The sequence below is a fragment of the Notechis scutatus genome, chromosome 1 (assembly GCF_049901735.1).
Source record: "Notechis scutatus isolate UNSWTSFEM ecotype Mainland chromosome 1, rNotScu1.2, whole genome shotgun sequence".
Taxonomy (NCBI): Eukaryota; Metazoa; Chordata; class Lepidosauria; order Squamata; family Elapidae; genus Notechis; species Notechis scutatus.
In genome coordinates this window covers 40,524,007-40,584,954 of record NC_142009.1, presented here as the reverse complement: position 1 = coordinate 40,584,954, position 60,948 = coordinate 40,524,007, and the positions used below count along the sequence as shown (strand labels likewise).

General features: G+C 36.4%; 1 protein-coding gene across 2 annotated transcripts; it reads right to left on the bottom strand.

The window, feature by feature from the left end:
• Positions 1-568: 568 nt before the first annotated feature.
• ENTPD6 (ectonucleoside triphosphate diphosphohydrolase 6) lies at positions 569-31,489 on the bottom strand. Of its 2 annotated transcripts, none has more exons than XM_026684567.2 (15): positions 31,307-31,489; positions 30,560-30,723; positions 27,646-27,932; positions 26,419-26,495; positions 25,313-25,456; positions 24,195-24,270; positions 20,822-20,857; positions 20,027-20,115; positions 18,032-18,111; positions 16,655-16,719; positions 14,565-14,666; positions 11,870-12,010; positions 8,854-8,910; positions 3,035-3,147; positions 569-2,158 (listed from the first exon to the last, which is right to left on the bottom strand). In XM_026684567.2, the coding sequence occupies exons 3-15, from the start codon at positions 27,887-27,889 to the stop codon at positions 2,075-2,077; spliced, it is 1,308 nt and encodes a 435-aa protein (XP_026540352.2). In that variant the 5' UTR covers positions 27,890-27,932; positions 30,560-30,723; positions 31,307-31,489; the 3' UTR covers positions 569-2,074. The 2 variants fall into 2 exon arrangements, with proteins under 2 accessions (XP_026540352.2, XP_087817635.1); XM_087961509.1 differs by having other exon boundaries at positions 31,116-31,316.
• Positions 31,490-60,948: the final 29,459 nt, after the last annotated feature.

Here is a 60,948-nt window from a genome sequence, read left to right as displayed (position 1 = left end):
TACAGGACTGGCAGTTTCTAAGAAAACATAGATTTCGTACTGTCATTGTTTCCTCTTCCTAGTATCACAAAAGCAGTTTGGCCTGCTTTATAGCTAGTAACTTTACAGATCATCCGTCCCAGGCAGTATCTGCCAGTCCTACCTAAAGAGGTAGAGACAGGAAATGTCTATTTTCTGTTGCTTTTCCAGCCTTTTGAAATAATCAGCTGCCCCTATCAACATTTAGGAGATAAATTCTGCTATGATTGCTGATGTCTTGGAACCAAATGGTAGGATGACGCAAAAGTTTCTGCAGATGATAAAAAAGGATCACCAGAGTTGCATTGTTTCAAATAAATCATTTGTTTTACTACACTTTCAAGACCATTGCAACCTATCCAATGATAAACTAAGTTCAACCTTCAACCCAGCACATTTTGGGATGTAGAAATATTTTTGAACAGAACCCTTGGGTGGAAACAGCCTTAATACTGTTGAAATTCAACTCGTAACCTTCATATGGTTCCCCAATCTTTGTTTAATGCAAAAATAAAATTTAATTGTTTAAAAGAAGACTGTGAAATAATGCTTTAAAAATATTTGAAGTTTACTTAGTAGCTGAAGGAATCTTAAATATACATCTCTTTACTGAATTGATATATACAAAATTTGGAACATACATATTATCTTAACATAATCTAATATTTAAACCAAAATTAAACAAATGTACATAATCGTTACTAGAACATTCAAGCATTTTTCCTGACTTTCCAGATTATTTCTCAGATATAGGGATAAATGTTGCAGTAGGGACCTTTTTGGCTTTCATACAAATTTATACAATAAAAAACTTCTACAAGTATTTTATAACTGATCAATACATTCCAAAAAGCATGTATGGCACGGCCAAATACTGCCCTGATGTTAGCCTATGTAAAAAAATTCATTCAGCTATTGCTATGACCATATGAAAAGATTGTTTCTTCAGTTTTGGATACAGATTGTCCTCGTTTAGCAACTGCTTCAGATAGCAACTGTTTACAAATACAACAGTAATAAATAGTAGTAAAAATATTTTTCAATCAATGCATGCACTTCTGCCCAAATTTCTGCACTTGACCATAATATACACCAGAATGATATTAATGCTTTGTTGCTACAGTACATGAGAGAATTCTACCAAAATGGCAGCAACCAGTGATATTTGTGGGGCCTCTCAGCCATGTGGCTTGTTTAATGTTTGTATCACTTAGCAACTATTTCACTGGAATCAATTGTGGTTGCTAAACAAGGATTGCATGTAATGAGTTATAGCAAGATAACATTAATCTAATCTTTTGCTTGACAGCAGGAACAAAAAACATTGTGCCATTTAAAAGTGAGACTGTTACAGAATGGAATACACACCAGAAAGAAATTAAGGCAGTCAAAATCAAGGGGAAAACATCAACTGAATTCTGTGTGGGAACAAGCATTTTGCCCAGCTCATCCATTCCAAAATAAACCAGTACCACAAAGGCTTTGAAGGATTAAAAGCTGGGTTTCAAAAGGTAACCTAAATATGTGTCAGTAAGAGTTTCACAAAGCATAACAAAGTTTTTAAACAAATACCCCAAAATTTCACATTTTAAAATTTGAATGCCTACAACCTAACATTCAAAGGTAGTTAAAAAGTTGCTTGCTTCTGATGTTAGCATTTATATGCTTGCGTCAAAAAAAGGCAAAACACCTGCCTAAAGATTAAATGCTTTTCTTATAAAGAACATCAAATAAACCAGAGATCATCAGCAAATGTTCATTAAAAATCAAAGGACATTTGTTATAATAATTTGGTTTGATTTCTGACATGCTTCTGCTTTTAGCTGTCATGGATTATTCTTTTTAAAATAAGTGTTAACTGATTTTGTGTGACACTAAAAGTATTTGTGATCCCAGGACAATACTGGGCACCTTAAGCTGCCACCTGAAGCACCAGCCTCCTTTATTGAAAGATTTAAAACATTTAAAAATGTATTTTATTTGTAGCCCTTTTTCAAAGGAATCAATCAGGTCCAATTTCCTAGACTCATTTTCTCCAGGCAGTAAATCCCTAATATTATAGCATGTGAAGTGAATCCATGTAGTGAAGAATCGCTCCCAAAGCCCAGCTGGTTTCAATATTGTTAATCTTCTGGGCCAGCTATAATGAAAAGAAAACATGATTAGAAGTCTTGGAAGTAGAGATGTTTCTGTGGGCTGTTTAAGACATCGTGATCTATATATTTCAAGAGACTGCAGTGCATAATAGCCTTCCATGTAGTACACACATACCCAATTTATGTGTTGCCTTAGTTTTATTTAAGTACCATTTGGAATCCATGAGCTCCCAAATTTTATAATATAGGGGGAAAAGAGGAAATAATATATCTTGGCTATAGTATTTGAAATGTATAAAATTGCAATAGCACTTAGATTTATATACTGTTCCATAGTGCTTTACACTTACAGCACTCTCTGAGCAATTTACAATATCAGCACATGCTCATTTTACCAACCTTGGAAGGATGGAAGGCTGAGTCAACCTTGAGCCAGTCAGAATAGTGCATTCTAACTACTGTGCCACCACAGCTCCTAAAATCCTGAAATCTAAAATTGTGCAGGAAGTGCCTGGTGTAGGTTTATGAAATGGAGCAGTCAAAATAAATTTTGTACACTTTAAAATCAGAAATTTTATTTTGCACATTTAAAACTATTGTACATGATTCAAGGTGGGATGCAATGTCTGAGGCATAGTTTCTCTCTTCGTGTGCCTCTTTAGAGTACTTTAGTCCGTCTCTTCCCCATGTCTACTTCTGCTTTTTCAAAATCTTTCTCTAACTCAAAACGTTATCCCAAAATTCTAAAAGAATAAATATTTCCAAAGTTGAAACTTTATTATTTTTTAAACAAACTGTCTTAATTTATGTTTGATAGATATTTGTGAAACAAAATTTTGGATATCCCCTTTCCTCTACTATTAGTATTTTAGTATTGATGTTATAATTCTACTCCAAATATTGACATTAAAAATTATTACCTTAAGAATGTGATTCTTTTGAAAGCCCAGTTCTTTCAACAGCAAACTGATGTAGGTAAGATCCATGCATAAGAAAGGATGCTTTCCTTGTTGAATTTCCATTGTTTTACAGGCTGGGTAATTAAAAAAAACAAAAAATGTTAAAAAGCAGTTAAAGCTTTTTTGGAACTTGACTTAGTAAGAGAGACTTGGACACTATACTGTGGCAGTGTGTGGCTTGTTTCTTTTTTCCTTCTTTGCTTTTTTTATCTTCCCCCCTTAATAATCTATTTTTTTGCTGACATCTGTGACAGCGGCCTGTTAAATGGTTTTTCCTTTTTAATTTTTAATCTTTATTTTTTTAATCCTCACTACTTTGCTTTTGCTTTTTCCCTTTGGATTCCTTTTTACCTCAAAGTATATTGATCTACTTGTTTTAATTTTTTCTTTATTTTCCTTTTTTTTCTTCTCTTTTTTTTAGGATTTGGAACACTATTTTTTATATTGTTTGGCTTTTTCCATATTGATTACTTGGATTAAGGTATTGAACCTGAGGATCTTTTTCTTTTATTTTTTCTTATTATAATTTTTGCTTTTTTATGGTTTTCTTTTTAATCAACTGGATTTAATTGGAGGGGTATACAAGAACCTGAAGATTTTTCTTTCTCTTTGCTTCTGCCTTGTAAAAATGAGTAGAAGACCATCAATTACTGGTTCTTCAATACCAACTACAGCTTCTTCAACATCTGGAGGACAACGATCAACAGCGGCGATGTCACAGCAGGAAAAAGAGAAAGAGGTGACCTTATAGATGATTTGGCAAGGAGTTCAAGATATAAAGTTAAGAACAGAAAAAACAGATGATAAAGTTGAGAATATCCACCAGATGATGATGAAGTATGAAGAAAGAATCCAAAAAATTGAAGAAAGAGAGGAACAAAGGAATAAGAAGATTGGCGATATTGATAACAGATTGAACGTGATTGAACAGGACAAGAGTATGCTGAGATGGGGAATAGATAGATCTGAATTCTATCTTAGATTTCAAAATGTAGAGAAAGAAAAAGGAGAAAACTTGGCAGAAATAATGATAGAAATTCTGGCAGAAGCACTGGAAATAACAAAAGAGAAAATGATGGATGGAGTAGATGAAATTTTTCGAGTCTTTACAAGATATGCAGTGAGAAATAATCTACCAAGAGAAATACAGATAAGATTTACGAAGAGGGCCATTAAAATGCAAATATTACAGATAGCAAGAGAGAAAACAGTGAAATATAAAGGCAAGGAGATTGTGGTCTTGAAACAAGCACCTAGAAAAATAAGAGAGATGAGAAGAGAATATCAATTCCTGATTAAAATTCTTTTGAAGAAAGGTGTGAACTACAGATGGCTGATACCAGAAGGCCTTCAGTTTACATGGCAAGAGCAAAGACATAGAATTGATTCAATTGAGAAAGCAGAATTATTTTATGCAGAATATTTCAGAGACAAAGAAGATGAGAGGGAAAGACAAGAAGCAATACTCAAACTACAAGAGGTGTGCCTTGAAGTGATTCAACAAGAACAAGGAGCTGTAGGAGGCAATGGGGAACCTAAAGAACAACGAGAGGTGAGATCAACCAGAGCTGTTAACCCCTCCTATAAAGTATAAAACATGGAAGAGAAAAAATTGATTACAATTAATATAAATGGACTTAATTCTGCTATTAAAAGAAGGAAAATATTTCATAAATTAGAAAAATTGAAATTTGATATAATTTGCCTATAAGAAGTGCACGTTAAAAAAACAATATGAACAACTACTGGTACAGCCAAAATTAGGGAAAATATTTACTTCACTGACACGTGTTAAGAAAAGAGGAGTAGTCTTATACATTAAAGATACAATTCCAGCAAAACAAATTTACACGGACAATGATGGAAGAGTTTTGATGGTGGAGATAATAGACAATAATGTGAAATAAATTGCATAATTGCAATTTATGCTCCAAATGACAATCAAGAAGGATTTTATAAAAAATTACACAGGACAATAATTGACTTAGAATATGACAATATATGTATGTTGGGGGACTTTAATGGAATAATTAACGAGAAGGTGGACTATAAAACACAGAAAACAATAAAACAAAACAGAAAGATCTTGCCAATTTTTTTTTTTAAATGACAGATGAACTAAACCTAAAGGACACTTGGAGAGAAAGAAATATTAAAAATAGACAATATACTTTTTATTCAAATAGACATTCATCATGGTCCAGAAGAGATATGATATGGATGTCAGCGGAATTGATTATTAACATACAGGAAATTGAGATAGAAACTGGTACCTGGGCAGACCACAATCCAATGACAATTAAGTGGAAAGGACAAAGAAAAAGATCTAGATGGATTTTAAATAATGCTTTATTAAAAGAAAAGGACTTCACACAGAAAATGGAGAAAGAATTGGATTTCTTTTTCAAGGAGAACAGAACGGAAGATACATCAATACAAAACTTGTGGGATACAATGAAGGCTTACCTTAGGGGTTTGATAATAGACTATACAAAGATAAGAAACAAAAAGAAAAGACAAGTGTTGAAAATGTTAGAGGATGATTACAAGAGACTTGAGAAAGAACTTCATAAATCATCATTAAAAAAAGATGTGAAAATACAAATGGACATAGTTAAACACAAAATGGGACTAATGGAAAAAGAGGAACTAGCACAGAAAATTAGAAATGCTAAGCAAAACTATTTTGAAGATGCAAATAAGCCAGGCAGATGGTTAGCATATAAACTGAAAAAGGAGAATGAATCAAGAAAAATAGCTTAATTGATAGATGACCAAGGGCAAGCCTGCTATGGAAATACAGAGAAGAAAAAAATTGTACACAACTTTTATCGGAAGTTATATGAACAAGAGATAATAGAGGAAGGGAAGATTAAACAATATCTACAGAAAGCGAATTTGCCTCAGATACCAAAAGATATTGAAACAATGTTAGAGGGAAACATAACGATGATGGAACTAACGGAAGCAATTAAAAAAACACAATAATGGAAAAGCACCAGGCTCGGACGGATTGCCAGCTGAATTTTATAAGACATTCCATGAGCAGTTGAACCTTTTGCTTCTGGAAGTTATGAAGTTATGTTAAAAAAGAGGACACCTAAATCATGGTCAGAAGCATATATTACACTTGTGCCAAAGGAGGAAGCGGACCCGCAACTAATTAAGAACTATCGACCCATTTCCTTATTGAACTCAGACTATAAAATTTTTGCTTCAATAATGGCAGAAAGACTCAAACAATATTTAAATAATTTTATTCACCCCGATCAAAATGGATTTCTACCAAAGACATATTAAAGACAATATGAGAACTATCCTGGACACATTGGAATACTACAAGGCACATCCTGAAAAACAAATGGCCTTGATATTCTTAGATGCACAGAAAGCTTTTGATAATGTACATTGGTGATTTATGTTATTACAATTGGAACAGATGGGCTTTGGTAAGAAATTTATTCAAGCCATAGAAGCTATATATCATGATCAAACAGCAACGGTAATGATTAATGGGGAATTAACAGACTCTATTGCTATAATGAAAGGTACAAGACAAGGTTGGCTGCTGTCACCTCTGTTGTTTGTGTTAACATTAGAAGTGCTAACTAGAGATATAAGAGAAACGAAAGAAATAAAAGGAATGAAAATTAAGAAAGAAGAATACAAATTACAAGCATTTGCAGATGACCTGGTTTTTATATTAGAAGACCCACTGGCAATAGCGACTAGGTTGATAGAAAAGATAGAGGAATATGGAGTGGTAGCTGGTTTAAAAATAAATAAAGATAAAACAAAGATTCTGACGAAGAATATGCAAGTAAAACAGAGGGAAGAATTGGCGGAAGTCCTGGAGCAAGATGTGGCACACTTAAAGAGAATAATTTTAATAAACTCAAGCAACAGATTGTGACAGACTTGGCAAAATGGGAAAACTTACAATTATCATTAATAGGGAGAATATCAACAATGAAAATGAATATTCTACCAAGAATTTTTTATTTGTTCCAGACAATTCCAATTAGATTAGGGAAAGAGTATTTTGATGAATTGAATAAAATAGTGCTGAAATATATCTGGCAGGGGAAAAAAGCAAGAATAAAATTAAAGTTATTACAAGATGCTAGAATAAAAGGTGGGTTCGGTCTGCCAAATTGGGAGTTATATTATCAAGCGACAACTCTGATGTGGGTCAAGGAATGGATTACATTGAGAAATACTAGATTATTGACACTTGAAGGACATGATTTGTTGTTGGGTTGGCATGCTTTCTTATGGTACAAGGGCACTAAAACACATGGATATTTTAGAAGACACTATATACGAGAGGCTTTATTATTAAATTGGGAGAAGATTAAAAGGCAACACTATTTGAAAATTCCAGTCTGGCTCTCAACTATAGAAGCATTTTCATATCCAGTGATATATAAAATGGAACAAACAATTAGGTATGGTGAAATTATGAATGAAAAGGGTGAACTTAAATCTATGCAAGAACTGGAGCAACGAAGTATAAGAATGAATTGGTTTTCATATGCGCAAATACATTCTAGATATGATAAAGATCTCAAAACAGAAGGTTTTTATGATAAATTAACTGCCTTAAATTTTAACAGGTACTGATGAAAAGGTGATTAAGAAATCATACGGATATTTATTAGAGGTTAAATCAGAAGAAGAACAAGTTAAAGAAACAATGATTGCATGGGGGAAAAATTTTGGATACAGGATTGACCTAGAGAGATGGCAAAAACTATGGTCTCAAAATTATAAAATGACAATGTCAACTGCATATAAAGAAAATTTGTGTAAGATGTTTTACAGGTGGCATCTTCCCCCAACGAGAATAGCAAGAATGTTTAAAAATAAATCCAAAAAATGTTGGAAATGTCATCAGATACCTGGCTCATTTTACCATATGTGGTGGACATGCGCAGAGGCGAAAAAATATTGGACTACAATCCACACATGGTTGGAAAAAATGACAAAAGGTCATATTGATTTTAAACCAGAGATATTTTTATTGGGTATTGTACCAGAGATATACAGTAGAGAACTGATATATTTGATTGTGAATGTACTAACAGCAGCTAGAATTGTATTTGCAAAAAATTGGAAAAATGAGAAAATACCAACACAGGAGGAAGTTATTGAGAAAATAGTGGAATGTGCAAATGTGAAATGAGTAAATTGACATTTGAAATTAGAGAACAAGAAGAAAAACAATATTATCAGATATGGGATTTATTTTATCAATGGTTAGAAAAAAAAGTGTGGAAATGATATATTTTATAGATAATTTTACAATATAAAAATAATAGAATTTAAGAGAAAATGATATAAGAATGTATTTTTATTTGATTCAGTGGCAATGGAAGTTACATTACATATTGGTTTAAAATGTTGAATATCTTATATGAAGTGGTGGAACAAATAGTTATTGCCAAATGAAAGAACCATAATGATAATAATACTTATATATATACATAAAATGGAAAATATGAGAATTTATGTGACTTGTGAAGGAGGACTATGAACACATAGCACAAAAGAATTGCAACCAGTCGACACATTGTATGTAATTGAAAGATGGTTTTATGTTTTTATGTATTGTTTTGTCTGTGTTTGTTTAGAAAAATAAAAAACTTTTTTTAAAAAAGCAGACTGTTGCTAGAACTATTGCCATATGAACACTTTCCTCTGGATAGTAAAGAGCCTTTGTTGGATTGTATTTTATAAAACTTCCTTAGATCTTGAGGCATGCAAATAACAGTACTTACCTCTCTTTGCTGCACTTTCAAACTTCCTGACTGGTAGGATCCCTCCTTTTTTTTTATCTAAAGGAAGAGAGGGGGAAAAACAGTTCTGCAGTCCTAGAACACAGAGTGCAGTATTGGCAAAACAGATGCCACTCTAAATGATTACTAAATGGTTAAGTAGACAGTGGTGTGTGCATTTCAAGCACAGATCTTTAGGTTTAGTGCTCATTAAATAAGAACGTGTCTTATTTTTACATTCTTTAACAGGGAAAAATGCACTGCAATATTCATAGAGTTACCGAAATGAATAGACATTCAATTGGAATCTTTTTGTACTTAAGATTTCTAGGTTCTGATAAAGGTTTCTACAAATTATTTCACTAAACCAATAAATAAAATAACAATGCAAATACCACATTAAAGAATAAGCATAATCTTGGGAAGTTTCCAGTGAGCCATTATGATAAATTGACATTCCTATAGAATAGCAGAACACATTGCAGCTGAAATTGTACCTGAATGCAGGATTTGGGCTGCTGAAATCTGAGATCCCAAGATTACCCATATGTATTCTGTACACGATATTTTTTTTTTGCAAGCAATTGGCAGAAACTGCATTTTTGTGGTTGGCTTGTCATCAGCTAGGCAGCATGGATTCATTCTTGAAGTTTCTAATGTTGCCTATATGGGCTTTAAGTTTGACCATGGTTTATCTTGTTCTTTTTAAAGATTGAGAACCTAAAAGCTGGGAAGTTTTATATAGTATATCTCCTTTAACAATTCCCCCCCCAAAAAAATTAATTATGAGTTAGATTTGTACTTTGTGAAATATACAGCAAAAAGATGATCACTGTTGGCTCTAGAAAGTTTTAAAATGTATTAAAGGCTTAGATGACCTTTAGATTTTATTTATTTATTTATTTATTTAATTTATATCTAGAATATAAGTTATTCCAATCAGTTTTGTATTGTATTGAAGATAAGCATTCCCTACATCTACCTCTAATGAGATGTAGATGTAGGGAATGCTTATCTATATTCAACTGGCTTGCTACTCAGAATATCATAGGGTAGCTGATCAAACTTTTTGCTGATCAACAAATATTATGTTCATAGAATTCTTAAGCTTGCTCTGAGAAAGATACACTTATTTGTCATCACTCTTGCACAATACTCTCCCAGATGGATGGACAGGAAGACTGCCCAAAGTTAAGAAAGCATTCATTTACTGACAATATTTTCAGCACCTGTTTCTGATAACACCTGACTTCTAACAGGAAATGATTTTAAACTGTCTTGAAAAACTAAAATTGTAAAACATGTCTTATGTGCATTGTAATTAATAACTAGCAATTGATACATAATGTAATTTTAATAATTTAGGATGCTAATACTATACCTCCAAGCTGGAAGCACTTTCTTTGGGGAAAGGATTAGCCAGTGACATCACCATTGCCTGTGGGACGCCCAGTTGTAGGTTCAAGTCCCTGCTAATGAGCTCACCAAAGTGGTACCTGTTTATCTACTTGTGTTAGCAGTTTCAAACTGCTAAGTTGGCAGGAGCTAGAACAAATGACGGGAGCTCACTCCATCACACAACAGTACTTGGGCTTTGAACACGTGTTTGCAAATTGTCAACCCAGCATCCTAATCATGTGAACCACTTCGTTCCATATAATCTAGGATAGGTGACTTTTCAGTTATGATAATCTGGCATTTGAGCAAACTAACAGAGATCCTATCCTTGCAGATTTTTCCCTCAAGAATCGATTTGTCATGGGAAAAGCCTGAGTATTCTTAAGGACTGAGTGCCAGAACAAACTGACAGCAGTGTGAGGAAACAATGCCAGTCTTATTTGCATTGTAAAACTGAAACATTAAGCTTTCCTCTGTGAATTTATTAGTTCCTCTAAAATAATCCTCTGAGAGTTCATTCAACTTTATTTTCAATGGCTTCCTTTCATCTATTGATACACTCAAGGGCTTTCCGAAGGTTCATATGTAGGCTATGCTATGATATATGTGAATGCACCATAGCCACCTATCTTTAGCTTGGAAAGATGTATTTATCTGCTTGCAATTCTGTAGGCTGATACACACACACAAACACACACGTAATATGATGATTGTGGGGGATTTCATAACACCAGTGATATACTTATAAGAAATGAATCTTTAGTTTATTTATCTTTGGCTTTGTGAATATCAAATATACCCAAAGTTTTTAGAACCTCAAAATCTAGTTTCTGAGATCCAACTTTTCTATGATACTCAAATTCATTTTCTCTCCCCCTCCTCCCTCTCCCTTCCTCTTTACACCGTCCTTGTAAGCCATAATGGGCAAAATTCTGCCTTTCAATACTGTAGGCTTCAACCTGTAACCATAATCTCTGTGTAGTCTTTTGGGTACAGAAAGGCTCAAGAATTCATGACTTTCATGGGTTTGTCCCAAGTACTGCTTGGCTTACTGTATTCATTGGCCATCCTTTGGACCAGTTATGGGATTATCTTGATATTGAAAAAATTATAACTGGTGTTCTGCCACAGTGAAATCATTTCCTATTTCAGATGAAACAAAGTGCTATCTGGAGCAAATGGACTCATTACATATATATTATTTTCTACTGAAGATGTGTTACAACAGACTCCCAGATACATATGGAGGAATTCTGGTGGACACTTGGAAATTTCCTAATAATCTGGTAGGCAGTACCATTTATTGCCTGATCCATTTGAAATGCTGCCTATTGTAGCTTTAGAATATTACTTTAATCTCACCAATATTTTACAAGTAAATAAGGATTTGAGGATTTGGGGTTAATTAAAATTACTGATATTTAACCTTTGTCCAGCACATATGAGAAGAATCTCTGAAGGCAGAGAGAAAGAAACAAGTTAGATTCTTCTTGCTCCCTTGCTTTGGCCAATTAGAATCAATGCCCTGTGGAACTCCTTAATTGTTATTGTATTTGGTGAACTAAATCCAACTTTCTAATATGAGATTCACACTGTCTTTATTGCTTGATTGCTAAATTACCTATTAAACCAGCATCAACTGCCAACTCATAATAGTAGGAAAAAGCATAGAAATTCAAGTCCTTTATTCCGGCTGTCTCATGAATTTTCTTGTTCAGCACTTTTGATATTTCATTATGACATGATTCAAAAAGCGGCCTTCCTAAAAGAAAAAGGGAAAAAAGGACAAAGGACTATAATGGAATTCATATATTGAGATTTATTATTTTTCAATATCTTTAGCAAATAGTTATTAATTAGCATCAAGTTAGAAATAAGCAAAGATGCAGGGTATTAACATTGTATAATGAGAAGGATGGCATGTGGAAATAGTATGTAATTGTTTAAGCACTGGCGGAACAGTTAGGCTCTGAAGCACCATTCCAAGAGAGGTTCTGTGAATTAATGGAGACTTTTCCTTTTAATATAGACCTTCAGTATATTATGGCACATTTTATATTTTTACATTTTTTGAAATCTGTTGAGTTTTGTGACTCTGATTTATACTTGTCCTTTGTTACATCAGTGCATTATACTTTGTTCTAAACCAGCAGTCGCCAACCAGTGGGCCATGAGAAAATTTTGGTGGGCTGCAGAGAAATCTCACCCCCAGAGCACCCCCCAAAGCAATTAATTCAGGCTGTGCAGAAACACAAGGCTGCGCTGCCCAAATAGCCTGCAGGAACCCTCCCCGCCCACTCACTCCTTACCCGGCAACTTTGCCTGCTAAATTGCTATTTTTCCTTTTTCCGACCATCAGCTGTTCTGCTGTGCCGGGAGATTTAGATTAGCTAGGAAGCAGGAAATGGTTGGATTTCTTGCTTTCTAGCTAGTCTTTAGATCAGGGGTGGGCAAACTACGGCCCGGGGGCCACATCCGGCCCATTGGTCTGTCCAATGCGGCCCGCCCCTGAAAAAAAATCACTGCCATTGGTCTGTCCAATCCGGCCTGCCCCTGAAAAAAATCACTGCCATTGGTCTGTCCAATCCGCCCTCCCCTGAAAAAAATCGCTGGGTGTGGCGTATTGCCCTGTGCCGCGTGGCCCCCAAAGCTGCAAAACAGTGCGGAGCAATCTAGGGGTAGGAAAGAAAAGAAATTTGCAAAGGCCTCGGCTGGGAGTTCAAATCACCTTCGAGTGCGACGCCTCCGAAGGTGAGTCCCCGCCGATCCCCTTTTTTTCCGGGGCTTCCAGGCTTAAACTTTGCAAAGGCAAAGCTTGCAGGCTGGAGCGTCTTCCCGCCGAGGAGCGGGAAAGGTTCCACCCAGCGGGCGGGGCAGGCTGCTTGGAGCCACCTAAAGCTAGGCTGCTGCTGGTGGAGCCTTGCCCTGCCTTGGTGCCCCGCTTCCGGCTCGGCGGTCCTGCTCGGGCGGCACTTTAAAAGCCTGCTCCCAGCACCCGAGCAACTTCCCAGCAACTTTCGGCTTCGTTTTAACTCGCGGGCGCCAGGCATGATATTCCGCTCTGAAAAAAATCGGGCCGGCTAAAAGAGACCCCCGCTGCGCGCCCGGGAATGCCCGCTGCTTTCCTCGCCGGGCTGGGCGGCGGCGTGTTGCACGGAGGCTGGTCTGTGGCTGGCCCAGCTCCCTTTTCCTGCCGCTCAGCGGCCTCCGCCGCACCGCCCGGGCTGGGGCTGTCAGGAGTTGCTACCGCCGGCGCAGCTCTCACGCGGCTCAATCCTGCGTTGCCTCGGGAAGGAAAGGCAAAACCAGGAGCCGCTGCTGCCGTTGCAAAGCACCACCGCGGCTCTTCCTTTTTGCCTTTCCCTTCCCGAGGCAACGCGGGACTGGAGCCGCGCGGAGCCGCGCCAGCGGTAGCAACTCCTGACTCAGGGGCCTCCGAGGGGAGGGGAAGGAGGAAAAGGGGGAAGGGTGGGGGCGATTCCCAAAAATCTTGTGCTGACCCGGCCCGTCTGTCAAATTTTAAAAGTCAATGCGGCCCCCGAACCAAAATGTTTGCCCACCCCTGCTTTAGATCTTCAGCTCTGCTTTTAAGCACAGCCGAACCTCCCTTAGGACTGAAGGTTCTATTATTCAGTGCAGACTCTCAGCAAGCAAATTTGAGAGACTGAGCTAGCCAATGGCAGATAGATAGATCTCTGTGATTCTGTGAGCAACTCAATCTGCCTACCTGCTTTGCCTGATTTTGGGTAAAAGTTGCTCTTTTTTTCTAAAAAATTCAATATTTATGTAAATATTTATAATATTTATATTTAATTTATATTTACATACAAGCAATGCCTGGCCAGTCACATGATCACCAAGCCACACCCACAAATTAGGCCATGCCCACAGAACCAGTTAGTGGTCCCTGGGATTTAAAATTATGAGTTTGGTGGTCCCTGAGGTCCAAAAGGTTGGCGACCCCTGTTCTAAACTGCCTAGAAAGAAATATTTTAACTGTAATTATGAGCTGTCTAGAAGGAATAAAATGCTTTCAACTCTACTTACTCCTGCACTCAATCCTAAAAATGATGTATTTTGGAAAAATGCCTGATTGCTGGGACTATATCTGGAAAGGAGAAGATAGGGGAAAACTCTATACTCATTCTTACTCATTACTGCAAAAATGTGGTAAAACTGGCGCACGTGGGCAGAATATTATATATGCACTCCTCTATTTAGAGGAAGAATGTGTATAAATGTAGTTACAATTTCTATTCAAAAGACCCATTTACAAAAGTCAAGTATCTTTGTAAAGATAAAGAGTGACCAGGTACCTGTTTTCTGCCCTTTAACTTTGTACAGTATCTTTGCATGTTCCCATTCACCTTGATAATTTAGTGATAAGCAGGGACTTGTTAGTTCTTCGCCTTCTTTCACTGTTAGGGAAAAATATAGACAGAGTGAGTCTGCTTGAGATACAGCAATTATTTTGAATAGGCAAACAATTTTCCCACCCACATTATTCCCAAGATAATGTTTTCTATTTGATATTTGAATGTTTAGTACCGCTATAAATCAGACATAAATTCAGGGTAATAAGCAAAGCTAACGTACCCAGTTCTCCAAAGATGGAATGAAAGGTAAACTCTCCTTTGAATCAAGCTCAGTTCTGAGTGACAACAGCACAGAGGAGGTTGCTATTGCCTTCTTGCACAGTGGATTTAATTTTCCAGTCTAGACTGCAGCACATTTCCTATTGTTGACATTACCAACAGACTTCCAGATATATATTTAAAGCCTCAGGGTCCTGATAGTTAAGACCAGGTCTGTTTGCAATAATACCATCTTCATCCATGACTTGGTACAGAATCAGGCAGCAGACCTGTCGTGTTAGTGAAACTTGGATGCATGAAGTGACAATGTAGTCTGGTCAGAGATCTGCCATACCAGATTTCAAACCTCCATTTACTTTGATATCAGGGTGGGAGAGGAGGGATGCTTCTGATAATTAGAAATACCTTACTGGTGGTCAGGGGTTCTACGTCGTAGATACATCTGTGTGAGTAGGTCTATGTTAGGCTAGGTTGTAGAGACATGCTTGGGAATAAGGATTTGATTGGAAGAGAACACATTAAAGCTGAAGTCAAGTAAGATGTTGGTAATGTCAACAATAGGAAATGTGCTGCAGTCTAGACTGGAAAATTAAATCCACTGTGGAAGAAGGCAATAGCAATGTCTTCTGTGCTGTTGTCAAAAGAACTACATATATGTGTATGAAATCACTCAGAACTGAGCTTGGTGGTGCAGTGGTTAAAGTGCAGTACTGCAGGCTACTTCTGCTGCCTGCTTGCAATTTGGCAGTTCAAATCTCACCAGACTCAAGGTTGATTCAGCCTTCCATCCTTCCAAGGATGGTAAAATGAGGACCCAGGTTGTTGGGGGCAATATGCTGACTGCTTAGAGAGGGCGATAAAGCACTGTGAAGTGGTATATAAGTCTAAGTGCTATTGCTATTGTTTGTTCACCAAGTTTTCTTTCAACACCAGTGTTACCACTGGATGAGTAGGAGTTACCCATGAAAGAGCAGGTTTGCAAACCGGGGACCTTTAGGCTTATGGCTCCTGTTATAACAGTAGATAAAAGGTATGCTAAAGAGCGCTGCCCATCTGCAACAACTGCAGCTATGATCATTCTACTTGATGCAGAAGGACCTACTTATAAGTTCTCATTGTCATCTGGATTCACTATTATAATGTGTTTTACCCAGGCTTGCTCTTAAAAACTATTCAGAAATTTCTATTGACCAGAATGTGACACCCTACATATTTCCTCCTTTCTGGCAATGAGGACATACGACACCAATTTTGTGGGCTCTACAATGGTTACCATTACCTTTATAAATACAATATTACGTGCTGGTTCCTTAAAGCCCTTCAAGGCTTGGCACTGGGTATGTACAGGACTGCCTGCATCAAAATCAGCCTCACCAGATCTTGTAAGGAAGCACTGCTAGTTTTCCTGCACTTCTAGGAAGTGAAGGAAGCCCAGGTTAAGCAGTACTCCTTTTGTACAGCAGCACTGCTGTTTCAGAATGGTCTTGGCAATCAGATATACATTCTGATCACCCAATAGTAACCAGATCTCACTTCGCTTAGCCTTTTCAAGATTAACCAAGGTTGATGTTCAGAGTCTGTTTTCTGACTAGACACATGGTTATTTCAACTGAGTTTTATCTGTTTTAATTATCTTTAAATTATGTTTTACTTGAGCATTTCTTCTAACACTTTGAAAGAAAAGAGAAAGAAACTAATAGATTTTAATTGAGTAGTATTATTAATATGTCACTATCTACTTGGAAAAGTGAATATTAAAAAAAAGCAATTTGGGATTCCTGTACATCATTCAAATCATATATAATACTTACAGGTTTGTCCTTCAACTCCTCCTAAAATTGCCAGTCTTGCTGACATTAATCCAAATCCCAAGTAACTAGACAAATTGAGAGAAGCAATTTTGATAAAGACTACATTTTTTTTTGTTTAACAGTACTTTCTTTGTTTAACAGTAGAGCTAGTATATCTACTAGTGATTGACTTTAAACAACAGATACAGAATACACTGGGTTTTACAGCTGCTGAAATTATGAAACAATAAAAAAAAACCTGGTCACTTTATTGCAGACTATAAGACTATAAATACCACATGTAAAAGAAAGGATATTTTGAATATGGCAGTTCTATTGCTAATTTGCACCTTGAAGTTATTTTAATACTTTTAATGATAATTTTATGCTGATATGGTTATTTTCTTTTAAATTTCATTTCACAGACTGATATACACTTAATTTGCTTTCATACATCATACATTTTAAATAGTTAGATAGACCAAAGAGGTGAAATGCAGGCCTTTTAAAAATGAACCTCGCCACTTAATAATCAAGTTACTTCATGGTTCATCAAAAGCAAGATGAAATGTATTCATGAACAGTCGATATTGTAGTCGTTATAATAATTAAAAAGAATTATATTTGATGGAATTCTAAGATCAATGTTTAAGTAGCATTTTATTATAAAATGGCTATTTTTATAACTAGCCACCGTATGGTCATGTGATAAATTTAAAATGCCCATAATCTGTTTTATTCCCTAAAAGATTGTACTTGAAGGAAGGAAAAGGTACTTTTTAAAAGTATGTGAAGGATATTACAAATATTTAACACATCAATCTGATCGGTACCTTTCTCCAAATTTATATTTTGATATTCTAGTTCCTGGAACTTCTGGCTTATAGGTAATGGTCTGAAAAATCTGATCTATATAGTTGCCCAGCCCATCTAAATTGCTCAGACTTTTCAAGGAAACAGTGTCAGAAGTGTAGGCTATAAAATATCCTCTGGTTTTGTGTGTATGGGAGTCAAATGATTTATTGGCCTGTTGCTACTCTAGAATGTGTTTGAGGTAGATTCTTAGAGCCTTGTATATATTTAGTCTGTGCCAACTCCATTCTTGTAATAATCTAGACAAAAATCAGGCAGCACAATGTTTCTGATTAAATTTATAATTTTAATTTTGAAACGACCATATCTTAGATCCTGCGTAATTGAGAGCACCTCTATTTCTCCCCTAACGAAGTTTAGGACTATCAAAAAGAAACATACTGTTTGACCAAAGATGCCTAAATGTTTACATGCAACTATGTATTAGATATTTTTATAAATAATCAATTACTATGAACATTTAACAATCTTTAAAAAAAAGAAACAATTTACTGCACTATATGAAAAAGCTTTCTGACAACCAACCTGTGTGAATTCAGTTTATATGTAGTATTAAACAAGTTAAATGAAATGATGTGTTCAGCAGTTGAATTCTCTGCAGATGTCTGGAAAGAAAGAGAAAATACTTGATATTCCATGAAAAGAAAATAGAGCAATGTTGTTGGAGAGCTGCTAAAAAGCTATATTTCTTAAAATTATGTGTTACATCTTTATGCATCATGGTTAGATAACAAGTAGAAAGATCCAAGGTTGGATATTTCACTAAACAGACCAGAGGATGATCTTCCAGTTTATATGTTACGTTTCCCGATTAAACTAATAAGCTAGAATCTTACAGATACTTGTATCTATGAAAATTATGTGACTTATGTCACTTAACTATAGTGGCATCCTATAAGACAACTAAAATAAATTAATTGTAACCTACATTCATATCAACTCTGTCAGGGTTATGCAAAATACAGATAAGGAATAAGAAATAGGAAGTCAAATAAATTAAAGGCATAAAAGGAATTTGATTAAAATTATTTTTCATCATTCATTGTATCTCCCATATCTTTCAAACCATTCTTGCTTCCAATATGTCCATGTATTGTTTAATATGTTGCCATTTGTTCTTTAACCCTCTTCCTTCTTTCTTTTTGAAGCCTCATCAGCCATCCAAGCACAGCTTTCTATTTTCCCCTTCTTTGTGACTTGTTTAGCCCTCCTTCTGGTCCAACTTTCAACCTTTATATTCAAACCTTATTCGTGAGCTCCCATTCATTTTTTTCAATTAAATAAAATAGGCAGATGCATACTCTTATACAGAGCTATTTCCCCCAATAGACTATTATCACATTTTAAAAGGCATTAAAATCTCCTTCACAAAAGTATTCTGGGCGGCGCACAAATAAAATATTAAAACATAAAAACAGTATATAATATTTTAAAAGGGCAAGGAATTAAAAACCAGTATTAAGGCTAATTAAAAGGGGAGGGAAGGACTTTCAGGGCGCTAACCAGGCCCACTGTTGCTCCTCTGTCAGCCCCAAGCAAAGTTGCAGAACCATGTTCTTACCCTTTTCCAAAAGGCCAGGAGAGTGGGACCTGCCTTATCTGAGGGAAGAATGTTCCACAGGTCAGGGACAATGGCAGACAAAGCACTTTTCCTGGACCTTTCCAGTTGGAATTATTTAACTGACGAGGCCAATTATACACTTTTCCTGCTTGACTGGATGGGATGGGCCTATGTGGCCCCATGTCATGTAAGGCTTTCAGGGTCATAACCAAAAACTTGAATTGGACCTGGGAGCAAAATGGCACCCAATGCAGTTTGTGCAGTAAAAGGATGACATGGGCCCTTCTTTATGTTTACCCTCATAGCCACATACTGTATCAGCTGAAGTTCTGGATACTTTTCAAGGATATCCTGAAAAGACACTACCTAGTAGAAATGTTTGTCAGCCCTTGGTGGCCAGGAACTTCTAGGGATCAAAAGCAATGCTGCCAGAAAGGCATTAGAAATGGGCTGCCTGGCAGAATTTTTCCAGCTTTATACTTGCTATATACTGTGAATGAATGAATGAATGAAATTCTATAATACTACAATTTTTGTTAGCTCCTAAGATCTGCTGGCATACTTATAGAGCTGTATCAGACCTAGAACAACGTATTGGAAAGATTACTTGGATAATACCTAAACTATACAGTTTTGAATTTTAGGTAACATCCATAGCCATTTATATAGCCAGTATTAACTTTGCACAATTCTCTTCAATAATGGAAGTCATATATCTAAAAGCAATAGTTGCTGGCAAACTTCCTCCTCTTGAATAGAAAAACCTACTAGCATTAAATGTCAACAGTGGAGAGTTAATTAAATTCCTACTTCAATACAAGTTTTAAATCCACACAAAAGCTGACATGGTTTTATACCCCAAACCAAAATTGAAGCAAATCAACATAAACAAAAAAATGTAAAAATGTTTGGTGATCTCTTGAAAGAGTTGAAATAAAAGGGACTTGTATTCTTCTTACTTCAGTGCTTGGGCGAAATGTGATTTGAGTAGATCCACCACCTAAATCTAGCATTCCTACACATTTCTTCATTGGATTATTCAAGCTGTCTGAAATGGATCATTTGATAAAGCAAAGTTAATGGAATGTTTATTTAAAAAATGTAATTATTTTACAAACAGTTCCAAGTAAAACACATGTACCTTGCCTATATTATCACACATATATAAATCAGACTTAAAATTTCAAATAACAAGGAACGTAAATACATGGAAATGTTTTAATTACTTGTATTTGATGAAATATATTTAAAGTAAGCATAGGTTTTAAATTCAAAGTATAACTGGAGTTTTATCCGAAGCAACTGTGGCTGCAGTTTTATGTCCTGGGAACTGCTACACTGAATTTAATAGTACTTACGTAAATCTTATAGTTTTATATAACAAATTACTTTAGAAAATAGCATATAGCAAACTACCACTATATACTTTGAACATTTAGAGAGAACATAAATTGTATTATATTGGGGTCCTAGTGGGAGTGAGCACTATGGAGGTGACTAATGATACTACCCCACCTCCCTGTACGCACTTTGTTCCCTCCCTCTCCATCTTGCTTAGCTTTATTTTAATTGAATTTTAAATTTATTATTCTTATTACTGTTTTAATGTTTTAAAATAGTACATTGTAACTGAAAGTTTGTAAGCCACTTAGAGTTGCCTCTGACAAGATGGGTGGGTGATTTATTAACTGACTAATTTAATAAATAACAATAATATAGAATATAAACGTAATACAACATACTTGCAAACATACCTGTTAAAAAGTTGACTGTGATCCATGCTGAAATACCTGGTTTAAAAAAATGCAATAAGTAGAAATCAGATTTCTATTTTCCAGTTCCTGTGATTTATTTATAAGATCAAATTTAAATTGGTTAAAATCATCAAAACAGGACGAGTGAGAAAGTGGCACAGGAGACAAATGCTTGTTACAACAATTAGGATAGAGGTATCTGACTAACACTAACTGGAGCTTAGGTTTCTACTATATCAGAAAAAAATGAGATGAATCTTTAGAGGAAAGACATATAGAAAATGACATTTCAGTGTGCTATTTGAAAGCTAAAAGATCTTAGTTAACTTGGAGCAATGCATGACATATGCTTTTTTTCCTTTACATATTTGTATATGGAAATGGTCATGATGAACTTGTTAGGGATAACATTAGTTACCTAACTTAGTTTGGCTAAATATAATATATGTTAGTTAGTTTAAATGTGTGTGTCACTTTAAACTGTAAGCCAAGTATTTTGGGTGCGGTTGTAAATCGCCATAAGAGGGAGCAAGAGAGCTCACTGTTCGCGGGCTTTTACTGAAATGCTGACAGAGAAGGATTGATGGTGATTACTGTGTACGTTTGCTGAGAGAAGAAAAGAAGGTTTGATTTTGCTTCATATCTCTGACTGCAAAAGAGATACATCATTGGACTGATTGTTTGTGAGTTGAACGACCTATTTTCTACACTGGACTTTTGCAAACTGAATAACCCTAGGACTGTCTGAACTTAGTGTATGACATATGGACTGCTTTGACTATGCTATAACTCTTGCTGGAATAAAAACTATTTAATTGCACAGTGTATCTGTCTTACTGAGTGTAAAGCTACAACAACGCTTTATCTCACACACACTCTCTGTCTGCTTGACTGCCGTTGCACGTTCTGCTAGGGTGTTGTATCCCTAACAGAACTGATTCAAAGTGTCTGCTAAAATATAGTATAGAAAATTGTATAGTATAGAAAATTCTTCTTCCTAGATGGCTACACAGTGTTCTATGTTAATATGGTGCGTAGCCTACAATTTATAATAAAAAATTAAATACAGTACAAACTGAAAAACTTATCTACAGAATTTTGTCTCAATTGTACTTCCAGTCTCAGAACATGTAAAGTCTAAAAGCAAGTAATAGCTAAATAAAAGTACAAACAATACATTTCATTAACTAAATTGCTCACTTACTTTAACATGAGCCTGCCCTCATTGTGTGGAAGATAGATACTTGCAATTCTACCTGGAACTGAATACTATTAACTAAACTAGCTTCATTTTCTTTCTGAATGAAGAAATTATTTTTTCTCAGTAAAAGAGATTAGGGCACTCCTGTAGGTGCCAGACTGTGGCTAACATTGGAACCAAGTGCCTTGCCCAGGGGTCTTCAAACTTGACAGCTTTAAGACTTGTGGATTTCAACTCCCAGAATTTCTCTTCGTCATGTTAGCTCAGGAATTCTGGGAGTTGAAGTCCACAAGTCTTAAACTTGCCAAGTTTGAAGACCCTTGGCCCAGCCACTGCTCCTACAAATGGCAGAATTCCTCAGAAGCCAAGTACAAACTGCCATAAATGCAAATAGCATTTCCTATTTATTAGTACAGTAGGACAGCCAGTCCAACTTCTCAATTTGTTTCCTGAAGTCTCTTAGCTGTCAGTATAAGGAAGGGAAGAAAAAAAACCTAATCCTTTCCCTTCTCTCTCTCCTTCGCAGCTTCAAAATCTTCTTTGGGGACAATGTTGTTAAGTTTAAATTCCAGGGTACCTTATTTGTTGCTTTTGCTGTTTGACCCAGTCAACCAAAACTTTCTCTTCTTATCTTCCTCCTGCACATTCTTTTCCGGTCAAGTTCTTCTTTGTGGTGGCCAGTTCTGCTACAACCGCCTTCGGGAAAGGGAGTAGTGGCCAGCTGGGGAGGAGAGGTGCGGCTCTCCTCAACCCTGCAGGCAGTCTCCCCCCTCTTCACCACCTCTACGAGGTGGCTTAGCCCCGAAACCAGCCGGCTCGGGGCGCTCCAGCGGCGAGCACGGATCGAAGCCTCGGAGAGACGAGGTTTCGGTCTGTCACCGAAGAAGCTCAAACCGGAAGTCCCTGAGCTTGTTTTCTTGCAGATATTTCATTACCTAAACTAGGTAACCTGATGATGTACCTAGCTTGTATAATGAATCATTTGCAAGAAAACAACCCAGCTCAGATAGTACTAAGGACCCTTCAACTCTGAGCTACAAATATTCTTCTCTATCAGCTTAGACGTCAACTAGATATTCTCTAATAAAATTTCAGTGAATGCATAGTACCTGACAACTGAGAATTCTGCATAGACAACAGGCTAATGTCTTTTTTTGTTTCAACTGGCTGAAGATATAATAGGAGCCATTTTGATTTCTCTATAAAAGGATAGGAAATTATAGCATAGCTTTTAGTTTCATTATGGATTACAAAGCCACTAGTTCTGTGTTTCATGATTTTTTTTTAAACTAAAATAAAAAAGTAACATTCTACAAAATTATATTTGGAGCAGTTTAATTCAACCTAACTGTTGCAAAACATGTAGTTTGAATACTTTCTTTGTTCGATATATGTGAAACAGAATTTTCACATTATGATATCATGAAAAGTGTGAAATGCTGCACCATACACAAAGATTAGTAGTTCTTCTAATTTTAACTTGATTTATGATCAGCAAAAGAAAAATACTCCTCCTAGTAAAGATTTTGGGCAAAAAATGGGCACTCAGCCATAGCACTCTTTTTAATGACTGAAATTCATTTTTATGATTCATTTTCAATAAATCCTAACCAAAGTTTCAACTAAACTCAAAATTATCGTGTGTGTGTGTAAAAACCTCCTTTCCCACATGTAACATGCGTATGTTACATTAATATATTAAAGACTCCCAAATATTCCATGGCCAAATAAATTTGGGAAACAGTAATTTAGCTTAATAGAACAGGAATAGATGTTCTTTGTATTACTCCACAGATATTTGCAAGCAGTTAAAATATTGTAGGGCAGCCAGTTTGATCAAGTGATTAAGGCATCAGGTTAGAAAATGGAAGACTATGATTTCTAGTCCCACTTTAGTCACAATGGATGGATGACCTCAGACACTTTCCCTTAGCCTTAAGATGGAAGAAATGGCAAACCACTTTGAAAACCTTGCCAAGACAATTGCAGGGACTTGTCCAGCCAGTTCCTGAGAATCAAACATGATTGAACAAAAGGGAAAAACATTGCAGAGATATTAAACAAACAGTTGTGTTTGCCCTTAGTTTCACAGAAATTCTGTCTGCACAGGAAGATTATTTTAGAATCAAAAGCAAACATACTATGAAATCACTGAAACATAAATTCAACTACCTTCATCTGATCCATCCATTATGGAGACACAATCATTTCCTATAAAGAATGGAGACTCTTGAAAAATGTCCTTTACCTAAAATTAAAGGAAGATTCATACAAATACATTTAAAACTCAAGAAACGCAATAATTCAGAAAAGATTATATTTCTCTGCAATTGTATATATGGTGTCATTCTTCTTATTGAACAATTTACTGTCTTATTAAACTACCTCCTGCCTAATGAGACAGTCCTTGACTTACAAAAACAATTGGGAGATGGAACTTTGATTGCTAAACACAGCAGTCAATAAGTGAGTCATGCCCAATTTTATGACCTTTTTACCACTGTTATTAAGTGAATCACCACTGTTCTTAAATGAATCTTGCAGATGTTAAATGAATCCAGCTTCCCCCACTGACTTTGCTTTTTGGAAACTAACTGTGAAGGTCACAAATGGAGATCACATGACCTTGGAATGCATCGAAATACATGCCGGTTGCCAAGAGTCCAAATTTTTATTACATGACTGGGAATGCTGCAATGGTCATCAAGTGTGAAAATTGGTCATAAATCACTTTTTGCAGTTTGAACGGTTACTAAAGAAATGGTTGTAAGCCAAGGACTATCTGTACCATTGTCTCCTAACAGCTGGTCATTCTCAGGAATTGAGAATTGATGTACCATCTGAATGTGATGGAAAACCATAAATAAAATGCACAGTAATCCTGTGCAGTAATCAGGAGCCAAAATGGAGCAAGAAGCACCCCCAAAATTAAAAGCATTTAGGGAGAATGAACCCCATCCAGATCACATTATGTATGCATTCCAGGTGCAAACTTTTTCCAGATGTGTTATCTATATTAAGCTTTTTGATATATCTGTTCAAATCATCCACTGCTTCATTGGAAGATTTAAAAGAAATCAATATAATACTGATGACACCCATCTTTATAACTCTGAATGACAAACTGTAATGCAGCCCCCTATTAATACTCTAGTATTAATCAATAAGCCTGAAGTGTAATCATTATCTACTAGACTAGAATACATAGTGCAGAAGACTTAAAGAGATTCCTGCCCTGATACCAAACTAATTTAGATTAATCAAGATAATAAGAATAGAGAACAAAATACCTTATCCAATAATTTCTGTGCCTTTTCTCCTGGCAGCAATCTTAAGCCAGCAGTGGCTTTAAGAACTAAGGGAGTTGACGTCCACAAATGCATAGGAACAGCTTCTTTAGCAACTGCCAATAGCTCATTTATTCCTTCAGCACTCTGACAAAAAAAATGTGTTGTCTTTTTATTTAAGCAGGGTTTTGTGTGGGGATGCACGCATGCATGTTTTCTTATTTTGGTTTCTAGCCTGGTACCTTAAACCACTAAAACAGACAGGCTCTCATTCAAGCAGTTAAAAAACAAGTAACTATAAATGGGGATGATGCAGGATATTTATTTTTAAGATTTTGAGGCTGCCTAACTTCTTGATATATATAAAACACAGCATTTTTCTGTGTTTCTGTGGAACAGCATTCCCCAAGATCTAGATGAAGATTTTCAGGACCTGACTTTCCCCCTCTAAGCTCTAAGTCAGGAGATTTTGTGCCTATCCTGAATACTTTTGCTAGATGAAGATGTCTCACATGCAATGTGTTTTATTGTTTAGACATGCTAGTACTACATGAAAAGCCAGGAAAATTCAGGTTTCAGACAGATCTTACCTCGATATGACATAAAAACAACTCCAGGTGGAGTCAAGAGCTGAAAGGAAGGAGGCCCCCAATAGGGAGAATTAAGAAACATGGTAGCTTGGACTCCATAGCAGGTGAGAAAGCATATGAGATCAAACACTATATCAGGCTTTCTCAGGGGAAGGCAGGCAGTCTGTCAACTCAGTAATAAAGAAACCTCTTGACTGAAACCTCGGAACAGTTCTGGTTGCTTGTGCCTGATATCTATGGTCCTAACTTTGGCACAAGGTATGCCTACCTAGATACCTTTTAAAAATGGAGACAGAATAAATGTTTTAAATCTTACCTAACAAATAGCACAGATATATATTTCTTCAACTATACACCTGTAATACAACGATATGCATGTTTCTTCAGAAGAAATTGCTATTATTATAATTTTTATAATTTATGTCAATATTTATAATTATAATTTTTATAAGTTAACAATAATTAACAATTATTACCAGGCAAGCATGACCTAAATTATCTTATTTAAGTTCAAATTACCTTATCCACATTGTCAGCATATGCAGAGAGTCCTGGTTTTAATGCTTTGAATGTGGTATCAATTAATCTTGGAAGTTCTGTTTTTTAAAAAAGGAAAATTAACTCAATGTAGTAACTTCTATACATAATTTTGCAGTCCGCAAATCAAAGACACCAAAAATTAAGTTAATTAATCAAGAAATTAATGTGAAATCCTTCTTCATAAGGGGGACTAACTGCAGAAAAGAAACCCAGCAGAAGTATCCCCTTTCCTTCTGTCTTACGGGAATACCGTAGTTCTTCATTGTATGACACTATTTATGTGATTCCTAAAAAAAATACATATTTCTTATGTACTGCCTTCAACAATTTGTAACCTGAAGGATTACTATATTTACATTCTCATGAAAATTATAATTAGACCATGTTCTTTGCATCTATTGCTCTACCTTCAAAATAGATCTCAAAAAACCCACCACCCTTCAATATATAAATATGCCATAGCTTTTATAAACAATATTAAAATATTTGAGCCACCAGGGAGCAGCAAATTCCGACATGAGTAAACAATAAAAGAAAATAGTAGGAAAACAGCACAGGTAGTTCTCATTTAGTAAACAGAATTGGAAAAAAAACTTCATTGTTAAACACTGCAGTCACTAAGCAAAACATCACGACTATGACAGGCTTATGATCTCACTTCCCCTTCAGTCATTAAGCAAATCACTAGTTATTAAGCAAAATATCACATGATCGTGACTTACGATTTTACTTCCACCTTCTCTATTAATCGCTTCCACACAAATGGTGATCACACGATCATGGTAGACTGTGATATTTGATTGCATACCAATTTTGAAGTGCTCAAATGGCAATCATGTGACAAGTTCAGGCTGCATGTAAGTTGGGTGTGTGGCAGTCAAGGGAAAGACCATGTTGTACAGTGTGCAGGAAGGCTGGAGGGAACTGACCAGAGTGATTTATGACCTTCCCTGTTGTCTTCCCCATTGCTTTGCTTGTGGGAAGCAGGCAGAGGTTGCAAATGGCAATCACATGACCACGGGACACTGCAATCATCCTGAGTGCAAGCTGGTTGCTAGTTTCCCAAATCATGATATGATCATGGGGACACTGTGATGGCCAGAATTTTGAAGACAAGATGTAAGTACCTCTCATTCAGCACTGCGGTAATTTTCCAGAGTTACTGAACAAGTGGTTGTTAGCAAAATTATGAACTGAAGGGGTTACCTTTTGGTTTCTGTGCAAAATGGAATACATGTATACGGGTGCCAGTGCTTCCAGCATCAAACATAATTCCATAAAGAACTGCCTCATCTTTTCTTGAGATCTCAGCACCAAGCTGCTTTTCCAAACCTTTGTCAACACCTTTTCCTTTGTAATCAAAATTCCACTTGGTATACACAGCATATATAGCAGCACATGTGAAAATTGAAAATATCCAGAATGGTTTTGGGATCTTCATGATCTCCATTAGACTTTTTCTTTCACTTTTTTGAGCAGTTGCTTATGATTTCCTGCAATATAAAAATAAAATTGTTTTATAAAGAAGTATGAAATTTTATTTGAGAAAAATGGAGTCATCGTGCAAAATATACTAGAAAGGCTACTTAGATGCAGTACAACATTAATATATCATATCAATGATGTGGTAATGTGTTTTAGTTTGTAATTTTTCCCTTGAGGACTTTTATATGATGACATTCCTAAAAATACACAATGTAATAAAAAATCTATAAGAACTATCGTTAAAAGCTTGTTACTCCAGAAAAACTATAGAAAATACTGCTGGAAGTTTTAAGCCAGATTTCACAATTCTATTGATACTATTACTGTAATAATACTTTTTTTTTGGCATGAGGAAAATTCTGTGGTAAAATAATAAAATAAGATTATTGAGATAAATACTGACCTAACATTTTGAATTCACTGATTTTTGACAAGGAGTAAAGTACTTCTACCAAAACAAACACTGATATATTGTTAAACTAATGAAATTACATTATTATAGATATATATAAAAACTAAGATATGAGTCTTGCAGAAATTTTCCTCACTTGTCAAAATTAGAGTGTTCTAGAATTTATTTCTTTTAAAAATGTATTATATTCCAAAGAATTATATAATATTCAACTGGACTAATATTCTATATTTGTAATTTTCCTTGTACTTTAGCCAGGTCTCTTATTAAAGCAACAGCAATAATATATTCAAAGGAAAGTTTTTTGTATTTTTTAAAGTAAACAAATTCCTAATTCAGATAAGTTCCTCCTAGAAAATTATTGTATGGTGAGTATGGTATAATAATCATTTCCTCCTATTTGTATGAACTCTGATTTCAGTTAATCTGAATCATAGTAAACTGAACTTTCCATTATGTATACGCACATATATTCAACTGTTATGCGTCAGCAAATACAAAATACTGATGGCTGAATTAAAGAATTTCAAGTAAGAATTTCACCTGGTACTTTGACACTTCCCCAGTTTTTCTCAATGAAACTATACATACAGAAAATATTATTTTTTTTTTAGAACATGGTGAATATAGTATTTTATTCAAAATTGCAGGCTACTTGAATACTTTCTAAGACAGAAACTGGAAAAGTACTCTTTAAAATATTAGTTTACATCAACGGGGAAAATATTTCTACCTGTGTGATTTAGTTCAATTTATTTATTTTTGAATTCTCAGGTTCACCAACCAAAGCCAGCTAAGGAATAGGTAAGTCAAGAGAAAAGGTGCATGCTCTTAGATTTAATAAACAAGTACAGTATGCCTCTGAGCACATGGACAATCCTGAATTATTTTTTATAACTGAACTTTCAGTGTTAGTTGCTTTTCTCCCAAGAGCATTTCAGCTTTAGTAACCTAGTTTAAAAAGAGGGTGGGGAAATTTTTGGTATTGATTATGGCTATTGATATTTTGATCTAAAAATATTTTCAGATATATTATAGACCACCTAGACATTTACTGAAACCTCTTAACCAACCAACTTTCTGCCTTTAACTTCCTATTCCTTAGATAAACTCTACGCTTGTATAAGGGAATAAGGGTTCCTTACAAAGAAATCATTATGCAAACAGACTCCTTAATCCTTCACACAAGTTTCCACTAAAAGTGTTTTTTTTTTTTGCTTCTGTAAACTGAATGTTATTTAAGTTTCTTTTTTTCAAAAGTAATATATATGCTTAATAATTAGTTGGGAGATGCTGGCTTAATACAAGTATTCTTCCACATTATTTAGGGGGAAACAATTCAAATTCATTTATAATTTCAGGGACTCATGGTACCTCAAATATTAATAAACACTTCCTTAATTGCTAACAATCATTATTTGCTCCATAATTAATATTTACATTCTAAGGGAGCAAGAATTTTGTATTGTGGAAATAAATAACCCAGTAATTAATGACCAGCCCTGCTTGCTCAAGAAACATTGTAGGCTTAGGGGTATCTAAAGAACCACGATAGTAAAGAGCAACAGTTAGGATTATTAGTTTACAAAAGAAGTGGGATTCTCACAGTTATTTAGTATAGGAGCTGGAAAAAAAGTAAAGTAGCAATATTATGAGGAAGTTATTAAAATATTTTTAATTATCCCATTTAATATTCTCTCTTTCATACTTACACTATGCACAACCTAGGCATGTAAAATGTACATGTTCATAGATACAATGGTAGAGGATTCTTTCTGTCTTTAAATGTTAAAATACGGCAAATGTTCAGCTATATTTTAGCTTTCAAATTGGAATACACCATTTTTATATTAATCACTAAAATACTTTCACAATCCCAAATGATTAATTTTCCATATAAAAAGAGAATGAAATAAGGACAGTTTCACACCCAACAGTTATACTTTGATAAACTAATTTTCAGAGAATTATCACCCAGTAGAAAATGCAACAAGTATATGTTTATAAATACGAGGGAGAGGTGCATAAGAACAATGCTATTTTTGAAATTGTTCTGCAGTAAGTATACAGACAAAACAGTATTTTACCATTAGAATGATAAAGAACAAAGAAGACATTGCTGAATTATAGTGTTAAATGTTAAAAGGTATAAGGTAACTTATTTATTTATAAAAATTATTGGCTGTAATAATATTATTACCACAGTAACTCTGGGCAACTTACAATCTGGTAACCAGTTGAAGAGACTCTGCCTTTTTCAAATTATATAAGAACATTTCAGCAAATATAGCAATACTTCTCTTTCCTTTTCCTACCCACACAAAATAAATGGCACTTTGAAAATGTTCTTCGCTTCAGTCAAACTGTAGCCTTTTGCATCTGGCCACCTGGAAGGAATGAAAAATACCTTAGTTCATACAATACATAAACGAATAATTTAGGAGGGCTTAGTTCACAATTAACCCTAAATTATATGACCTGAACTATGGTTTGATTTACCCAATGCATTAAGCAAAAACCAAATCAACCCATATATGAGAACCCAGCTAAATATTGAACTGTATTAGTTAGCTTCCCCTGTAAATTATTCTCCACCATGTAGTCGTCGTCATCATCATCGTCTTATAAATAGCAACTGCTTTTCTAGGCAGGTTTACTTTCAAAAAGCCTCCCTAAATCCCTCCAGACGAAACAAGATCACAACCCGGAAGCTGGCTGGGACTCCCACGTCTTACCCTTGCCATGAACTGGCCCAGCCGCGGTTTATTGGGCCGTTTACCAAACTACTTAAAGAGAAACGCTGAACCCAAAAGCCGCGCTTAGAAGTCACAGACACAAAGCGGCTGCCTCCTTTTTCCGTCAGTAAAGCGCGGTTTTACTGTAACGTCCCTTCCCTTCGCCTGCCCCCATTTCTCATTGCTTGAGCCGGCGGGAATCCGACCGAAGACGTCGGGCGGTTCTTTCCCTCACCTCCGCTCGTGGCGCGTTAGGCAGCCAAGGAACCGCATGCTGGAAACAGGCGAGCTCGTCGTTGCCCAACCCGCTTTCTTCTCAACTTCGCCGAATCCGAGCGCTCCTTTTCCCCATTTCAAGAGAAGAGCTATCGGCGGGTCCGCCCTGGTTGTGAAACCTACGCATGCGCAAAACGGACCCGCCGGTTTCTACGGCAGGCCCTAGCACCGCAGTTTCAAGGAGCGTGTAAGCGAATTTCAAGGCGGACTTCCCTGTGGGACAAAGATAGGAGGGTAGGGAAAATCCAACTTGGAGGACAGCCTGATGGTTTTATTGGGAGGGAAAATGGAGCTCTCGTTCCTTTTTTTTGCATGGCAAAAAGTGTTTACCCGCTAGTGGGTTTTATGCCATCTGTCAGAATAGTTTATAATTCTTTATTGGCCAAGTGTGATTGGACACAAAAAGAATTTGTCTTCAGTGCATAACCTCTCAGTGTACATAAAAATATAAGTGATAAGAAATGGTGCTTTTTTGGGGGGAGGGTTGGGCTAGTTGACCTACAAGATCCCTTCCAATTCTGGTGTTCTGTATCTTGTATGTATCAATCTGTTGTGTCCACTTCTGCTGTCCCAAGCTTTTTGATTAAGCATGCATCATCAAGTCATGTTTTGACTGCACAGATAGATTTTCTTCATGACAATCTCTCCCTAATGTACTGTTTGAACACCGGAGGCTTTCAAGAAAAAACATGGCAGCTATTTGTCTGAAATGGTTTCCTGCTTGAGCAGGGGCTAGATTTGATGACCTCCAAGGCCTCTTCCAGCTGTGTTATTGTGTCTTCCAATGGTGCACTCATGGCCACTGTAACTGGGTCCATTCACCTCGCTGCTGGTCATCCTCTTTCCTCCTACTTTCCCAGCTTCCACCTTCTCTAAAGAACTAACTCTTCATGTAATGTGTCCAAAGTAGGATAATTTGAACCTGCTCATTTGTGCATTGAGTGAAAACTCTGGGTTGATTTGTTCAATGATCCAGTAGTTTACTTTCTTAGCTGTCTACAATATTGTCAGGAGTCTTCTTCAACACCAAATTTCAAAAGCATCAATATTCTTTCTCTCCTGCTTCTTTAAATTCCAATTTTTGTTTCCATAGAATGTCACATTCAATGGTAGGCAATTCCCTCTGCATTACCAGCTCCTCAGAATTGGTCCACTTGAGATTTATTTGCCATGTTGACCAAGGATAATAATCCTACATACCTGGAAATATCAAGTTTGGGAAAGCTATGTTAATAAGCAAATATTGCATTTCATAGGATCAGAATCAAAATTATGGTTTGATGTGGGTTTAAGATCCATATGGTGCCACTTGTTTATGTGTCATACCCAGCCCAAGGAAATGGAAATGACAGATTCTGAATTTGTGCTTGAATTCCTCCCCATGAAGGTATGTGCCCATTACACTTCTTAACAAATGGTCATCTGCTCAACCATTGGCTCTTGCTTAGGCCAGGCTCTCTGGAAGCTAATTAAATTCAGATATTGAATAGGTCAACTGCAATAATACATGTCATTCATTAAATTGGTGAAATAATGATGAAATGATCTTTGAGGTCAAGAAATTTTGGGAGCTTTCAAGCAAATTAAACTAGGCAAGGAAACCAAATATGGCTCTTTATCAAAATTAAACTGGATTTCAAACTTTCAAACTTCAAGAAATTGGGAACATATAAAAAACTTACCACAAGGTCCTTAAAAACATATATTGGGCAGCTTTAGGAACATTTTTAATAATTTTTAATTCAGAATGTGGTTATTACCATTATGTTTTGTAAAATTTTCAGTATTTGTGGTACTGCACCAAACAAACAGTCATAGTTTGAAAAAAGATGCTTAATATATTGAACTAAACTATGAAGTCACTGTCTAAGTTTTTGAGGAATGGTGGCAAATGGAAGGCTTAATGTTTTAGATCAGGGGTGTCAAACTCAAGGCCCAGGGGCCAGATCCAGACTGCGGGGTGCTTAGATGTGGCCCGCGGAGCTGCCCTGGAAACAGCAAAGGACCAGCCAGCAGTGTCTCTGCCAGCAAAAACAGAGCTCAGGAGGGCTGCGGGCGGTTCTCCTGAGCTCCATTTTCTCTGGCAGAGGGTTACAGGAGGCCATCACAGCCAAAAACAGAGCTCAGGAGCCCGTTTTCACTGGCAGAACGCTCGGGCCACCACAGGCGTCCCCAACACGAGTGACATAGAGCTGGCCACACCCACCCTTGCCATGCACACCCTGGCCCCCTGAGGTCAAACACAACCCTGATAAGTTCCTCAATGAAATCGAGTTTGACACCCCTGTTTTAGATCAAATGTGTGTGGAAGATCTTTTTCAACTTCTATTTACTTCGATAATATTTTATGGCTGGCTTATTGAACAGTCTGGACTCTGTTTATATTTGATGTTTTGCTAACATCACTGCTGGAAAATATATATAATAGTATTTCTTTGTCAGAGTGCCTTTTCCTCTGCAGGTGACAATGTACATATACTTCTTCACAATCCCTTTATACTACCTAGCACAAGAATCTAATAATGTCTTATTTATTCAAACCTCATGGAAGTTCAGAAAAGAAAAATGCTTTCTTCCTCTTAGCTGATCAATCGTTGGCCATTACCAGATGGGTCATGAAATTTTATTCAATCGCTCTCACCATCCTTGCTCTAAAATTGTAATATTTATTGCTTAATATACAATTTATATTGCAGGTAGTCCTCAATTTATGATTACAAAGTATCTTCTTAACTCCCCTCCTTTTATTGGGATGATGATGATTCTGTTGCTTTGCATGTACATTGAGTGCTTCTGTACTGGAGACAAATTCCTTGTGTGTTGAATCACACTTGGCCAAATAAAGTTCAGTTCAGTTCAATTCAATTGAGTCCAAAATTTCTGTTGCTAAGTGAGATAGTTGTTAAGTGAATTTTGTCCCATTTATGACCTTTCTTGCCACAGTTGTTAATCATTGCAGTTGTTGAGTTAGAAACACAGTGACACGGTTAAGTGAATCTGGCCTCCCCATTGACTTTGCTTGGTGATCACATGACCCTGAGACACTGCAACTGTCAGTTGCCAAGCATCTGAGTATTAATCACATGACCATCAGGATGCTGCAATGGTTGTAAGCATAAAAAACAGTCATAAATCACTTTTTTCAATGCCATTGAACTGTTGTAAATAAGAACTACATGTACTCTATTACAGTATTCAGATTTTGTACTGGTGTCTTTTGAATGTTGTTAATAAATAATAATATAATCTGTGCTTTTAACTATAAAATGAAAACATTTTAGTGGCCTATTAAAATCTAACAAATCTATAATAATCTTGTATTCTACAATCCATCTCAACAACTGCATGTAGAATTATCTTGACAATTGAATAAGTAGTCATAGTTTGAGGAGGAAAACTAATTGCAGCAAATAATTAAATACTGCATGATCAGCTAGCAAAGTTAGCCTAACATGTTATAAAAATGTAACCTTTATATTTATTTTGTTTGTGGCTCAATCCAGAAAACTGGGTTAACTATAAGCCTTGTTGGCAAAATCAATCACAGAGGACCATTTACCCTTTTTACAGATGTAATTCACACACATACATCACTAATAGGATTGCAACTGGGTGCTAAGAAAAATTGGACTCTAGCTTATGCAAACATAGCAACTGCTTATTTCAAGGCATTGTACAGGTAGTCCTTGGGTTAGAATTACTTACCCACATTTAGCAACTGTTCAAAGTTACAATGGTGAGGACTGGTCCTTGGAGTTTCAGCCACCGCAATGTCACCAGGGTCATGTGATCGTGATTTTGGCCCTTGGCAACTGCTTGCAGTTACGAATGGCTGCAGTATCCTGCAATCACAAATTAGTGGTGGTATTCAGCAGAACCAGGGGTGGTATTCTGGAGAACTGGTAGCAGAAATTTTGAGTAGTTTGGAGAACTGGCAAATACCACCTCTGACTGGAGATTTTACAGTATCCTTCCTCTGCCACACCCGCCAAGCCATACTACCCACAGAATGGGTAGTAAAAAAAATTGAACTCCACCACTGTCACAAATTATAGTGTCAGGATTCCAGCAGTTACTCTAATTAAATCATGAGCCTCGAGCCACACTCCCAAAACTAAAAAGATTTATTTGAAGTTAACATTCTACATCCGGCATTTACCTGGGTGTAGCCAACTCTGAGATACGTAATCACTGTCACCTTATCCTGCTTCCTCCGCCCAGGTGTATCATTCAACGAAAATGTCCATAGCCAAGAGTCAGCAATCATGCTCTCCATGATTTTTCATGGCAGAAGCTTCAGTCATCTAATCAGTCTTTGAAAAAATAGAATGGAATGTATTTTCGATTCCACACCTGTCTGTTCTTTGAAACTCCCCTTTCTTTCTGTTGTCAACTATATCCAAAAGGAAGTATGTAGAATACTCTATTACATGATATAACATCAGATTGCATTTTGATTGCCACATCACCAACAATTGGCTAAATCCATCAAGACCTTATCTTGTTAACAAGTCATGTAAGGTTACAAAGTAGCCAGTAGATAAATAGTGATAAATATTATTTCAAATCTACACAAATATGGCATACAGTTACAAAAATGGCTTTTTAAAATATATATAAATCTTTTAATTCTATATTCAATTCCTCTCTAAACACTTGGACTTCTAATTTAGTATACCGATAATATTAAGAATACTTTATAGGCTTTTTATTTTATAAAGAATATCTTAAATAATCTAATCCAGTGGTCACCAACCAGTGGGCCAGGGACCACTGGTGGTTCATGAGAAAAATTTGGTGGTCTGCAGAGAAATGTCACCCCCAAAGCACACCCCCAAAGCAATTAATCCAGGATGCACGGGAACACAAGGCTGCTCCGCCCACATGGCCAGCGGGAATACAAGGTTTGTGTCGCTTGCCATTGCGAACAACATGAGGTAGTGAGGGGAGGGGGGAAAGGGTGGAGGGGGGAACTTGCCCCACTCACCCCATGTGCCTGGCCTGGCCACCGGGCTGCTTCTTTCAGCTTCTTTCTATTTCTGCTTTTGGCTGCACGCAAGGAAAGCAGCAAAAGTCTTTCTTTCTCTTCCTCAAACTCCGCCAGAAATGAATCTTTGGGACTCTGCAAGGCATCCTGCTCCAAGAGGCTGCGCCAGTGCAACAGGTCTCACAAAGACTCATTTCTGGTGGAGTTTGGGGGAGAGAAAGAAAGACTTCTGCTGCTTTCCTTGCATGAAGCCAAAAGTCTCTTCTCTCTCTTTCTCTCTCCCTGAGAACAGAGCTGGACGGTATCCTGCGACCTCAAATAATGATCAATCGGAAGGAAATAGGGGTGGGGAATTTTCCTGCAGACTTTTTTGGGGATTTTCCCAGGGTCTCTGCTGCTTTCTGCAGAGACTCTGGGAAACCTTCAGCAAGCCACCGTCAGTCAAAATTCATATTAGTGGTCCGCGGGATTTAAAATTATGAGTTTGGTGGTCCCTGAGGTCCAATAGGTTGGCGACCCCTGATCTAATATACCATCATAGAACTGCTTTATGTTTTATGCATTGGGAAGGTTGAATTAATCATTCTGACCAATAGAGGGCTGTGTTTGATTACATAAACTCATGTTGCTTAATAAACATGAAATAATAATTTTGTGTGTGTGTATTACTTACTGTAAGAGCTCAGTTTCCTAGCCTTAAGGTTGCTCTATTTCTGCCAAAGTTTGCAAAAAAAAAATGGTATCAAAGTAAAAAAATAATCTTATATTTTAGGTGTTACTCAAACAAAACCTTCTAATATTTAGCTGGACTTTGTCTGTTAAACACATTTTTAACACATTTTAATGGTGTTTCCAATTAAGATTTCAATTAATCAATGGACGGAATTACACATTCAGCCGCAGCTTCTGCAATTTGTTGTCCAACAAGCAAATCTGTTAATTGGGATGGGGAGCTTTATTTTAGAAGAATGGATTTGCTGTATTGTTTATTAAGCATTTCCTAGCTTTGATCAAGAGTAGCTCTTGATCAGATCAGACTGATAGAAGTCACAACTAAGTAGTGTGATATCTACAGTATGCCCATCAGTGTCCTCATAGCAACATGCCTGGATATTATCTGGCTGGCTGTCACTCATTTACGATATAATATCAAGTGAAGCACAAGCCTCATTCTCACCCCACCGCCAATATTTTTGAGCTCAAGGGGCATGATATGCATTCTTACAAGCTAAAAATGTGAATAGTTGTATAGTTACCCTCTAGAAAATAAAGACAAAGGTGGCTACGGAGATTGGGCTTCTATTAAATAAATACATTTCATGACTAGTTTTTGGCACCATTTTTGCGAATAAGTGTCCCTTGTTTCATGGTAGCCACATTCACATTCAGTAACCAGTGAGCTTTCCCAAAACAAGATGATTTCTTGTGAAAATAAGCCTGTGATAAGTCAATTCAGTGGCCTTATAATAAGATAATAAGATAAATTTATTGTCATTGACCAGAGGGACAGCTGATGAACTTCATCCCTGTACGCAGAGAATGAAAAATGAAAAATGATAAGACAATGTTTTGGGAATATCAGGAATAGCAGTTCTATAAACCAGACAAGCTCTAGGAGCTGAAAAAGATATTTTGAGTCCACCAAAACAAAGGCTATTGTTCAGGATATCTTTACAAAGCTGTCCTTATATAATGTTCAGCAGTCAGAAGCCTTACTGAGTAAAGTTATAAAGAGCTCAGGCTAGACTATGATTGGCTCCAGCTAATCTATTGCTACCCATCTCGCATGAAAAGCACTTGGTTGCTAGAAGTCTCTCATGAATAGCTTGAGTTAAATTTACCAAACCCATCCAGCTCTCTATTCATTACTTCAATTAACAATCAGACGCCTGAAAAATACCCCAATCTGCTTCTTGAGAAGGTGTGCAGAAAATCGATGAGCCAAGCCAATTAGCATCCCATTTGTGACCATCTAGGGAATTTAATTGGAGCCACTTGCTTGATCGAAGGTCCAATATCATTGTCGTTTAGTTAGGGAAAATGTAATGTTTGGTAAATGAATAGAGTCCCTTAAGGCCCATATGCTAGTGGCATTTCCAGGCCAGAAGGGGCAATAAGGCAAGCGTGCTTTGTTGCATACACATGGCTTCTTGTATTCTTGGGATGGAGCTACAGCAGCTGGACACAACCAGGACAAGCTTACACCACCCGGGGTGGGTGTTATAGCTTCCCCACTAAATTGTTGCACACATGAACAGGCACATTGTCTACTCTTAAAAAGGCATTTCAACTGCCCATTACCAGGGAGCTGCCAGACAACAAAAAATATGCTGCCTCAGTGTGTGGACAACCTGTCCTCAGAACATTGTTTGAGGGTAATTAATTTGCAAATTGCCTGCTTGCAAATCCATGCCTGAATTAGTTACTTTCCTCCTCTCAAAGCATGCTCGCAATTTCAGTTACATTAAAAAGAAAATCAGAGGAAGTCCCATGAATTCAAGCTACCAGATCTGGGCTGCAAAAATCTGGATAGATAATATTGAAGTGTTGGGTTTTTTTATATCTCTTCACTGACATCTAATGGTTACCTAGATTTGTACAGCTTAAACTAGTGGAACAACTTGTCTCCAGAAGCTGTGGGTGCTCCAACATTGGAAGTTCTTAAAAAATCGGACATCCATTTGTCGAAAATAGCATAGGCTGTTCTGCTTGAGCAGGGAGTTTGACTAGAAGACCTCCATGGTCCCTTCCAACAATGTTATTCTGTTATCTCTTATTTGAAATCTGGCAGCCTGACATGACTGAGTTGTGCAATCTCATAAGGAGCAATTGTTTCTGCCTTGACAAATGGTAAAATGCTTGGCTTTTAGAATAATGAAAGGTGACGTGTACTGTCCTTAAATTTTTTACTTTAGGCTGGAGTGAGCTAATATTTTTAAAGACAGCTGAAGAGGACTGAATGGCTTAGCATTATTTCTTTGTTGCCTAAACTACAATTGTATCTAGTCTGCAATCTTCTGAAAACTAAACTAAACTAAATTGTTATTAAATAATATGATAGGCCAGTAGCTGAATAAGTATTCAGACCACATGCAATGATGTTTTTTTTTTTAATCACATAGTTTTCAACTGAGTCTATAGATTTTCTTCAGGATTGGGGTGAGGTTTGCATTAGCTTGGCAGCATCTCCATACCTGTTATCCCATAAGGCTTACTAGGAATGGAAAAGTAAGTTGATTTACTTCTAGTTCAGCTGCAGGTCAATTAAACAGCAGAGATGAAAGGGTGGTTTTTTAAATGTTGCTATCCATGTGGACATCTCTACATCTGCAGGAACGTAATTTGGAATAATGACTTAAGTGTGGAAGTAAAAGCTACCTTTCCCTTTTGCATGAAGTTAGGGAATGATAATTAGTCCACTTTGAGATGGTGCAGTGGCTGAGTGATACTTCTTCTTGTTCTCAGTGCTTAAAAGCTCAGTTGAAGTTAAGGCAATTATGGCTCATCTTCATGCTGCTTTTGAGGAAGATAAAGTAGAAGTAGCTCTATGGTATGTCCTGGAATTCTGTTCCTGTGCTTTTAGCAGAAAAAAAAAGTTTTCTGTTTCTTGGTGGCTTTCAAAAATTTATGTGGCTCACTGGGGTAGGGTAATCTTTACTTTAATTTCCTTCCATGCCAATTGAGATTGGTATTTTCTCTCCCTTATTGGTAGCTGTTTCTGATAGCTGGTTAGCTTGAAAGAATAGGTAGGGATCTGTTGGTCATCCTCTGTTACATGGACCTAGTGGGAAGAGTGCCCACTAACATGTCTACCACTGAACCATCACATCACTCAATCACTGTAATGCAAAATCTCCAGAAGTGTTTCAGCTGCAACTGTTGGATTTCCTCAATTTTAGAGGACTCATGTTGGAGAAGGCAGATACAATGTATGCAATCTCACTTTCATCACTCTCTACTTTTAATGGTATATGGGAATGACCTTGAGAGATAGGGATGGCACATCTGTATGTAAAAGATTTCTCCGCCCACAAAAGGGGGGATGACATAGAAAATATTTCAGGAAGGACCCTCCCTAGTTTTCTGAAGTGTAAAAGAGAAAAATCTTTTGCAAGATTCTGTTAATATAGCCTTGAAATAAGGATAGAGCTAGTACTCCTGGTTGCACTTCATGTCTGGACTACTAACAGTAATCAAAGAGCTAACAGCAATCAAACAGTGGACTAACTTTATGAAGTGGGGTTCTCACCTAATAGTTTTTGAGAGGCTTCAGTGGAAAATACATAACATGGATTGAGTGGGTTCACATCAGGCATGCCAATAAAGGTGGGATTTGGTTTTACTTTGTTTTTTTGTATAGGATGAATGTTTTCTTGATTTTGCTTGCATTCACTGCCAGTTGGTTTCCAGGTACAATTTAAGTTGCCGATTTTAACCTATAAAGGAGGGGTGAGATTCAAATTCTTAACAGCCGGTTCTGTGGGCATGGCTTAGGTGGTGGGCATGACTTGGTGGTCATGTGACTGGGTGGACATGGCTTGGTGGTCATGTTATTGGCTGGGTGTGGCCAACTCAATATCACTCACATTGAGGCATGCATCTCCTCGTCTGGCCTCTCGTGACTGTGGGGATGCTGCAACAGTCATAAATGTGAAAAATGATCATAAGTCACTTTTTTCAGTGCCATTGTAACTTTGAATGGTCACTTCACAAAAGCAAAGTACCAGCAAAGGAAGGGAAAAAAACTCCAGAGGCGTTCCTGACACAGGAAGTCTAGTCTTGCCAAGCATGTAATAAGGGTTAACGGAGAGGCAGTTTCTGTAAGCAACTCCAGGATGTTTCCTTCCTTCCTTCCTTCCTCACAGAATTAGGCCAGTAATTTCTTCTAACAACCGGTTCTCTGAACTGCTTAGAATGTTAACAACAGGTTCTAGCGAACAGGTGCAAACTGGTAGAATCCCACCCCTGCTATAAAGGCCCTTATGGCTTGATTCCCAGATATTTCTAGGACCATATATTCCATCCAGTACTGGCCCAACCAATCAGCTCAAACAGAGAGAAAATATTATGGATTCCATATTTTTTAAAAGAAGTTTGAGATACTGAAGCAAGAAAGTACTGCTTTTCAATAGCTGGATCAATTACAGTATGGACAGCCTCCTGAAAGAGATCAAGAGATCTTCTTGTTTATTTTTGGAAACTTCTAAAGACAGCACTGTTTTAAAGAGCTTTCACCTAATTTTACCATGCCATGTCTAATTTCTTTCTTGCTTGGGTTCTTATATTTGGTTGGTGCTCTTGTTATTATTTTTCAGAACTTTGTACCCTGGATTTTTATTTGTTTTTTATAGCCTGTGTAAACCACGGAGACTCTTGGATTATGAAAAATAGATAGATAGATAATGATAGACAGACAGATAGGTAGTAGAAATTAATCATATACTACAGCTTAAAGGGAATTTAGGGACTGGAAAAAAGGGGAGGAGTATTTGGGGGATACAGGTTACCCACTCCAGCTGTGATGTGTATAAACTACCTAATTTGTAAAACAAATGCTTTTCAACAAACAAGTATTATTCAGACTGAACTGTGAAACAAATTCATCAAAGAGCCTTGTTAGTGAAATGTGGACAATAGAGTAACTGATCAAGAAACAGCAACTGTTGGCTGATTATATCACAGGTTTTTTTTTAACCTTGCTGAGTTCCTGCTTTCCCAGACCTGTCCTTTCCACAATAACTTTGTATTTTTATTCTGTCATTAAGACTTAAAAAAAGACTGTTTTCTTGAGAAATTGTCAAGAACTGTTGCAGCCAAGAAATAAATGCATATTTTAAAATTTGCACTGGGCTATACTTGAAGAGTATTCAGGATAAAAGCAACAATGATTATAAACCAAATAAGAGGATTGGGCTTTTCAAAACTGATTAAGAAAGCATGGTTATGAATTATGTTCATATACTAAACATGTAATAACTTTAAAGGTAAATAACAATGGTAATAGATAAGACATTACAGTTTACACCTTTGCTGTAAATCTGAAGAATTCTTATGTATCTGATAATTCTGCACGATGATGAGGTCATACAGCTCTTTGTTATTATTGGTATAATTTATTAAATTATTCTCAGGAAGAATAATTTAACTGGATTTAATGAAAGCATGTAGCATTACAAATAGCTTAGAGATATTCTAGAAAAGAAAGGAGCATTGTTTAACTCATGTCTATCTGTTTAATACATAAAATGTCACAATTTCCTCCACTTCATCTGAAGCTCTGGACCTAACTGCTAATCTTTGGTCATTATTTATCACTGCATTATTTTATGAAGATTATTTTTATGGCTACAGAAAATCAGGTGGAGTTCACCAGCCCAACCAATGCTCTTGATCTAATCTTCTTTAAAATTGTCAGGGCATTATTAGATATAATGTAATCTTTCCAGATTAATACCAGCGCACTTGAAGATATTACTCTTCTCAAAGAGAATTCAGATTTTTTAAAATTACAAATGCTACTCCTTTTCAGTTAAAGTAACAAAATATTTCTATGAAAACTGACTGAATTTCAGCAATATACTGTTGCTTTCAAGGAAAATTGATAAAGGGAAAATGGGTGGGTGTGCAAAAGGGACACACATGGTGCTACCTTATTTTACTGGGTATCACACTCAATTTGAAATTCTGTTTTTGGTAGTTAAGACAGAGATAGGACTCAGAAGAATTCAGTAAGGCAGTCTGATTCTGACTTCGCTCCAGATTTGTGAGAACACAGATTTCAGAACTCCAACCATCATGTGCATTGAGAATTTTGGTCTGTAATCTTAAAACACGTGAATAATATCAGGTTGGAGAAGTCTGCTCTAAGCAGAATGGAGTAACATGCCCCAGGATCTTTCAGTCTCCATTTTTATATGTCTCTGAAACTATGACTGTTGAGCCACTATTTTTATAAACAATTAAATATGTCTGAATATCACAGGTAGTCCTCGACTTATTTCCAGTCACTTAGCAACTATTCAAAGTTATATTGGACCTCTCCAGAGCTACTTATGCCTCACTTTTGAAGTTACAATGGTCATACCCACTGTAGACACCTGATCACATTTGGGTGCTTGGCAACCAGCTCACCTGTATAGCTGCAATGTCCCATACTCACAGGACCATAATTTGTGATGCTTTTTGCCAGTTTCTGAAGTTTACTTACATTTTCCAACAAAAAATTCCCATTGGGAAAATGGATTTGCTTAGCAACCATAGCATTTGCTTAACAGCGATGGTTTTCATTTAACAACTCTCACAAAAAATGTCAGAACCTTGGGTCCAATCATGTGATGCCATGTCTGACAACCACAAGGACTTACAACATAATTCCAAGCTCAATTACAGTTGTAAGTCAAAGACCACCTTTATGCCTTTACATGTTTACTAAAAAGAGCGTAAGTGGACTGCCTCAACCCTTTCTCTGTGTATTCCTTTTAATATACAGTCTTAGTCCTAGATAGCTTTCCAGGCAAATGTTTCCTAATATTTGGCTGGATTCATACAACTCATTAAACTCAGGTTTAGAAATCATATGGTTACATAAAATATGATCTCCAAACAAATCAATGAAATTAGAAAATGACTCACCATGCTGAATTGAAAAGGAAAAGATAAAAACTTCTTTTGAGTCAATCTAAACTTATGACTCTGTGGGCAACTGCCTATAGTTTTCTTGGCAATCATTTGGAAGTGGTTCATGTTGAATTCCTCTAGGATATTTTTTTACCTTCTCAATCTATTTTACTATTTTTGGATTTCCTGGTGATCTCCCATATAGATTACTAACAAGGCCTTCTTATTCATTCATGATCAGCTAAGGGAGACTAGATAATGCTACCTAATGGGACACTTAAGCACTTTTAATTTGTTATGTGAACTTAGCAGGTCTATGGGCTGTTCTTATTTCTCATGGCTGATAAATTCACTCTTAAAGAGATAATCCGCTACAATCATACCTAGTTTCCTTCTGGTTTTATACAGGTAGTCCTTGACTTATGATCACAATTGAGCCCAAAATTTATGTTACTAAGGGAGACAGTTGTTAAGTTAATTTTGCTGCATTTTATGACCTTTCTTGCCACAGTTGTTAAGTGAATCTGGCTTCCCTATTGACTTTGCTTATCAGAACGTCATAAAAGGTGATCACATGACCCCCAAGACACTGCAATCGTCAGAAATGTGAGTCAGTTGCCAAGCATCTGAATTTTGATCACGTGACCACAGGGATGCTACAACAATAGTAAGTGTGAAAAATGGTCATAAGTAGCTTTTTCAGTGCCGTTGTAACTTTGAATGGTCACTAAATGAACTGATGAAGACTAGTGCCTCTCACTCCAAAATAATAATAATCTCCCCTTGACCTCTTTTCAATTTCTCCACTTTAATCAGTTATTCTTTTTATGAATAATAGATCATTGCTCAGATAACTTTCCTAAATATTTTTAAAGCGCCTATCAAGAGAAAAAAAATCTGATTATGGATCAGTGAATTTTATTTACTGATACATAATTTTTCCCACATTAGTTCAGGTAGTCCTCTTTTAAAAAAGATTTTGGGGCAGGAAGAATAATTTCTCCAAAGGGTTAAACCCTTTATTTAAATAGGTTTGTTTATTATGTTGTAGTGCTTTGCTTGTTCTGCAAATTAATAAAAGATAAGCTAAAAGTTCATTTATAAGAGTATTAAAGGATAATTATGATGGAGTAAATGCAGAGGGTCAAAAAGCATTATCATGAATAGCTACATAATAGGAAACTGGCTAAAATATAACCAGTAGTATACATTAGCACCAGCACCAAACTTTGCATTCCATCAAATGGGGCATGGACATTTCTCTGACACCATTTTAATTAAAAAGCGAGATATCTGAAATTATCTGTTCATCCATGATGGTAACTCAGCCTCAGCAACTTAAATTAAAGCTGAAGACAGGGATTGTAAATATGTGACCGCTTAATATCAACAAAATAATAAAAAAGATTTGGGTAGGAAATCTGTTTCAATCAGATTAGAAGAAAAGTGGGTAAAGCTGATTACAAGCCCACTAAACATAGTATTTAAGCAGTGTTTGTTGAGGAACAATAGCGTTAATTCTACTTTAACAAGTATCAATAATGGGAACGAGTTATTAATGTGCAAATTTAGGTGTAGGGAAAGTGGAAGTGAATGGATTGTATTCTTTTAACATGATCTATTAGATGGATAAACTTTACTCAGGATTACAGTTGGATGGATGGGGATGGAAAGCTAGATCCACAGGCACTCTTTAATATCTGTACTTTTAATTTTTTAAAAGTAGGCAATCATTTGTCTACGAATCCCCTAACCCCTGGTGCCTTTCCCATTTATACTACAGCATCCATAATTCTCAGCTACTGTAGTGACAGAGTTTGCAGAACTGTACAACGGTCCAGTGCATCTGTCAGTTACCATATTGAAGAAAACTGCAATACAATGCTGCTTTTTACTCCTGGAGAGATATGAAGAAGACAAACACTATTATTTTGTGATGGGAGAATGCAATAAACAAAGAATGTACATAAGCAAAATGAAATACTTCCCAAGCTTGGAAGTATGGATGTGAGGCCTTGGGGCCAGGATGTTAATGGAGGTGTGTGTGTGTGAGAGAGAGGGGGGAGGGAGAGGGAGAGGGAGAGAGAGAGAGAGCAAGGCTGTATATTGTTGCCTTGCCTATTTAACTTATATGAAGAACACATCATGAGAAAGGCAGGGCTAGATGAATCAAAAATTGGAATTAAGATTGCCGAGAGAAACCACCTCAGATATGGAGATGAAACCACTCTAATGGCAGAAAGTGAAGAGGAACTAAAAAGCCTCTTGTTGTGGGTAAAGAAGGAGAGTGCAAAAGTTGGCTTGAAACTCAACATTAAGAAAACTAAGATCGTGGCATCTGGCCCTCTCAAATAGATAGCAAATAGATAGGAAGAAATGGAGGTAGTGACAGATTTATTTTCCTGGGCTCCAAGATCACTGCAGATGGGGACTACAGCCAAGAAATTAAAAGACGATTGCTCCTGAGGAGGAAAGCTATGGCAAATCTAGACAGCATACTAAAAAGCAGAGACATCACCCTGCCAACAAAAGTGCGTATAGTCAAGGCTATGGTTTTCCCAGTTGCAATGTAGGGCTGTGAAAGTTGGACCATTCATTCATTCATTGTTTGCATCTAGTGCAGGCTTCATTTAAAAACTATTACTGCCCAGCAGTTCTCCATTGGAATAACCACTATGCTTGCCAGAACTCTGCGTTTGTCTTCTGAACCTGTAGCCTATAGAAACCCTACTCCCTACTTCTTGGACTTCTAGACTATAACCTGACTATGCTTCTGAACCAGAACTGTCTGCTGCGAAGGACTTGCAGATCACTAAGGTTTGTGACTTTGTTGCTCTGTGCATGTCTTCGCACACATGCCTTGCTTGCTGCTGCCTATATTTACTAAAAGATCTAAAAGATCCTTGCATGCAGTACATATTTTTCAATCTGTGTGTTTATGTGACCCATTCTGTATTAATGGGTCTCTTTTCCTTTAATTATAATCTTTAGTTCTCCTGGATCCCTTTAATCTGGTGGTCCCAAACTCCCGGGCCACGGCCTGTTTAAAACTGGGCCACACAAGTGATGGGCAAGCAAGCACAAAGCTCCACTCACACAAGTGGTGGGCCCTTGCGCTCTCGTGCAAAGCTCCACTCTCTACTTACACAAGTGGAGCTTCATGCATGAGTCCAAGTGCCTTCAGCTCACACACAAAGCTCCAATTGTGCAAGTCCTCCTACTCACGTGCATGCCCCGACCATTCACACCAATGGAGCTATGTGCATGTGCATATGCCTGCCACTCACTCACACACACCCCGAGCTGGGCTGGGTCCCCAAGATGGAAAGGTTGGGGACCGTTGCTGTAGTCAACCTTCAAATCTCCTCTTATGTTTTTTTCTTTAATCAACAATACTTTCCCATGGGAAGGTTTCTTATAGTTAGTTTCAAAATCTTTGAAAATATTTTGATAAGATTTTAAACAACCCACAAGTCTATCTGGCCTAATTTTCTAAAATCAATGTTCTGGTCATCCTTTCACTATTTATTTGAAAATGTTTTTTAAGTCCTTAAACTTTCATGAAACATCTTTCACCAAGGCTAAAGGGAAACCTACTTGGTGTGATGAAACTTGCCCTTTTGAAAATTCTTAACATCCAAACATCAATTAACAAACAATTTCCTAAAGTGGGTTAAAAAAGAAAGTATATAAAACCCAAGTAGTAAGTTTCCAAAGGAGAACTTCTAGTTTTAGATATTTCCCCATAGCTAAAGTAAAGAAGTGAAAACAGTAACTTGATGTAGCATACTCTGACAAATGCAGTTTTCAACTATTTTGGTAGAATACCATCATTTTGGAATATAGTAAGATATTTTGATTGTTGAGTTTCCCATGTTTGCTTTATGATACAGTAAGCATCTGGCATTAGATTTAAAAAATCAAGCTGTTACCTGGGAAGTGCAAAACTCTCATCAGATCATAAGATGCTCCTAGTTTTCAAAGATCTTCATAACTGTTTTATTTACTGGATTAGAAAGGTAAAAGAAGCAGTCATTATCTGGAGTTAGGAAAGAGAATCAATCTGATTATTTGAAGCTGCCTTTCTTGCGAATATGTAAAAACCAAGCTGTTGATGTCAGTTAGGGACAAAGAACAGAAAGGACATGAAGGATGAAATCTCCCACATAACAAAAGAAAACTGAGGGATCCTTGAATAATAATAAGCACTGAAAGAGAGGCTCCAGCTTCCGCACCAGAGCCCAATATTTATTTAATATAACAATTTAACCTTGTTTTAAATTAGTTAATTTGGCTTATGGGAAATTAGTTTTTGCTTTACCATTCAAGGCTTCTATGACTTATGAACTACAGCTATATTTATAAAATGCAGTTATTTGCAAATGTAAGGTATAAAATAAGCCAACAAACCACAGTATTCAGACTATCGTATTGTTTTTTTAAGGAAGCAGTTCAAATATAACTGAGTGAATTGAATTATGGAACATTTTGAATGAAAATGCAGTTGAAGATTAGTTGCTGAATATGATAGAAGAAATAAATATGAAAGTAAAACATGTGGAAAAATAAATATGTGGAAACGCACTTGTTAGTTGGGGGGCATATCACCATCAGTTCCCACTACAGGCAGAAAACTCCTTGTAAGCCCTGGTGCTCTTTGCAACCACTTCTCACTTCAGGGAGGGTGGACCTTATTTGATCAGTCTGTCTCCGTGGTCTGATTAAGTCTGTTAGTTTCAGAGGCAATCTGGGGTTGTTCCTAAGGTTCATGCATAACTCCAACTAGTGCCTGAAATGAAGGGGTGGCCATGATCCTGGATTGTGTAGGCTGTTTCTATCTGTACATTCTGAAGAGCTCCCCGGTTTTTTCTGAGGGAGGTGAAACATCAGGAGAGACATCAAAAGATAGCTGGAAGAAGATGAAGAGCAAATAGACTTTTTAACTCAAGTAAAGTAAGACCGAGTGGCTGTAGGTTTGGAGACCCCCCAGTTCTTGGAGAAAGTCAAAGAATGCAAAAAAGAAGTCATATCTTTAGAAAGCTTATGTTGATCACAACAAGCTCATGAACATGTTCAAGAAAATGGTAAATCCAGAACATTTGATTGTCCTCATGAAAATTTAAATATAGGTCAGGAAGCCATAGTATAGATAGAACCAGAAGTGGGCTGCACTTATGTTACCAACCGGTTCGCTTCCTACAGTATATGGATTCTAAGAGTTCGAAATGGCTTGATGCCCATTAGTAATCAATCAATTTGTATGGAACAGAATGTGTTTATTATATAGTGGGTAATAAAATAGAATTTGTATGAATTTCATCTCTGGAGGAAACTAAAAATCATTTTTGGATTTTTTTTCCCCCTTGCTATTTAGAAGCTTGCTCTTGTACACGGCTTTCTCATGTTTTTTACCTTTTGGCTTCATTGCTGTTAAAATCTATTGTTCTGAAAAGTGTTTAAGGTGCTGGCCCAGAAACCAAAAGCCTGAGTTCTTCTAAGCCTCCCTTAGGTGTGAAAGCTGACTGAGTGACCATGCGACATTCAGTCTCTCAGTACATCCTGTCTCATAGGGTTGTTGGGGGGAAAAATAGAGGCAGAGTATTAGTTACAGTCATAGCCTTGAATAGATAATACATAAAAGTTAGATAATAATAGTAATGGTGTGGTTCTAGTTGGTGATGTAGTAGTAGGGAGTTTGACTGTGAAGTTGCAGCTGCTCAGAATTGCTTTGGATAGTGAGATGGGTGGCATATAAATTTAATAAATTAACAAGCTTTTGTTGTGGAATGCTGCAGTCTTTACACTCTCCCAACTCCTATTTAACAACTACATGATGCCTCTGAGTGAAGGTGTTTTTTTTTTTAACCAATAAGGTTTGTGTATCACCAGCATGTTAATGAGAGCCAAATTTCTAACATAACCTTTGACTGAACAAATGATATTATCAAAGTGCTGACCCAGAGGTTATTAGGATCTGGATAGCTATGAATAATTTGAGGCTTAATCACAGCAAGATGGACAGGCTCCAGGTTTGTAAACAATCTGACTTGGAGAGAAACTGTCTTTCCATCCTATGCACCAGTTACTATCCCTCTTGGGATGAAAAGCTTTGCTCACAGTCACTCATGTCTTAGTCATCTCTTGATTGGATTAGTGCATTGCACTGTACATGGGGCTATATTTGAGCATTCAAAAGACAGAATCACAGTGTATCTGGAACTATCACTTCACATAATCTCAATGTTATATATCTATTGATGTAGCCCAACATTGCATCCACTCTTTTGATAGTTTAAGCACATGGCTGGCTCATACTTAATCAGTCATCTACTAAAAGATTGATATCCTTTTCACAAATACTACCATTGAGCCAGGTACTTTCTATCTAGTGCCTGTGTGTGTAATTTTTTCTACTTACTGTAAGTGCAGAGCCTCCATTTCTTACAATTGAACTGCATTTTATTGGAAGTGCCCAATGTTCAACTAACACGATCCTTTTAATCCTTGAGCCTGTCTTCCGAGATATTGGCAATCTTTATCCGCCACCAAGTTGGTATTGCATGCAGATTTGCTGTGCATCCTTTTTTTCCCTTCTAAAAAATGTTGACTAGTACTGGCCCCAGAGCAGAACCTTGAGGTACCCCACTGCTTAATTTTCTTCATGTAGGCATACATTTCTTAAAGATCATACACTGATACAACTGTCTAATCAACTGTGAACCCATCTGATAGTGGGACCATCTATTCCCCTTGGCTATGATCAACTTTATCAAATGGTTTACTGAAGTCTAGGTTCAACAGCTGTAGCTTATATATACTTCATCCAGAATACAGCTTCAAAAATTTGCTGCAAGTTATGTACACTTGAATTGGCTTCTGGATGCAATTCTAGATGCTGCTTGTCAGTTTTAAAGCTTTTCATGGTTCAAGCCTGACTGCCTTCTCCCAGTAACCTCTGCCTGCCCAATATGATTGATCGGGATGGGTTCATTCATTAATGGGGCAGATCTCTCAGGGTTTGCCATCTCAAGAGATCATTTTTTCAGTTGCAGATTCCACTCTGGAAAAATTTGACATGGATATCAGATTGTCCCTTTCTCTCCCAGTTTTTAGAAAGCTGGTTGTAACAAAGGCTGTAAGAGCTAGAATGTTAAGATTGTTCCCTTTGGTGAGGAACTTTTTAAATTTTGATCTATTGAGTGTAATTTTTTTTTTTACATTTTTTCTTGCTTCCTATTAGTTTGATCCATTCCTTTTAAATTTCTATATGTGTTTTCAATCTGAACTTCAAAGATGAGAATGGGAAAAAGAAAGATCTTTTAAATCATATGTGCACAACATGTGGCCTACAAATTATTATTGTTGAACTCTATAGTGTCCCTCACTAGTGAGCAGGGTAGCCAAGACCTCGGAAGTTGTAGTTTAGCAACATCTAAAAATCTACAAGTTATGTAGCCATGCCATATTTTAATTACTATCCATTTATGGATATTTCAGAGATCATAGCAGCTATCTTCAATTTGGTCTGGAAATAGGTGGAGCAATAGATAGTAGAGTGTAAGAAACTATAGATAGTCCTTGAGTTATAACCATAATTGAGATTATAATTTTGGTTGTTAAACAAGGCAGTTATTGAGTCACACTCGATTATACAACCATTTTTTGCCATGGTTGTTAAGTGAATCACTTGCAGTTGTTAATAACATGGTTGTTTGGCTTCCTTCCCCCATTGACTTTGTCAGAAGCCAGCTGGGAAGGTCACAAATGGCAGTGACATGACTCCAGGACACTACAACATCATAAATACATGCTAATTGTAAAGCGCCTTAATTTTGTTCATGTGGGGATCCTGCTAAAGTTTTAAGTCACCATTTCCAGTGCCATTGTAACTTCAAAAGATCGCTAAATGAATGGTTGTAAATCGATGGTTTCCTGTATGAGAGCCAGCTGTAAATGAAAGTAAATTGCCAGATGCATTTTCAAAGATACTCTCATTCATGTATCTTTAGAGAAATCCTTATTAAAATGAATTGTGATAATCTTGTACAAATATACTTTTACTTCCTTCTTGCCAATCGCCATATGGTACAAACCACCCAAATATGTTTTCAGTTCTCAATGAAATGAGTGGCAGTTGTGCTTTTGCCTATTAATTTCATCAGGACTTGCAGAGGACAGATTCCCAGGGGCTTAGAGTCACCAAATCAGATACTGTATACTGTCTCTCTCATTCTTGGCACTCATGGCATACAGAATCTGCTACATACTCAAGTCAGCAATCATATATGATCAACTGGAAATATTTTGCAGCTGGCTCACTCACGGTGGCCCTAGAGAACAAGTCTCAGTGGACTCCTACAGTTTTCTTGGTAAGGTTTTTCAGAAGTGGTTTGTCACATTGCCTCCTTCTTAGGTTGAGATAAAGTGATTAGCTGAAAGTTATCCAACTGGCTTTGTTCCCAAGATGGGACTAGAACTCACGGTTTCCTGTTTTCTAGACTGATATCTTAACCACTACACCGAAGAGGCTTTTAATGATATCATACTAGTACATAAATAGATCAGGCCATTTAGTTGTTGCTTGTTTTGGAAGGGCTGGTATGAGTTTTCTGGCCACTTTGATTTAATGGCTTATCTGAGGGCTTATCATACCTTCTTTGTCCTCCAATAAAAAACATTGATGTGAAATGGTACGGTTTGATTACTGATGATTTGCTGCCAAGTTTCAGGAGCATGGTCCCAGAAAGTTCAGGGGGCTTCAAAATAGCTTTGTGAATTGTATGCAGACTATAGGTTACCCACCACTGCTTTAGAAACAGCCACTGTAATTTCTGAATTATAAAATTAGTCATTTCCAGGTACTTACTCAAGCTTCCTAGAAAGTTGCAGTAATTGTCAATTAATCTGAGCATTGGTAATTGCCTGAACTGTAGGATGCTCCTTTCCTTCACTGGAAGCATTTTATGACTATATGTTAGCCTTAAAAAGCATTTGCACTATGAAGTAAGTTTCTTGACCATCAGTGAACTAGAAACTTTCAGCAAAAAACACAGATTGAAGACAGATTGCACAGATGATAAACTGGGGTGCTATGTAGATAGGGAGTGGCTCCAAAGATGACATTTAAATATTCAGCATTAACTCAAGACATCTGTCACCATACACAGCAGTGAGTGGGCTTTGCTGATGCTTGGAGCAGAAACAATATGTTCTAGTCCTCATAATCACTTGGGGTGGGGAGGAAATTCTACTTTTGCAGAGAATTCTTTTAGTGACTAGTATAAATCCGTATATTTTATTATAGCAATCCCAACATAAATCCTTTAATAAATGGAGTTGTTATTAATGTGCAGATGTTAAATAATAACAAAAAAGCAATAAAAATGAATCCCTTAGTAATCTTGCTGATCCCAAACGGTAAGAGCAATAAATCAGAATAAATGTGTACTGATTTTTATTATTGTTTTACACATTATTGTTTTTATTGCTTTATTTTTTCCCAAATTTCCCCCTTTATTTCTAAATGGCTCAGTTTGCAACTTCAAAAATCAACTTTATTTCAATGTCTATCTTCATATGTACATTCAAGTAAACATACAATATTTATGAGCATGTGAGCAATAATATGGTATATACAAATAATGTTGACAGGAAATGACAGCAATAAAACGGCACTGTAAATATATAAAACAAAACGAATCGGATCCCAAAGCATTAAATAAAGCATACTTATTTGAATAAAAATGAAAAGATTTTGATTTAGATAAGAATAACTCCAGATGTTAACTATAGATTTAAATGGATATGTTTGAAAGATTAAAAAGTTTTTGAATTAATTTAATTCTCCAAATATTTCAGGTTTGTTTTTATTATACTCACCCAGGTTCACATGCATCAGAATGTGTTTTTTTGGTCTTTTGTTCTTGTGTGGGGATTTTATCTCACTTTGGAATGAAATCCTTTCAGTTGAAGAGTGAACAATTTTGAACAGGTAAGGATCACATATTTTTAAACAGTTTTTGGTATAGTAGAGTAATTCACAAGGACTGCAGGGACTTAATATCTAACAGGTATACATCTAGTAGTTCTTTTGTTTTGGAGGAGAGAACTGGCGTGTATGACTATTTGCTATATTAAGGCTTAAAGGAAAGTTTACGTGCCTTTTATTTAGTTGTTTTACATTAAAACTATGGAGAAGCGTGCCTCTGTTTTGGGGCACTTTGCTGTGGAAATCCAGCAGAGCATTTCAGCAAGCAATGACAGTCACAAAATTAGAGATCTAAAGTCTACTGGATCCAGAACATAAAAATCTGGATGACTTAAGCGGTAGCAAAAAGTTGCAGAAACACATGCAACTCAGATGTACAGTAGTAGCCTTAATATGCAATTTCAGTATACTGTTTCCCATATGTTATATATAAATATATTCATGTTTAGTACTGTATTGTGGTAGTTCAATAAAATCTACTTCAAGGTACAATAAGTGAGTATAAGATTTCAGCCTTAAGCATATATCTCACTATCAGAAGTCCACGAATATTCCATAAATCAACAGATGAAGTCACAGAGAATCAACAACCAACATCTTTACTCCTTTCTTTATTTGGAACTTGCTTTCCATCATTGAGGAATCATACTTTCTAGATTCTAGAAGAGGGCTCCCTATCACGTTTTTTGCCCTGGTAGTAGCACAATAAAATAGGATATTTATTGAGCTTGTTAGTGAGCTGAGGTCCAAAATTCTGAACATTGATTTTAAAGAAGAATCTACATAAACAGAAATATGATGGTTACACTGAAATGTATAATTAGGTTGTAAGAAGGTTCAGAATGAAATCAGATATACTTTTATCTTCTTTTCTCCCAACTACCCATTTTTCCTATTGAAGTGAATCGGAAACACACTCAGATTACAGATAATCAGAGTTGGAAGGGACCTTGTAGGCCATCTAGTCCAATCCTCCGCCCAAGCGGGAAACCCTATACCATTTCTGACAAATGGGAGTCCAATCTCTTCTTGAAATTCTCAAATGATGGCGCTCCCACAACTTCCAAGGGCAAGCTGTTCCATTGGTTGATTGTTCTCACTGTCAGAAAGTTTCTCCTTATTTCCAGGTTAAATCTCTCCTTGTTCAGTTTCCATCCATTATTCCTTGACTGGCCTACAGGCGCTTTAGAAAATAGCTTGACCCCCTCCTCTTTGTGGCAACCTCTCAAATATTGGAAGACTGCAATCATGTCCCCCCTGGTCCTTCTCTTCACTAGACTAGCCATGCCCAGTTCCTGTAACCGTTCTTCATATATTTTAGTCTCCAGTCCCCTAATCATCCTGGTTGCTCTTCTCTGTACTTTTTCTAGAGTCTCAACATCTTTTTTATAATGTGGTGACCAAAATTGGATGCAGTACTCTAGGTGTGGTCTTACTAAGGCTTTATAGAGTGGTATTAGTAACTCACTTGGTCTCGATTGTATCCCTCTGTTAATACAATTTAGGATTGCATTAGCTTTTTTGGCCGCTGCTGCACACTACTGGCTCATATTTAGCTGGTTGTCCACTAAGACTCAAAAATCCCTCTCACAGTTACTGCTATTGAGCCTGGTTTCACCCAGTCTATATGTGTACTTTTGATTTTTCTTACCTAAGTGTAGGACTTTACTTTTCTCTACATTGAATTTCATTTTGTTAGATACAACCCAGTGTTCTAGTCTGTCAAGATCCATCTGGATCTTGAGCCTATCTTCTTGGATGCTAGCTATTCCTGCCAGTTTAGTATCATCTGCAAATTTGGTTAAGTTCCCCTTCTATTCCCTCATCTAAGTCGTTAATGAAGATATTACTCTCCCAATAACATATACAAGTAATCATCGACTTACAAAAGTTCATTTAGTGATCATTCAAAGTTATAACAGCACTGAAAAAAGTGACTTATGAACATTTTTCACACTTATGACAGTTGCAACCTCCCCACAGTCACGTGATTTACATTTGGAGATTGACATATTTATGACTGTTGCAGCATGCTGGGGTCATTTGATCATCTTTTGTGAACTTCTGACAAGCAAAGTAATTGGGGAAGCCCAATTCGCTTAACAACCATGTCACTAATTTAACAACTGCAGTGATTCACTTAACAAATGTGGCAAGTCCTAAAATGGGGCAAAACTCACTTAAGAAATTTCTCACTTAGCAACAAATTCTGAGCCCAATTGTGGCTGTAAGTCAAGGACTACATGTAATTAACACAGAGTTGGTAATTCTCATTTACATCAGGCCACCAGATCTGGGCTGCAAACATCCAGACAAGGTTATATGGCAGCAAAAAGATACAACCCCCCCCCCCCAATGCTTTACTGCCATTAAGTAATTGTCTGGATTTTTGTGGCCTAGATCTGGTAGCTCTAATTTGCATGAGAGTCTGTGTTTGAAAGGAAAGTGATTGGTGGAACACAGGATAAGATGGTAACTACTTTATCTCATAATCATATATTTTGATACAGATTTTTTCACTTAAGCATTTCTTTACAGCAAAGGACTTTCCTCTACAAACTGTGCCATCTGGTTATCAAACTTGGAAAGTAATTAATAAAGACTTCTGTGCATGCTTGTAACCTATTGCATGCCAATTAGAGAAGGGTGAATTGATTTGGAACATGGAAAGGATCAGACATCCTTAAGCCAGATTTTTATCTAAATTCCATGCCAGGTTGTGTTTAGAAACTGGAGGTCTCTACCTTATCTTTATTCCTTACCATCATCGCTAATCCTCTGTTTGAACTCAATGAAACAGATTGACTAAAGTCAGCGGTGACTATTAGGGGGAACTCCAGAACAGAGAACCACAGCCCATACAATAAACAGAAGGTTCCCCAAAGAAACTGGAGGACCCCCAAATGGAGCACAAATAGTTACCAGATTTTGAAATAAATTAAAATATGTATTCTTACCAAAAGAACACGTTTCCTATATTATGGCTATAAAACTAAAAATCTAAAAATTTGTAACTACAAGTTTAAGAACACTCTTTGTTACTAGAACAAAAAATAATTTCTTCAGCCAGAGTCAAATGCAAAATAGTTACTTGGGACAGATGCATCTACTAAAATTAAGCATATGACTGAGACCAAAACTCTCAGGCATATTTCTGGTTTCAGATTCAAAACTAATGATACTTGCTGACTTTTTACACAAATATTCATTCCTTGTTTCCTTAATGTCTTACCTTTCAGCTTTCTTCATTTCAGTAGCCTAATTTAAAGTCAAAACCAAAGATCTATGACAATTTTTTGTAGATAGCTGCTCAATCCTGGATTTTACATAGAATAACTGGAAAATGGTAAAAGATTCATAGACAGAATCTTGCTGAATGAAATAACTTTGATGATTCCTGAAACTATCCTATTATGATTCAGCCCAATAAGATCTGTATTTTAAAGATAGCAATGCTATCCTTTAAAATACAATTTCATCCTGCTATAGATAGAATGATGAGTTGAAGGACACTATCCGAAGATCAATGTGAGTATGTAGATAAGGGTTTTAAACATTTGGCTACAATTGGAGAGAGAAAGCAGAATTTGTTATAAGAGAAAGTGAAATATTAATCAAACTGAGAAGAGGACTTTACTGTAAATGCTTAGCTTTGAAAAACCTGGATTTCCAATAGCAGCCCTGTATATTGTGCTGATTTAGTTATTGCCATGTTTTTCCACTAAGAGGCTCAACTTTAACAATCAATAAGCACAATTCCATGCTGTGAATACCTGTAGCAATGCAGAAGGGTGACAGTTTCATTCATTTTTTGGTAAATAAGAATTTCTCTTTAGACTGGATGGAGGAAAAAAACCCTAGAGATTAAACAATATTTAATGTGGAAAGAAAGGAAAAATGACAGTTGAAGGACATTTTTCATTGCTGTGTCTGGGGCTGTTAAGCCATTATCACAAATACTGCCATGGATTGAAAGTTATAGAATAAGGCAATACTTACAGATACTAGCACACATAAGTAAATTCAAAAATGTTCCCCAGGTCTCAATATAATACAAATTTAAAACTCAAAAGACACTGGAACTTGTAAGATTACCTATCAAATACCAACATCTCATAAGCTCCCACTAAAATTTCACCAGGTTTGGATGATCTCATTCTCAAGTGAGACATATACATCCAAACTGATTTTTAGAATTAAGTATATACTATTTAGAATAAAGTATATACTCACTGGAGAAGAGCCTAATGCTGGGAATGATTGAGGGCAAAAGAAGAAGAGAATGGCAGAGAATGAGGTGGCTGGAGTCACTGAAGTAGTCGGCATGAGCTTAAATAGACTCCGGGAGATGGTAGAGGACAGGAAGGCCTGTCATGGGTTCATGAGGGGTTGGACATGACTTCGGGACTAACAACAACAACAACTATAGATATACTATTGTACACATTTCTTGGATTTCAAGCTGAGCAATTTTAGTTATTTATATTAAATGGCATAAAGACTGTAAAATATTCTAGCCCTTTAGCATCCTCTAGCTGAGTGTTTTCTAGTGGAGGGCTGTTCTCTTACAGACAACTATTTTCACTGTTTTTGTTAATTTCATTAAAATTGTTGGCCAGAGATTACACTAGATTAGTAACCATTAGCATCACTTCATCTGCATACTGAACAATTATCCATTCCATTTTACTAATTGCTTAATTATAAGCTGCTATCATGGTACTATTCTAAAGTACATATGGTGACAGATGTTGAATAAAATGGAGACATTATAGTAGGAAAACTGAATCCTATATTTTGGGTTTTTTAAATATCTCATCATACTTTATATTACATCTATCTATCTATCTATCTATCTATCTATCTATCTATCTATCTATCTATCTATCTATCTATCTATCTATCTATCTATCTATCTATCTATCTATCTACCTCTTTACCTAACAAAATATTTGTTTTTAATCTAGCTGGATGCAAAATTTTCTTTAAAAAATTCATTCTCCTTGTAATTGAGGAAACTATAGAAAAGTAAAGAAATGGTCTTGAAGATATATGTGGCAACCATCAGTTAAACATGAGCTTAGCCTTGGGAAAAGCAGAAAAGTATGAGAAAGAAAGATTGCTCTATTTCGATTCTCTTTAATACAAGAAAAGGGGAAGGGGAAAATGTCAGGTTTACAAGATTCTGTTACTATTGCCTCTATCACTAAAGTGGATTGCCACTATTTTTGGGGGTGATGTCTTGAAGAACTAACAGCAAAAAATAATCCAGAGAAACATGTGATGCTTTCAAGGTGACTGTTATTGTAAAGACAGATAGTATTGGTTACAAAGTACAAAGAATAGGCAAGGACTGGTGGAAGTCAAAAATTAGGAATCACTAATATAAGAGACCTAAGGAGTCCTAGTCAATCTTGTGACAAATCAAAATAAAGTGATTAGGCAGGAAAGTAAGGTAGGTGAACAAAGCAACAAGAAAGAACAACTCCTACTTGGACTCAAGAACAGTTGCATAATTTCCAGTAAAAGATATAACATAATCCAATGTTATTCAGTGCTTGTCAGTCTGCTATGATGGCGTAATATTTTAGGGATGCTGGATCACAGCATAGGATCTAGAGCAACTTTGATGTAAATTGGGAGAAATATCTTAATGAAAGTTCATTATTCCCTCCAGTCTGTAATTCAATCCTATAGTTTTCTAATCAGAAATATTTCACAGTGGTAAATGAAATTTAGTTGTGAATACCTTTGTACATAGCTTTGAAATAAAACACAGAGGCTAAAAGAAGTACCATTCAGAAATGTTTCAATAAATAAATGCTAACTTATCACATTAGGAGTTGGATGTTCATTTTTTCCTTCCTGTTTACACTGAATATTTCTCTAGGAATTACCGTAATTAAATTGTTCAGCCAAGACTGCTCTGACAGCTGTCTTGCCTTTCTATTTTCCAGCAATCTAAGTAATCTGCCATACTCAGTATAAAAGTTGAGTGTTTCATTACATGATTTGCTCTTTAAGGCCATTTAAATGACTGCTCTTCTGACTGTAATCAAAAACAAAATGATTTAAGAAAATAATCTACCAGGAATTAGGAAGGATGTCTACTATGCATATAACAATGAGGTTAATAGCAATATTTTTAAATCCACAATTGGAACAGGACACTAATTACAAAAGCACAAAATTTCCTTCAGAAGTATATAATTTTTAAATTAAGATATCTGTTTATTTTTGAATTGTTGCATTTACAATTTAAAAGGAAATTAATATTGGCTAAAATTTACATTTGATTCATTTGATATCTTTTCTGCAATATTCACACATGCAGCACTGCAGAATCAAACATTTCAACAAGGTTTCCAAGCTGCTGGACACAAAAGAAGCAGAGAAGAAACTGGAGGGCCCATATTCATCTATATATAGGACATCTATATTCAGAGGATGATAGTATTCACAGCCTGGGTTCACATAACATACTCATTGAACTATTGAATCCAGACTGTATGATTAATGTATAGTTGTGAATCTATATCATTTAGCAAACCATATCTCAGTTCACCAGGAATTAGTACAATATTCATATTGAACCACACTGTCAAGATCAGAAGCAAATTATTATGTTCTAAATAACACTTTAAGTACCAGTTCTACTTTAACAGAAAAGAACTGTTTCCCAAAGCTACTTGCTTTACAATAAGGATAGATGGAATAGTTTCAGTCTATTCATAGGTCTTTGGTTTATAAGTTTCTGGCTCCCAGTTGTTTAATAATTCTGCCTAAAATTTCTGAAATGGAAATAGTTTGAGGAAAACAAATGTACTTCTTTAAATCTTGATGCATGTTCCCTTTTGCATCCTAATTCTGACTGATAGATCTTGGCAGTCCATCTGAGTTCCCACTACATACTGTAGATCTTGTATATGTTCTGTTTGGCTAAATCCCATATCTTTGGAATTTATTAACACAAAAAAAATTGTCAACATTTAACACATGAGGACAGCCA

Excerpts from the sequence above, each read along its gene's own strand:
- ENTPD6 (XM_026684567.2), bottom strand. The coding sequence starts at position 27,889 with ATGGAGATCATGAAGATCCCAAAACCATTCTGGATATTTTCAATTTTC. Across the intron at positions 18,112-20,026 it reads CATTTCGCCCAAGCACTGAA|ACATCTGCAGAGAATTCAAC; the intron begins GTAAGAAGAATA and ends CTTTCTTTCCAG. Across the intron at positions 8,911-11,869 it reads AGTTGATGCTGGTTTAATAG|ATAAAAAAAAAGGAGGGATC; the intron begins GTAATTTAGCAA and ends CTCTTCCTTTAG.